The 72,089-nt window shown below is 35.4% G+C and overlaps 5 protein-coding genes and 2 non-coding genes across 7 annotated transcripts; 4 read left to right on the plus strand and 3 right to left on the minus strand.

The window, feature by feature from the left end:
• Nucleotides 1–12,482: 12,482 nt before the first annotated feature.
• On the plus strand, nt 12,483–14,876 carry LOC131621456 (probable L-type lectin-domain containing receptor kinase S.5). Its single transcript, XM_058892512.1, has one exon. It carries the CDS (start codon nt 12,562–12,564, stop codon nt 14,575–14,577), a length of 2,016 nt encoding a protein of 671 aa, XP_058748495.1. The 5' UTR covers nt 12,483–12,561; the 3' UTR covers nt 14,578–14,876.
• A 10,065-nt stretch (nt 14,877–24,941) lies between these two features.
• Nucleotides 24,942–26,132, plus strand: LOC131661731 (uncharacterized). Its single transcript, XM_058931343.1, has 2 exons — nt 24,942–25,197; nt 25,291–26,132. Exons 1-2 carry the CDS (start codon nt 24,942–24,944, stop codon nt 26,130–26,132), a joined length of 1,098 nt encoding a protein of 365 aa, XP_058787326.1.
• A 949-nt stretch (nt 26,133–27,081) lies between these two features.
• On the minus strand, nt 27,082–31,178 carry LOC131644752 (uncharacterized). The gene is made up of 2 exons (XM_058915339.1): nt 31,076–31,178; nt 27,082–29,809 (listed from the first exon to the last, which is right to left on the minus strand). The coding sequence occupies exon 2, from the start codon at nt 29,330–29,332 to the stop codon at nt 28,046–28,048; it is 1,287 nt and encodes a 428-aa protein (XP_058771322.1). The 5' UTR covers nt 29,333–29,809; nt 31,076–31,178; the 3' UTR covers nt 27,082–28,045.
• Nucleotides 31,179–39,294: 8,116 nt separating this feature from the next.
• Nucleotides 39,295–39,379, plus strand: LOC131645475 (small nucleolar RNA Z161/Z228). The gene has a single exon (XR_009297094.1). It is a non-coding gene; the product is annotated as a small nucleolar RNA Z161/Z228 (small nucleolar RNA).
• Nucleotides 39,380–47,237: 7,858 nt separating this feature from the next.
• On the minus strand, nt 47,238–52,151 carry LOC131644753 (uncharacterized). The gene is made up of 6 exons (XM_058915340.1): nt 51,829–52,151; nt 51,546–51,638; nt 48,500–48,629; nt 47,875–48,181; nt 47,725–47,779; nt 47,238–47,599 (listed from the first exon to the last, which is right to left on the minus strand). Exons 1-6 carry the CDS (start codon nt 51,946–51,948, stop codon nt 47,525–47,527), a joined length of 780 nt encoding a protein of 259 aa, XP_058771323.1. The 5' UTR covers nt 51,949–52,151; the 3' UTR covers nt 47,238–47,524.
• A 1,015-nt stretch (nt 52,152–53,166) lies between these two features.
• LOC131661741 (uncharacterized) lies at nt 53,167–53,718 on the plus strand. The gene is made up of 2 exons (XM_058931355.1): nt 53,167–53,357; nt 53,481–53,718. Exons 1-2 carry the CDS (start codon nt 53,167–53,169, stop codon nt 53,716–53,718), a joined length of 429 nt encoding a protein of 142 aa, XP_058787338.1.
• Nucleotides 53,719–62,736: 9,018 nt separating this feature from the next.
• On the minus strand, nt 62,737–62,843 carry LOC131645397 (small nucleolar RNA R71). Its single transcript, XR_009297022.1, has one exon. It is a non-coding gene; the product is annotated as a small nucleolar RNA R71 (small nucleolar RNA).
• Nucleotides 62,844–72,089: the final 9,246 nt, after the last annotated feature.

The raw sequence follows: 72,089 nt of genomic DNA on the forward strand, positions 1-72,089 counted from the left end.
TATCACATAATCTCTTGCATATTCTTCCATACCCATTTGATTTGTTTCATGGTTCAATTATGCATTTCCAATCTTCAAAAAAATATTCATTATGTCAAATTACAAAATACTGTTTTATAATTTATTAGTTATTATTATTATTGATGATCGATGTGATTATACTATAATGTCAAAATGTTGTTGTTTTATAATTTAGAGAGTTGTGTTGAAACACGGCGGTTTAGCCCACATACTCAACTCAAATTATATTTAGAGAAGTTTTTTACATTAAATAAAAAAAAAACAAAGAAGTAACTTTATTTAATGGGTAGAAAAACGAAGAGTTAAACATTGTATGAAGAGTTTATTACCAACCTAGTGACATATGCACGCTATAGGCTATCATTACCATGGATAATGGCCGGGTGGAAATGGAAAAATTTAATGCAAACCTATTTTGTTATGCAATTTAATTTCATCATTATTACTATAAACATGAATGGACAGTTAAAAAACGAAAATATTAACAAATGAGACTACAAAAGGGGTATTTTGAGATAATAAAGTGGGCAAAACATCATGACAGTAAATATGCAATAATTAATTCGTTATCTGATAAAAAATAATAATATAGTTAATAACAAATTATGAGATTATTTCAAATTATGTGGTACTTTTACAAATAAGACAATCATTTTAGAATTAAGAATACGGTTTTAAAATATGCAGTATGCTCTCTTAATATAAACACACATAAACTTTTTTTATATATTTATACATTGTCTTAAATTGATCTATGTTAATTGGTTTTAAACCGAAATACATACAAATATAAAGATTTATTATTGATTCATTTGATTTTTTTTTTCAATTTTTAAAAATAAATTTTAACAAAAACATAGAACATTTATTATTATTTAATCTGATTTTACTCATTTTTAATGAATTCAAATGATACGATTTTATAATCTTAGAAATGTTATAAAGCCAAAAAAAAAAAATCTTTTTATCGTTGGCGAATACTTATATCTTTTAATTCTTTAAAATCATGATTCAAAAATGCTATAGCTTTGTAGCCAATAAAAAACTATAGCATTAATATTGTTTTAATACAATATGTTATCATTAATTTAAAAATAAATACTATTTTAAATATTACACTTAATTTTAATTTGTGAAATTTCTTTAAAATTATTTTTTTAAATTGAATCTCTTTACTTTTAGAATTATATATATAGATATATAATTATAAAAAAGTAATTTATTTAATTATAAAAAAATTAATTAATTTAAATTTTATTTTTTTAAAAATAAAAATTTAGTATTTTTTTTATTAAATATTACTAACAATTTAATACGTGTAAATTTATCCAAGTTAAGAATTTTTTTTATAATATTTAATATGTAATAAATATCTAAAATAAATTTTATAGATATTCACCATTTACAATTCTAATAAATTATTATTATAATTATTATTAATATTAATATTTATTTTTTATAGGAAGTATTATAATTATTATTATTATTGTTATATTGTTATTATTATAATATAAATATAAGAATAACTATCCTATTATTTTTTTTAAATACAAATATTTAAAAGTCATGTTAATAATCATTATTATCCTTTATTACACAATTTAATACAAATATTTTTAAAATGGTGATTTAGAACCTTGAGAATGTAAGAATCTTGTCCATATTAATTAGGATTGAGAGAATTAATTAGCCTGGTAATTCTTAATTAAAAATAAAAAAACATTAAAAATCGAAGTAATTGGAGCTATTATGTAAACTTCTAAAAACCTTTAAAAATAAAAACATAATTTTTGATAATATATTTGTAATTTCAAAAATTAATTTAAGTTTTCATAATTTAAAATGATTTACTTAATTATCATATTTTAATGTAGTTATAATATTTATTACTTAAAAAAATATGTAAAGGAATATTTTAAAATTTATTAAACACATATCAAAATTATTTATAAAATTTAGATTTTAAATAATAATAATTATAAATTATACATAGATCATATATTCAAAAGTCTAATAAAAATTGAAAATAGAAGAGCAAAAGTCTAATAAAAAGGTCTACCAATAATACAAATGATGTCCAATGACAAAAGAGGGACTTCACGTTTTCTTAGACTAAAGGAATATAGTGTGAAAACAAGATTACACTCAAAGATGTTTTTGATTTATGGCAAACTCAAATGAGCATTCAAACAACAAGGAGGAATTTGATCACTCATGAAAGCACAAGGTGATCCACTATGCATATAAGTCGACTCAACACAAGCTGGACATGAAAAATGCAGAAAACCAGCAGTTAGGTCGACCTACTGTCAATCTAGGTCGACCTAAAATGAAGGAAAATCCATATACCTCTGCTAGGTCGACTCATAGACCATTTAGGTCGACTCAAAATGAAGAAATCTTCACATCAGTCTGCTAGGTCGACCTACATGGCAACTAGGTCGACCTAATCTGTGAAAATGTCCCCAGAATGCATCAGAAGAGGATTCTGGTCGACCTACTCCTTCAACAGGTCGACCTAACTGGGAGAAAAATTCTGCAAGCTCTGTTAGGTCGACCTAAGCACTACAAGTGGTCGACCTAACTGATCAAGAAAGTTCAAAAATCAGTTTTTCTTGGTTCTAACTGTTATGCAATCATATATATTGTGTGCAAGGGTAATTATTCAAAAAACACCAACGACTGAAAGATACACAAACGCTTCTCATCTTCGTTCTTCATCATCTCCAACACAATTACACATAATCATTCTTGCGTTGCGGGTTAGTGATGAGTTCGATAACGTCCATGGAACGGAATTGAAGATTCCTAGTGGGTGAAGGTTTGTGGGGTTTGTTGGTGAATAAAATCTGCGGGTTTTGTCCTCCACGACGGGTGGTTCTTGGGGGTTTTTATCAAGAGGCGTTCACTGAGGATTCGGCTGAGTGTAACGATTGAGGAACGGGGAGTTCAAGGAATCAAGACACTGCAGAAGGGAATCAAAGTGAAGCTCTTGGATAACCTTGATCTGGCTCAAGATTAAGGGGGAAGAAGATTCAAAGGATCGACATAATTGGTTTATCGTTTATCGCTTTGTTATCTTCTTTGTATATACTACTTTCAACATTAATGAAAGATTACCCAATTTCAATTTGGAATTGGGGGCAGACGTAGTCGTAGCGAGGACGATCGACGAACTGCCTAAACAAATATCGTGTTCTTGTCGCTTTTACTTTCTCTTTTATCTTCTGTTCATAATTGGTTATAAGTGCGAAATTGATCAACGATTCAAGTGTTAAAATTGTGAATTAAAGTTCTGCACAAACATCACAATTCACCACAACTTGAATCACTATCAATTTGAACCTATCACCAAGTGTTTGTGTTTTTGCTTAATCCAATCTTACTGCATTGCAAATCAAAGTTGTCAATCTAGAAGTTAATTGGATTTCAGTTGTTAAACGTATTGGTTAGCTATCATATTACTTCACCATCAATTCCACTTACTATTTGGTTTTGAAACACATACGACCTTTGCAATAGCGGTCCAGAATAGACGCAAGTCGATTCAGAACCGCTTTCGCTCAAGTCTGTAGAAAAATCTGTAAAAACTTAGTGAGATCTATTCACCCCCCCTCTAGATCTATAGGCCAGCGTCTAACAAGTGGCATCAAGAGCCTGGTTTATTCCGTGCTTTGTGAAACACTTATTGGAAAGATGGCTTCTGGACCTAAAGGGGCTCATAATAGAGCTCCAGTTTTCAACGGAGAAAACTACGGCTATTGGAAGGATTGTATGTGTGTCCATATCAATGCAATTGATAGGAACATCTGGACAGCTATTGTCAATGGTCCATTTCAGATCACTATGACAAATGCAGCTGGTGCAGTTGTTCCAAAACCAGAAGATACTTGGAATGCTGAAGATGAAAAGAAATATGCATACGATTGGAAAGCGAGAAACATTCTAATCTCAGCTCTAGGAGTTGATGAATACTATCGCGTTTCCCATTGTAGATCAGCTAAAGCTATGTGGGACACATTGCAAGTTGCCCACGAGGGAACGGATGATGTCAAACTAGCTAGGATCAATACGTTAACTCAAGAGTTCGAACTTTTCCACATGGAAGATGGTGAAACCATCGAAAGCATGCAGAAAAGATTCGTTCACCTGAAAAATCGATTAAATTCTCTTGATAGACCTGTTTCCAATGCAGTTGCTACTAACAAAATCTTAAGGTGTTTGAACAGGGAATGGCAGCCCAAAGTTACAGCAATTAAGGAAGCAAATGATCTCAACACTTTAGACATTACCACTCTCTTTGGTAAACTAGAGGAACATGAACAGCATCTTAAATGCCTTGACATGCATGAGAAGAGGACAAAGAAAGAAAAGAACATGGAGAAAGAGGTAGAGAAGAAGTCAATAGCTCTAAAAGCTTCGAGCTCCAAGACCTCAAAACGAGAGCCAAAGGATAGTGACACAAGTGATGACGAAGACTCCGATGATGAGGAAATGGGACTGTTTGTGCGAAGATACAACAAATATCTAAAGAAAAATGGAGCAAAACATTCCGACAAAGGATTGATCAACTATAGAAAGCAATCAAACATGTTCAAACAAGATGACGACAACAAAGGAAAGATCAAAGGTCTTTGCTTCAATTGTGGGAAAGCCGGTCACTACAAACCGGATTGTCCATACCTTAAGAAAGAAAAGGAGAAGAACCAAAGCAAAGGTCATAACAAATCTAAAAGAGCTTACATAGCATGGGAAAGTGATTCATCTAGTGAAAGCTCGTCAAGCGATGAAGAAGAATCAGCAAACCTATGTCTCATGGCTCATCAAAACAAGAAAAAGAAAGCTGTAAGTCATCTTAAACCTGAACTCGTTGATAAGGTATCTCATTCTCAACTAAAACTTGCTTTTGAAGAATTACATAGAGATGCAATTAAAGCTTTCAAACTTTTGGCCTCAAATAAGAAAATATTTTCATACCTTGAATCAAAAGTTGAGAAAACCGAAAGGGATATGGAAGCTTTAAAACAATCTATGCTAGACATTCAAAAGGACAAAGTTGAATTAAATCCTACATCATGGTTTGGTTGTGAGACATGTCACATTTGGCAAAAAGAAGTAAGAGATCTAAAAGCCAAGTTAGACAAGGCTCTACAACCAAAAGTGACTTTTGCGGTTGATCCAAACAAGTTCAAAAGATCGTATACTCCTTTATATAGTAAATACACTTTTGTACCAAAAGTATCAACTAGCAAAACTCCATATTCTCATCATATTACCTGTCATTATTGTTGCAAAAAGGGACATACCATTGAAAAATGCAAATTTAGGAGAATTTTAGTTCCTAAAGGAGTATTTCAATGGTTGCCTAAGTGCAACAAATTGTGTACTCACTACCAAGGACCCAATGAAAATTGGGGACCTCCCTCTTTAAATTAATCTTGCAGGAAAAGTGTCTTGACATTGCCGAAAGGTTGTGGTTCCTTGATAGCGGATGTTCAAGACACATGACTGGAGACCTATCTCTTTTCGTTGAGTTTCAAGCAAAGAAAAAGGGGTATGTCACCTATGGAGATAACAATCGTGGAGCCATACTTGGTAAAGGAAGTGTTGGCAACCCTTCTACCACTACTATAACTGATGTGCTGCTAGTAGAAGGTCTTAAACATAATCTTTTAAGTATAAGTCAATTGTGCGACAAAGATTTTAAAGTAATGTTTACAAATTCTGGATGCACAATAGAACATACTAAGAAAAGAGACATTATGTTTAAGGGCTTAAGAGTAAACAACATCTACATGCTAAACTTGGATGAGGTATCTAAGTCTAGTACCAAATGTCTAGTTGCTCTAGGCGATGACTCATGGCTTTGGCATAGACGTCTCGCCCACATAAATTTTGACTTACTAAATAAAGTTGTCTCAAAAGATTTAGTAATCGGCTTACCCAAAATGAATTTTTCAAAAGATCATCTATGTGATGCTTGTCAAAAGGGAAAGCAAACAAAAATCTCTTTTAAATCAAAGAACGTGGTTTCTACATCACGCCCTCTTGAACTACTTCACATGGATCTCTTTGGCCCTTCAAGGACTAAAAGCATAGGTGGAAACACCTATGGTTTTGTCATTGTCGATGATTACTCGAGATTTTGTTGGACAATCTTTTTACCTAGTAAGGATCAAACTTTTCCAGCCTTTACACAATTTGCAAGATTATGTCAAAACAAAATGAACAACAAAATAGTTGCAATTCGAAGTGATCACGGTGGAGAATTTGAAAACATTTCTTTTGAAAAATACTGTGATAAACATGGAATTGAGCATAACTTTTCAGCTCCTAGAACACCTCAACAAAACGGAGTAGTTGAACGTAAAAATCGTGTTCTAGAGGAGCTGGCAAGAACAATGCTGAATGAGGGTAATCTACCAAAGTATTTCTGGGCTGACGCAATTAGTACAGCATGTTATGTTTTGAATAGGATAACAATACGTCCTATACTGAACAAAACTCCCTATGAATTACTAAAGGGTAGAAAACCAAATGTATCTCATCTCCATGTATTCGGTTGCAAGTGTTTTGTTTTGAACAATGGTAAGGATAATCTTGGCAAATTCGATGCTAAAGCTGATGAGGGCATATTCCTTGGTTACTCACAATCTAGCAAAGCATATCGAATATATAATAAGAGATTACTTATAGTAGAAGAGTCAGTACACGTTTCTTTTGATGAATCTTATGCAAAATATGTCGAGAAAGGTCTTTCATTTAATGGTGCAGGCCCATCCACTGAAGACATTGTCAAGGATAAGGAAGATGAGGATGAGAGTATTGTAAAGAAAGATGCTGAGAGAGAGAAAGATGAGTCTCACAATGAAAATGAAAAAGAAAGCATCTCAAACAATGAAGAACTTCCCAAGGCCTGGACAAACGTGAAAGACCATCCAATTGACAATATAATAGGAGACATCTCAAGGGGCGTTACAACACGCTCAAAGATAAGTAACTTCTGCCATCATTTTGCTTTTGTTTCACAAGTTGAGCCGAAAAACGCTAAGGACGCATTACTTGATGAGCATTGGCTAATGGCCATGCAAGAAGAATTAAACCAATTTAAACGGAATGATGTTTGGGACTTAGTCCCTCATCCGGGAGATCATCAAGTAATAGGCACTAGATGGGTTTTTCGTAACAAACTTGATGAAAACGGTGTTATTACTAGAAACAAAGCTAGATTAGTTGCTCAAGGTTACAATCAAGAGGAAGGTATTGATTATGAAGAGACATACGCTCCTGTAGCACGTCTCGAAGCTATTCGCCTTTTACTTGCTTATGCTTGTTCTAAAGACTTCAAACTATTCCAAATGGATGTTAAGAGTGCCTTTCTAAATGGCTATATAAATGAAGAAGTCTATGTTGCTCAGCCACCCGGCTTTGAGAATTACATGTATCCAACTCATGTTTATAAGCTGAAACGTGCTCTATACGGTCTTAAACAAGCCCCTCGGGCTTGGTACGAACGTTTGAGCAAATTTCTCCTTAGTCAAGGGTACTCTAGGGGTAAAGTTGATACTACTCTCTTTATTAAAAGAAAAGATAAGGATATTCTCTTAGTCCAAATTTATGTAGATGATATTATATTTGGGTCCACTAATGCAAAACTTGTCAAAGACTTTTCTAAGCTTATGCAGAGTGAATTTGAGATGAGTCTCATGGGTGAGCTAAATTTCTTCCTTGGCCTACAAATCAAGCAACTCAGTCATGGAACGTTTGTGAATCAAACTAAATATTGTACGGAGCTGCTCAAAAGATTTGGAATGAGTGAAGCAAAGGAAATTGACACACCTATGGCAACAAATACAAATCTAGACAAAGATGAGAAAGGTAAAGAGGTTGACGTGAAATTATACCGAGGTATGATAGGTTCACTATTGTATCTTACTGCTTCAAGACCAGACATTATGTTTAGTGTGTGTATGTGTGCAAGATATCAATCTTGTCCAAAAGAATCTCACTTGAAAGCTGTCAAAAGAATTCTGCGATACTTACGTGGAACTACTACATATGGCCTATGGTATCCAAAAGGAAATGAGTGTCATTTGGTAGGATTCTCCGATTCAGATTTTGCTGGCTGCAAATCCGATAGAAAAAGCACTAGTGGAACGTGTCATCTATTCTCAAACTCATTAATAAGTTGGCATAGTAAGAAACAAGTATCGGTTGCATTATCCACTGCTGAGGCAGAATATGTAGCTGCTGGAAGCTGCTGTGCACAAATATTATGGCTCAAGCAACAACTTCTTGACTTTGGTATTAAGCTTGATCACATACCTATCATGTGCGACAACACAAGCGCCATAAACTTGAGTAAAAACCCTGTCTTACACTCACGTACCAAACATATTGAAGTAAGGCATCACTTTCTACGAGATCATGTAGAGAAAGGAGACGTTGCTTTTGAACATGTAGAAAGCAAGAAGCAACTAGCTGACATCTTCACCAAACCGCTAGCAACGGAGCAATATTTCAACATTCGTAGGGAATTAGGGATACTCGATATCTCTAATTTGGGCTAATTACGTTTGTTTTCTCTTAATATTATTTCTTTACTTTATGTATATATCTATTTGTCTTGCTAACAATTTTTTTTAGCATAAAGGTAGCTCATCATCAAGCCAGGCGTCATATTGAAAAAGCGGTAACGCAATTGGTGTTCACTTCCAAAAATATTATTGATACTATAATATGCTATCAATTAACACGCTTATAGTGACCTCATGCATAAAAACTGCTCCTGCTCACATATGTGTCTCATTTTACCATTAACTACCTTTTACCTACTATACTATACATGCTAGCATTATTATCTATGGTTCTCTTGTTACTCTTCTATTCTCCTGTTTTCTCTTTTTGATGTTGACAAAGGGGGAGATAGATGCTGAGCGTACGGGGGAGCTTTGTTGAGAGATTGCCTTGGTGAGAGATAGATGCCGGATGTACGGGGGAGCCTTTTGAGTCCTTGTCACTTACTACCAAAGCTTTTGAGTATTGGTTTGCCATCATCAAAAAGGGGGAGTTTGTGAAAACAAGATTACACTCAAAGATGTTTTTGATTTATGGCAAACTCAAATGAGCATTCAAACAACAAGGAGGAATTTGATCACTCATGAAAGCACAAGGTGATCCACTATGCATATAAGTCGACTCAACACAAGCTGGACATGAAAAATGCAGAAAACCAGCAGTTAGGTCGACCTACTGTCAATCTAGGTCGACCTAAAATGAAGGAAAATCCATATACCTCTGCTAGGTCGACTCATAGACCATTTAGGTCGACTCAAAATGAAGAAATCTTCACATCAGTCTGCTAGGTCGACCTACATGGCAACTAGGTCGACCTAATCTGTGAAAATGTCCCCAGAATGCATCAGAAGAGGATTCTGGTCGACCTACTCCTTCAACAGGTCGACCTAACTGGGAGAAAAATTCTGCAAGCTCTGTTAGGTCGACCTAAGCACTACAAGTGGTCGACCTAACTGATCAAGAAAGTTCAAAAATCAGTTTTTCTTGGTTCTAACTGTTATGCAATCATATATATTGTGTGCAAGGGTAATTATTCAAAAAACACCAACGACTGAAAGATACACAAACGCTTCTCATCTTCGTTCTTCATCATCTCCAACACAATTACACATAATCATTCTTGCGTTGCGGGTTAGTGATGAGTTCGATAACGTCCATGGAACGGAATTGAAGATTCCTAGTGGGTGAAGGTTTGTGGGGTTTGTTGGTGAATAAAATCTGCGGGTTTTGTCCTCCACGACGGGTGGTTCTTGGGGGTTTTTATCAAGAGGCGTTCACTGAGGATTCGGCTGAGTGTAACGATTGAGGAACGGGGAGTTCAAGGAATCAAGACACTGCAGAAGGGAATCAAAGTGAAGCTCTTGGATAACCTTGATCTGGCTCAAGATTAAGGGGGAAGAAGATTCAAAGGATCGACATAATTGGTTTATCGTTTATCGCTTTGTTATCTTCTTTGTATATACTACTTTCAACATTAATGAAAGATTACCCAATTTCAATTTGGAATTGGGGGCAGACGTAGTCGTAGCGAGGACGATCGACGAACTGCCTAAACAAATATCGTGTTCTTGTCGCTTTTACTTTCTCTTTTATCTTCTGTTCATAATTGGTTATAAGTGCGAAATTGATCAACGATTCAAGTGTTAAAATTGTGAATTAAAGTTCTGCACAAACATCACAATTCACCACAACTTGAATCACTATCAATTTGAACCTATCACCAAGTGTTTGTGTTTTTGCTTAATCCAATCTTACTGCATTGCAAATCAAAGTTGTCAATCTAGAAGTTAATTGGATTTCAGTTGTTAAACGTATTGGTTAGCTATCATATTACTTCACCATCAATTCCACTTACTATTTGGTTTTGAAACACATACGACCTTTGCAATAGCGGTCCAGAATAGACGCAAGTCGATTCAGAACCGCTTTCGCTCAAGTCTGTAGAAAAATCTGTAAAAACTTAGTGAGATCTATTCACCCCCCCCCCCCCTCTAGATCTATAGGCCAGCGTCTAACATATAGAAGCATTGGAAACTGATGTTTTGTATAAACCCAATATTTCACGCGTGAAACAAAATATTGTGTAAATCAACCGTCCAAAATAACACCAAAATCCACTATTTTTTTTCGGCTATTTTTTTTTTGGAGATTTTTTACATTGATGGCTATTTCTTTTCCGGAGATTTTTTAAAGGATTAATATATAATGATCTAACTTAATAATAAAATGTCATAAAGTATGATTTGGGACATTCTGAATTTAAATTTAAATTCAATTAATATGAAAACATTTAATTAAAATAAAATAAATGGGGTTGAAAAACATAAAATAAATGGTGTTAAAAGGAAACATCCAATATCACTTCTCTGATATCATTAAATCATATAATTGTTTACAATAGTATCTAATATCACTTCTCTAATATCAAATCCTACATTTGAAACAACGATCCTACTAAAATCAATTTATTCTAGAGCTGTAGCATAAAATCTCAAAGATCTGTAAGAATCTCAAAGATCTGTAAGATAAATTAATACTGGAATGAAAAGACAAATATGTGTGATTTTTTAGCAAATATACAGAACTCAATATCAACATAAACTCAACATAAACTCGAAATGGAGAAAGAGTTCAATAGAAGACATGAAGATCGAAGATTTATCTGCTGAAGAACTTGACTTTGATTTGATTGAGATTAACTTCGATGGTGATGGAGTCGGCATCAACGGTTTCATCCATAAATGTAAAAGCTTGGATTCGTTAAAAGATAATATGGTTTAAGAGTAAGCATAAGAGATGGAGGAGGATTAAATGGAAATTTTGTTATGCGGGTGGCGAAAAAGTTAAGAAGGAGAAGATCGATTGGAATGCGGTGTCGGATAATTTTCTAGAAATTTCGTATGAAACACGTTGAAGATGAAGATAAACATTAATGTTATGAAGGTTTGGTTGAGGACGATTTGAGACTTGGTGGACATCAAATGCCATAATTTATAGAGTTATGAGAGGAGTAAAGAACAATGATGATGGCATTTGAAAGGTTTTGTAGGATTTCAAGAGGATGAAGAGTGAAAGGCTCCACAATAAAATTGTTGAGTTTCAAGGTAGTTTTTTAAAAAAGATGACTACAAATTGAGATTTTCAAAGCATAATTAATTGATTTAGGTGGGGTATGAAGTAATGTCATAATTATAATATTTATTTGTTAATTAAAATATTTAGGGAAATGCAATTACCGTTATGTCCCCGATTATCACCCTCAAATTGGTGATTAGAGGGATAATGATAGGATTTCATATGTATTCTACTTTATTATATTAAAAGTAGATATAATATTATAATAATAATAAAATTATTATTATATATTTAAATAGACCAGCCTACTAAGCTTAAAAGGTTTTTTTATGGCTCGTGACCTAATTTTTTTAACTTAATAGGCTTTTAAAAAAGTCTAGACCTTTTCTATTTGAAAAAAAATTTAACTGGGGAGATTAGGCCTTAGGGCCGGTTAGTCAGCTTGGCCTATTCTGACCATTATGTAATAGGGTAAAATTTCTGCCGACCCTGCTTCTTTCAACTTTATTGACATTATGTGCTACACTCTTATGTTGCATAAAATTAAACTAATGCTTGCAACTTGCCTCAGTAAGACATCAAGGTCATCACCATATATATGCCTCATTAGCACATATATTAATTAAATTAGTGTTTATAGCAAAAATTAGAAAGAGTCGTGGTTGACATTTATATGAAATACCTTATCACATGTACATCAAAATATACTCCAAATAAAATTACCATTAATTTAATGCCATAGGAAATTTCCAAGAAATAGTCAGGATGGTGAAAAATACAAGGAATTCAAACATTTTAAACAAATATATAAATCATTCCATTCCATCCCTTGTTTATGAAAACCAGAATTATATTCCTCAATTAATCTCTTGATTGTGATAAGTCACCATGAACTTCATGTCTTTGCTACTCAAATATCAGATATTAACACTCATTTTCACTATCATAGCCTTAACCAAAGTTAGTTCCTTTTATTTCAATTTCCCAACTTTCCAACCAAGTGATGAATCCAAATTGATACTAAGCAAAAACTCAAAAATATACTTAGATGCCATCCAAATAACCCCAGATATCCGTGGTGAAATCAGGAATTATTCTGGACGTGCTTTTTACAATAAGCCATACACACTTTGGAACAAGAAAAATAACAAAATAGCTTCTTTCAACACCACTTTTGTTCTCAACATAACTCCTGAAACTTCCCCTGGTGGAGAAGGCATAGCCTTTATCTTAACAGCAGATACAACTCTCCCTGAAAACAGTCAAGGAGAATGGTTTGGTATCGTAAATGCTTCGACAAACGGAACTTCTCGAGCTGGAATTCTTGCAGTAGAGTTTGATACACGACAAAGTTCGACACAAGATGGCTCTCACAACCATGTTGGAATCAACATAAATAGCATTTCGCCGTTGACACAAGCATCGCTATCGAACACTAAGGTCAATCTTTCATCTGGTATAAATGTAACTGTGAGAATTCAATATTCTAATGATATAATATCTGTGTTTGCTTCCATGAGTGAAAATTCATTAGATTCTATGGAAACTCTTTTGGTTTCTCCACCTCTTAATCTATCCTCCTATCTTAAGCAAGAGGTTTACGTCGGTTTTTCTGCTTCAACGAGCAATTACACGCAGCTAAATTGTGTGAGAGCATGGGAATTCAATGGTTTAAATATTGTGGATGATAAAAAATATATCGTGTTGATTTGGATCATAGTCCCGGTTGTGATAATCATCGGCGGATTAGTCTTTTTCCTTGTTTATTTTCGAAGAAACAAAAACATGGGGATTTCAGAAGATACATATCCAAGGATAGAAGATCAAATTCAACACTCATCTATGACTCCAAAGAAATATGAGTTAAAGGAGTTGATTAAAGCAACAGGTGCATTCAGCCATCAGAACAAGCTTGGCCAAGGTGGATTTGGAACTGTTTATAAGGGTGTCCTTGGAAACAACAAAGAGATAGCTGTGAAGAGAGTCTCGAAGAACTCGCGTCAAGGAAAGCAAGAATTTATAGCAGAAGTAACAACAATTGGAAGCCTTCACCATAAGAACTTGGTGAAACTTATTGGTTGGTGCTATGAGAAAAAAGAGCTTCTCCTTGTTTATGAGTTCATGCCAAATGGAAGCTTAGACAAATACCTATTCAACCAATCGAGCAATGAATTTGAATCACATTATTCAAAAGTACTTGATTGGAGTACTAGAAGTTGTGTGATCCGTGGCGTGGCGCAAGCACTGGATTATCTTCACAATAATTGTGAAAAAAGAGTACTTCATAGAGACATTAAGGCAAGCAACATAATGTTGGATTTGGACTACAATGCAAAATTGGGTGATTTCGGATTGGCGCGGACAATTCAAAAGAGAAATGAAACTCATCATTCAACAAAGGAAATTGCGGGAACCCCGGGTTATATGGCACCGGAAACTTTTCTAACGGGGAGAGCAACGATGGAAACAGATGTGTATGCATTTGGTGTACTTGTTTTGGAAGTTGTATGTGGAAAAAGACCAGGAAATATGTATGCACAAGATGACTATAAAAATAGTATTGTGTATTGGGTTTGGGAGCATTATGGAAAGGGGAGAATTGTTAGTGTTGTTGATAAAAGGATAAGTGGTTGTGAAGAAGATGAGATTGAGATGGTGAAATTGGAGGATGAAGTTGAAATTGTGCTTATCCTTGGGTTGGCTTGTTGTCATCCAAACCCTAATAAAAGGCCATCAATACAAACAGTTTTGATGGTTCTTAATGGAGAAGCTTCTCCTCCCATTGTTCCCATGGAAAGACCTTCTTTTGTTTGGCCGGCCATGCCTTCATCATTCAAAGAAGGTGAAGATAACTCTTTTGTTAGTGGAACTCTCACTCCATTCACCCAACTAAGTGGCAGATAATACAAGCATAAGACACAGACGCAGACGGAGAACACGAGACAAATACATAAACACCAGTTTATAAGACAGTGTATGTGTTAGTGTTGGTGTTACAGTTTATTATATTTCTCAGCTGGTTTTACTTAGAGAATGTTTAATTTTCTCTATGGATGTGTATATTATGTCCTGTAGCTTGATGTATATTTGCAAAAGACTTTTTTGTATAAACTTTGGCATATATAAATAGGTTGTTGCTTGAATAAGTGAGCAATCTCTATTTGGTAAAATATATGTTTGTTTTGGATAGTTCTTTTCATGATCTCTTTTTCTATGGCACATTTGCCGCAACATAACTCTAATTAATTCATTTGCCGGAATAGGAAAATGACCTGTTCAATTTTTTTAAAAGAACAAGTAAAGGATTGAATGGAACAAGAAGAAATTAATTTTATAATTATCATTACATTCTAAGGATAACATTTTAAAAACAAAATATAATTAATGGAAATATGTAAGTATAAAGTCAACGTGAAATTTGCATCAAATTGATATAAAAAGACTAGTAAGCACCATTACCGGAATTTGAATTGAACTTTGCTCAATTCAATAAAATCTTTACATTGAAATTCTATAAAATTGATTTGCAAGGGGGAGAATGTCTCTTACAGATATATTTTAACATCATATCTTATCAAACGCTAACATACATTTTATGTTTAATATTGAACTTTCTTTATGATTTGTTGAACCACATCCATTCCTAACATAAGATAGTAACTAGTCCTTGTCCAACATAAAAGAGTTTTCTCTTTGTAAGTTTTAAATGCAGCTAAGAGAGGTGAAATAAGTGCTATGATCAATTTTTAATTTAAGTGATATGTTATTTTATTTTTCTGATTTAAAGGTGTTTATGAAAATGATAATGTGCAGTAAAAGATAAAAAACACAATAATGTATTTTGATTTCCCACACAATCCGAGAGTACTCCATTTCCTTACAACATGTAAGAGATTTTATTAATGTTAGATATTCCTAAACAAGACTCTAACTAATTTATCAAAAACAATCCTCTTGAAAATTTACACCATAAGAAAAGAAAACAATCCTTTCTCTCTTTTTCAATAAATAAGATGTTAATACAAAAGAGTTTTCTAGTGTATAAGTTTGTAGTAAAATTATCACTTTGAGTGATATATAAATGTAATTGATTTTCCTTTCAATAACAGTAATTTACTGTTGTGAAAAACGATGTCAGGAACAAAATATAATAGGAATTAGGAAGAAAAGAAGAACACAAGAATTGGTTATAACTGCTATTCTTTTACTTTCTCTTAAAACAAGATTACAAGTTTACAAGAATAACAAATAACCTCTCTCACCCTAAATTAGAATTTGCAGCTTAGCAATGATGAGAGACTAGTATGCTATTTATAATAAAACCTAACATACTAACTAATGGGCTTTTTCCACAAGACCCATTACACAAGCCAACTTAATAAACAAGCTAACTTAACAAATTAGGGTTTAAACACTAAAACCTAATTTAACATGCTAACAACCCTAGCATCTTCAACACAAGCATGTGAACAACCTTCGACTTCATGCTTAATCCTGCCGAACCAAGAAACTATCCTTCGACCATACTAGAGTTCGATCCAATATCTCACATTTACAAATACTAAAGTGTTAGATTGCTCAAGCATTTTCTGGTTTAGATGATGTAAAAGTTTTTAGAAAATTTCTTGAATAAAGATTGAAGATTTGAAATGTGAATTTTAAAAATTTAAAAGTTTGATTGGAAGAAGTGAATTGTGATATAAAAGAAATTGGTTTTTATATGAATATGACACATTTAGAAAACATGGTGAAGTTCTTAAAAAAAATATCGTGAATGAATGCCTAAGATATAACACAATATTGAATATTAACGGGAACCTGAAGTTACTGATTAAAATATTGAATATTAAGGGAAACATGAAGTTACTTATCAAAAGAGTGAATATTAACGGGAACATGAAGTTACTGATCACAATATTGAATATTAACATGAACCCGAAGTTACTAATTAAAATATTAAATATTAACGGAAACATAAAGTTACTGATCAAAATATTGCATATTAACGGGAACATGAAGTTACTGATCACAATATTGAAAATTAATGGGAACCTGAAGTTACTGATTAAAATATTGATTATTAACGGGAACATGAAGTTACTGATCAAAATAGTGAATATTAACGGGAACGTGAAGTTATTGATCACAATATTGATTATTAACGGAAACTTGAAGTTACAAAAGACTATTTAGACATAATTTAATTTTGGTGCTTTCAATTTGTTTTCCTGATTTTTTTAGACACAATTTAATGTTAAATATTCTTTTCTTTTCCACAAAATGTTAATTTCTTTTAATATACATTTTTTTCTATTAAAAAATAAACATCTGAAACAAATGCGCGTGCTGTACCAGAATCCGTGCGAACGCACGAGTTTGTTACTAGTTACTTTTCGTATATGATAGATTATAGATTAGCCAAATTTGATACGATAGACTCTAGCCATTATAAAAATGTAATATAATATTTGTATATTTTAATTGGGTATAATATCTTTGAATTAAAAGACAGTGCACTGTGTTACCCTAAGAATTTCGACTTACTTTTAATGGTAACTAGTCTTTAAAACATGGGCAGAACTATCAAACACTTTTAGTCGAGACAGTTCGACTAGGAGGTGTTGTTCACTCGAGATCGTTCGACTAAGAGTGTGTGGTTGTCAGGGTCGTTCGACTAAGATATGCAAATGACTTACACGTTTTGTCAAGTTTGTATTCAATGTCGAAAGTGATCAGAAGTTGGAGATGACGGTTTTTCAGCAGTTGCCCAAGGGACACGTGGAGCATTCACAGTCGAAGATGTTGCATGTAGTGGACGCGTGTCGGCTAGTGATTAGTCGACTGTTAGTAGTAGCTATTTTATTTTACTATTTAAGCAAGTTTCAGATGGATAGTTGAAGGTCCGCATTTTTTACATAACACAAGCAAACTCAATCTCTGTGCAAAATGAGTAACGAGTGCAACTTTGGAATGTATGCATGCGTATCAATTTAATTTTATGCAATCATTTACGTTATGTTTTACTTTCAGTGCACATTTATTGCATTTTATCGTCTTTATTTACTTTAAAGCTTTAAATTTCAGTGTGTTCTTTTACTTTAAAGTTATTACTACATTTAATGCAAATTAGACTCACATAAACAACAAAGAAAAGCAATTAGTCCTGGAATATTCTAGTTGATTCCGCAGAAGTAACCTTTAAAAAGGAAACTAGCGATTGTTTATCATATTTCTGGGTAAACAAATTGGCACGCCCAGTGGGACACGTCAATTGCTATTTGTTTTTCATTTTGTTGTTAAAAATTATGTATGATATTAAGAAGCGGTAGACAATTAACTAATATGTCTGATGTTAATGTCAATAATTCTGGTTCTTCTAGAAATCAAGAAGTTGTTCTGACAGGAACAGCGTCACAAAATGCTGCAATTTTGTCCCCAACTAGGACAACAAACGCCGGTGGATCGACGGCAGCAACCTTGGTGTCATCACCAGCAAATGTATGGTCGCCGTTTAATCCAGCAAGACCGTCATTTCAAGGAGTAATACCTCCACCAGGTTTTAATCCTCAATTTGGAATGCCTACGTCGATGATGTAGGGTTTACACACTAACCCTTCATTATATTCCGACAATCTGATGGCGACAGGCGCACCATCAAACCCAGGGGGACGACCTATGGGGATAGGTTATATAAATCAAACGTCGCCATCTCTAAATACTACGTCGATATTGTCAATCAGACAGCAGATAGACGAAAGTAACCATGAAATGGTGAATGCCCTTACACAACAAATGAGGACTGTATTTACTCCCATGATAAATAATACAAACCAAAGTTATGAAATGTTGGCTGGACAAATGGCTAGAATAGCAGATTTCTTTGGGGCACCCCCACAGCCAAACCGTCCGACTCCCTAAGTGTCGAATGCAAGAGTAGTCGAAACTACGGGAAATGGGGAACAGATTGAACAAAATATCCCTAGGGTAGTACAAAGGTATCAAGATGCTGATCAAGTTCTTAGAAATGTCCAACAAGATGCTAATATTGGACACAATAATATTTCAAATGTAGTCGAACAAATCCTGGTTCAAAATGGGATAAATGTAAGGTTACATAGGCCTAATTTTGTTTCCCCATTATCAGAATATGTAAAGCAAACAGAATTTCCTAGGGGTTGGAAAATTCCAAAGTTTACTAAGTTTGCTGGTGAGACTGGTGAATCAACAGTCGATCATGTTGCTAGGTTTCAGACAGAGGCCGGAGAATTAGCAAACAATGAGAATTTAAAAATGAAATATTTCCCAAGTTCCTTAACAAAAAATGCCTTCACTTGGTTTACGACCTTGCCTCCACAATCTCTATTTTCGTGGAACCAATTAGAACGATTGTTTCATGAACAGTTTTATATGGGGTAGTCGAACATTAGTTTGAAAGAATTAGCTGGAGTGAGGCGAAAGGGTACAGAGGCGATCGATGATTACTTAAACCGTTTTAGGTTGCTGAAGGCTAGATGTTTCACACAAGTCCCTGAGCATGAGTTGGTCGAAATGGCCGCGGGTGGTTTAGATTATTCCATAAGGAAGAAACTAGATACCCAACATTTGAGGGACATGGCACAACTGGCATACAGAGTGCGTCAAGTCGAAAGGTTAAAGGCTGAAAAAGCCAGGGGTAGTAAGTATCATAAGAAAGAAAAGATAGCTTATGTTACTGCAAATGAGTTCGACTTTGATAGTGATAGTGAATACGAGGAAAGTGAGGTTAATGTGGCTGAATTGAAGCCAGGACCGCCATATATTTGTAAATTACTTAAGCCCTCAAAAGATAAAAATCCGATCGAAAGCAAAAATGAAAAGTTTGCTAATAAAACATATACGTTTGATATAACAAAATGTGATGAAATATTTGATTTATTAGTAACTGATGGGAAAATCATAGTACCCCCAGGACTTAAAAATCCTCCTCTTGAACAAAAGAAAAAGAGAGGATTTTGTAAATTTCATAATTTCTTGGGTCATAAGACATCTCAGTGTGTCCTTTTCAGGGTGCAAAAAGCTTTGAAAGAAGGAAGGCTGCAGTTTGGTGAGAAACCAAAGTCATCAATGCAAGTCGATGCTGATCCCTTGCTGGTCGGAGAGGCCCACTATACTGAGCTTGCTGATGTGATGATGGTCGATACTACTGATGGTTTCGGCGAAAAGAAAGATGTTGCTACTGATGGCAAAGTCTTGAGCATGGTTTATCCTGAACCAAAAGAAAGCCTTTTGAAATTCCTTAAGAGATGTCACCATAACAATTCTCAAGTTGGATTATGTCCAAGGTGTGATGTTGTCTTTAATGTTGATGCTGCAAACAAGGTAAGATTCGACCCTCGTCGAGGAAAGAATCGTCAGTTCATGTATGCAGGAGAAGGCAGTGGTCGAAGGAATGAGAACTACAGGAAGCTGTTCGAGAAGCCAAATACTTTTCAACCTAAGACAGATGTACCTCAAGAGAAGTGGGTGAAACCTATTAACTTCCGAGGGGGTAAACGCCCAGAATGGCAGATTCAAGGTGTTGGAGCAAATGTTGAAGGCTCCTGGACTGATAGTGGGTCGAAGAGAAAGGATTACATATCTCCGAATTATAAGGGAAAAAACCCCATGACTAGAACTCAGTGGAGACGTTATTAGAGAAGCCATAAAAATGGGCAGGAAGGTTCGAAGATTATGCAGACAGGCTTTTCTCATTACCAGCCAAAGCCTTTTCATAGGAAATTGACTGAGGAACAGGCCAAAGTGGCGAATGAGAGACTTGCCGCAGGAATGATCCTAGGAAAGAAACTCATAAAAGAGTTGGTCGATAACGATACTCCAAGTCCCAGTACTTGGAAGGAAGCTGAGTATTCCCCATTGTCGGATGAAGAGGTCGATGATAACTTTAATGTGGAGTCAGATGAGTTGTTAATTGACTGTGGAATTGTATCAGTACTCCCAACAGAGTTCGACAGAATATTTGAAGTGTCAGAGAATGAAGATGATTTTTTCCCAGACGAAAATGTTGAAGAAACACCTATGTGCTATTATGTAATGGGAAAAGGAGTAGTGGAAGATCAAAGGGTTGTGTTTGAGAAGCCAGGTCGAGGAATGATGTATCATTTGAAACCTTTATTCATAAGGGCAAAGATAGATGGCGTTCCAATAAATAAAGTGTTTATTGATGGTGGGACTGCTGTGAATTTAATGCCTCATTCCTCACTTCAGAAAGTAGGGAAATCTGACAAAGATTTAAGGCCTCATAATATGGTGTTGTCTAATTATGAAGGAAAAACTAGTGGAATACTTGGAGTAATTCAGGTGAAATTTGTTAGAACAAGATTTGTTCTGATCAATATTCTTAGTTTTGATGATAACAAGGATATGAATTTTGTGTGAGATAATGTGGTACTCTAATACATTGCAAATTCCCTTTCAGGAAATATATAAAGAGTACGCACAAATCAGCGCTCAGAAGCTTTGTCTCAGAAGGTTCAGCATGCAACATCAGAACATGGTCTGGCAAGACATCAGAAGATGGTCAAGGCAGAATCAGAACATGGGTCTATGGAAGCATCAGAAGAACTTGAGATCAGAAGCAGAAGCACTGAAGCTCTCATGGTATCACGCTCAGAAGCACTTCAAGGTCAGAAGACAAGAAGATGCTATGCACCAAGCTGTTTGACTCTGATGATATTCAAATATTTTATTCACAAACATCAGATCAGAAGAAAGTACAGGTGGCAGGCTACGCTGACTGACAAAAGGAACGTTGGAAGCTATTAAAGGCAACGTCAGTAGACACAGCGTGAACAAGGCTCGAGGTAGTTGACAAAAGCGTGAAACATTAAATGCAAAGCTGTACAGAACACGCAAAGCATTAAATGCGCCCAACGGTCATCTTCTCAAGTGCCTATAAATATGAAGTTTTGATGAGAAGCAAGGTTGACGATTTTGAAAAGAACCAATTCTGAAAAACTTGCTGAAACGCTGTTCAAACTCAAAGCTCAGAAACTTCATCTTCATCAAAGCTCACTACATTGCTGCTGTAATATATTAGTGAGATTAAGCTTAAACATTAAGAGAAATATCACTGTTGCTATTATAGCTTTTCAGAAGCATTGTAAAACTCTTATTTGATTACATTAATTTGTAAGTAACTAGAGTGATCAAGTGTTGATCAGGATACTCTAGGAAGTCTTAGCTTGTGTCTAAGCAGTTGTAATTAGAGTGATCACGTGGTGGTCAGGATACTCTAAGAAAGTCTTAGCTTGTGTCTAAGCATTTGTTCCTTGAGTGATCAGGTTGTGATCAGGATACTCTAGAAGACTTAGTCGTGGGCTAAGTGGAAAACCATTGTAATCTGTTGCGATTAGTGGATTAAATCCTCAGGTGAGGTAAATCACTCCGTGGGGGTGGACTGGAGTAGTTTAGTTAACAACGAACCAGGATAAAAATAACTGTTCAAATTGTTTTTATCTTTCAAGTTTTTTAAACTACACTTATTCAAACCCCCCCCTTTCTAAGTGTTTTTCTATCCTTCAAAATTGGCTGTAGGTTTGACTACTAGGCCAACCATTTTTATGGTGATTGCATCCCAATCCAATTTTAAGTTATTACTGGGTCGAGAATGGATACATGGCATAGGAGCAGTTCCTTCTACTTTGCATCAGCGTGTGGCTATTTGGAGGCCAGATGGTATAGTTGAAAATGTTGAAGCTGATCAGAGTTATTATAAAATTGATAATGGTCGAAAGCATTTCGACCAGCATCTAGCGAATGTAGCCCCATGCTACAAAGCAGAAGAGGTGTATTCTTCTGATGAAAGTGTGTCTAAGTATTTGAACTTAGACCCAAATTATGGTTTCATTTGGAATAAAGAAGATCCCAATGAACCATTGAATCAAGAAGGTCCACCTGAACAGGGGACCGTAGTCAAGGATGATGACTACTGAGTCAGAATACCTGGCTCGAATAATAGTTTATTTGGCCGAAAATAAAATAAAAACGGCATTGGAAGCCGAATTGGAAGAAAGTATGGCTGTTGAGACCATGATTGTGAAAAGTGAAAATGATCAAGTAGTTGATCCCCAAGTCGAAAGATTTGATGGGATATATGATGACAAACCCTTGGGTTTTGAAATGGATCCTGAAGGGTCAGTAAAAAGAATGCAAGCCCAAGATCCTCTTGAAGAAATTGACTTGGGTGATGGAGAAACTAAAAGACTACGTATGTGAGCGCGAAGCTTGGAAATGATCTGAAAACCAAGTTGGTTTGACTCTTGAAACAATATAAAGATTGTTTTGCATGGGATTATAATGAAATGCCTGGTTTAAGTCAAAACGTGGTAGAACATCAATTGCCTTTGAACCCAGGAAAGAAACCCATCAAACAACTTCCTAGAAGATTTGCGCCAGAGGTTATGGAAAAAATTAAAGTGGAAATTGAAAGGTTGCTGAAAAGCAAGTTCATTCGAACTGCAAGGTATGTCGAATGGTTAGCTAACATAGTTCCTGTAATAAAGGAAAAATGGTACCCTTCGTGTATGCATAGATTTCAGATATTTAAATAGTGCTACTCCTAAGGACAAATATCCTATGCCTGTAGCTGAGATGTTAGTCGATTCTGCAGCAGGATTTGAATATCTCAGTTTGTTAGATGGCTATTCAGGCTATAATCAAATTTTTATAGCTGAAGAGGATGTGCCCAAGACGGCGTTTAGATGCCCAGGTGCTTTAGGTACTTATGAATGGGTTGTGATGCCTTTTGGTTTAAAAAATGCTGGGGCAATGTACCAAAGGGCTATGAATTCTATGTTTCATGATTTTATTGACAAATTTATGCAGGTTTATATTGATGATATTGTAGTAAAATCTAACTCAGAGAATGGTCATTTAGACCATCTTCGACAATCCTTTGAAAGAATGAGGAAATATGGTTTAAAAATGAATCCCTTAAAGTGTGCTTTTGGTGTACATGTAGGGGATTTCTTAGGTTTCGTGGTTCACAAGAAAGGAATTGAGATAAACCAGAACAAGACGAAAGCAATCTTGGAGCTAAAAGCGCCAGAGACAAAGAAACAACTTCAGTCGCTGTTGGGGAAAATTAATTTCTTGAGAAGATTTATTTCAAATCTAAGTGGTAAAACAAAATTATTCTCACCACTATTGAAGCTCAAGAATCAAGATCAATTCAAATGGGAGCAAGAACATCAACAGGCGTTCGACCAAATAAAGGCATATTTGACCAAGCCTCCTATTTTGTTACCCCCAAATAGAGCTAAGAGTATGAAGTTGTATATAGTTGCGTCTGGTTCGACAATTGGGAGTATGTTAGCCCAAGAAGATGATAATGGCGTCGAAAGAGCTATATATTATCTAAGTCGAACCCTAGTTGATGCAGAAACTAGGTACAATGATATTGAAAAATTATGTTTATGTTTGTACTTTTCATGTAGTAAACTTAAGAAATATATAAAGCCTGTTGATGTGTATGTGTCATCTCATTTTGATGTTATTAAGCATATGTTGTCTAAACCAATGTTGCATAGTCGAATTGGTAAATGGGCTCTAGCATTAATTGAATTTTCTTTAACTTATGTTCCTTTAAAAGCTATGAAAGGATAAATCGTGGCTGACTTTATAGTCGATCATGGTCTAGTCGAATTATCAGAAAATATGGTTGATCAACTAAATTGGAAATTATATTTTGATGGTTCCAGCCACAAACATGGATCAGGAATAGAAGTCTTAATCATTTCTCCCCAGGGACTTCCGACTAGATTCCAATATAGAATAAGTGGCGCATTTTCTAATAATGAAGCTGAATACGAAGCTTTGATAACTGGATTAAAAGCTCTGGTCGATTTGGGGGCAATGCGTGTTGAAATAAGAGGTGATTCTGAACTTGTCATTCGACAAATTAAAAAAGAGTTTAAATGTATTAAAGAAAATTTAATAGTTTATTATGCTATGGTTGTACGCATGTTGGAAAAATTTGAGTATGTCGAGATAATGCATGTGCCAAGAGCTAAAAACTCGATAGCAAATGAATTGGCGCAAATTGCTTCAGGATATAAAGTCTCCAAGGGTAGACTTGAGAAGTTGATCAAAGTTAAAGAGAAGGAAGCTCACGAAGTTTTGGGTAATGCAGACCAATTGTCGATATCAAAACTTGAGGAGGCAAACTTAGAGACAACATTGGTGAAAGTAGTACGAATTTGAATATTGTTGAAAATTTTTCCATCGACAATATGGCAAATTCTGATTGGCGAAGCTCATTAGTACAATACTTAAACAATCCAGTCGGAGGAACTGATCGAAAGGTCAAGTATAGAGCTTTAAATTATGTGATATTGGGAAATGAGTTATATAAGAAAACGGCTGAAGGTATATTGTTAAAATCTTTAAGTGAAGCCGAAGCATACCTGGCAGTATCAGAGGTTCATAGTGGTGCTTGCGGAGCCCATCAGTCAGGCTATAAAATGAAGTGGTTATTGTTTAGACAAGGTTTATATTGGCCAACAATGTTGAAGGATTGTATTGAATATGCAAAAGGGTGTCAAGAGTGTCAGAAATTTTCAGGTATTCAACATGTTCTAGCTAGTGAGTTGCATACTATAATTAAACCCTGGCCCTTTCGAGGATGGGCTTTGGATTTAATAGGAGAAATTAGACCTGCTTTGTCTAAACAACAGAAGTTCATCTTAGTAGGAATAGATTATTTTACTAAGTGGATAGAAGTAATCCCATTAGTTAATGTTGATCAAGAAACAGTGATTAGCTTCATACAGAAACATATTATTTACATATATGGGATTCCAGAAACTATTACTACTGATCAAGGATCAGTATTTATTGGTCGAAAAATGCAAGATTTTGCAGCTGAGACAGGATTCAAGTTGCTAACATCAACTCCTTATTATGATCAAGCTAACGGTCAAGTTGAAGCAGCTAACAAGGTTATTATAAACTTGATAAAAAAGCATGTAGGGAAGAAGCCAAAAAACTGGCATCAGACACTCGACCAAATCCTTTGGGCCTGTCGAACTTCACCAAAGGAAGCCATAAATACTACTCCATTTCGTCTAACCTTTGGGCATGATGTTGTATTGCCTGCAGAAATTCACCTACAGTCGGCTAGAATTCAAAGACAAAACAATCTTTCTACAGATGAATATTGGAGTATGATGTTAGACGAATTAGTAGAGTTAGATGAAGAACGGCTAATAGCGTTCGATAGATTGATTAAACAAAAGCAAAAGGTGGCGAAAGCTTATAATAAAAAAGTAAAAGTAAAAACCTTCATGGTAAATGATTATGTATGGAAGGTTATTTTACCCATGGATCAAAGAAATAAATCATTGGGTAAATGGTCCCCGAGTTGGGAAGGACCATTTAAAATTTTGCAAGTATTTTCAAACAAAGCATATGAGATCGAATAGTTGAATCTAGACGGTCGAATCTTGAGGATAAATGGTAAATATTTGAAAAAATATAAGCCTACACTTCAAGAAATTTGCATAATAGAATGAAAACCAAAATATTAGATTAAAATGGCCAAAGACAGGGCCAATCATTACAAAATAGTCATTACAAAATAGTTAAATTGTTTGGGACGAGAACATAAAATTACAAAGAAGGAAAGTTATTCCTGAAATAAGCCAATTTGGCTGACTCAAAGTCAACCTTAAAATAAAGTCGAGCCAACCCTTGTTTGAGTAGTCGAATGTTTCTTTTCAGCATGAGAGCTTTCTCACCATGGCTAAGACCTTTCAGAATTTCTTGGTTAATGTCCTCAGAAGAAGGAATCCCTTTAGTCTGAGCCAAATCAACCTTCTCTTGTTCAAGAGCCTGGATTTTCTTGTTAAGATCATCAATTTGGGCCTTATAATCAGCAATTTTGTTGTCAATCTTCTTCTCTTTGTCAGAAATTTTTTGAGCTTTCTCCTGAAGCTCTTCGACTTTCTTGGTCGAAGCTGCACTGAAATCCCATTCCCTGTTCATCTCAAGTTCTTTATTCTTCATCTGGTGATCGTGGTTCTTCTTGGTAATGAGGTCCCTCCAGATCTGGTCGAAGTAAGCTTCAAAGTCAAAGAAAAATTGAGCAACTGCAGCTGGGAGGGAAGCCTTAACAAGTAAATCCAATATTTTTCTAATTTCTCCACCAAGATGATCAGATCCTTCAAGAACAGTGAGGAATTCAGGTTCATTCAGGTGATCTCGAAGCTGACAAATTGCACTAACAATAGAGGCGTCGATCTCATTGTTAGGATCAGCCGATTGAACGGTGTCATCAGGAGAACTTGCCCTAAGTTTTTGAAGTCGAATCAGAGCTTCTGTAGGATTTGTTTTCTTCAAATTCAGAATTTCTTCTTGACTGAGAGAATTGTTAGAGTTGTTATCTTCGATGAGAGTATGCTATTGAATATTTGATTGAGAAGTCGGGATGTTGGTTTTTGTGTTAAGATTGAGATCAGCAGCTTCAGCTATTGGGTGGATGTTATCTTTGTTGGGATCTGGAGGAGGAACCACTGTTGCAGTCGGCCCAGTTTGCCCAGGAGTATTGGTCGAATCAGTGGCACTTCCAAAAGCATCAGTTCTTTGAGGGCTAGGAAGACCACAAGATTCAGGAGCGGCTTCGACAATCTTTTCTTGAGTAAGATTGCAGTCGGTGCAGATTGCTGAAAAAGAGACATATTAGAGCGTAATACTAGATAAGAGGTATATCAAGAGTCGATACTGAAAATTACCTCAGGAGGAACTTGAGATGAGGTTGGATTTGTTTGTGTTCGAATAACAACCTTAGGAATCTTTTTGATGATTTTTCGCTTCTTGGCTGGGGTCGGAAGGGGAGGTCGTGAGAAGATTTCACCTCCTTGATCTGGAGGAGAGGTAGTCTCTTCTTCCGAATCATCATTAACTACCAACTAAAGAAAAATAAATAATTAATTAATATGTCAAAATTGATATATTGATTAAAGAGATAAAGGTCGAATAGTACCTTTCTTACAACTTTGGTTCTTTTGGTGGTGGTGGTGTTTGATGTGCTGGGACGCTTTCGACCTAGTTTGGCAACAGGTACTTCGATTTGATTAACAGGATCATTACCTGAGAGATCTGAAGAAACAAGTCAGGAAATTGTGAGTTTTGATAAAAAGTAAATTGAGATATGGAATGCTTACTTATGGATAGTTGATCCTCCAGCTTGTCGTAGGCAGTATTCAATTTCTTGATGAAAAATCTTTATCATATAGCTTGCAATAAGCAGACCACCAGTCATTGAATTCTTTGGTAGTAAAATAAGAATTTTGGAAGCTAAAGGTGGGAAGTTCTAAAGACTGTTTGTTATGAAATTTCAAACAGTTGACATGGTTAGAGAACTGAATGGTCGACCAGACCAACAGATGTCAGCCTCATGGGTGTACAAACGTTTTGGTAACATTTGGCTTAAGCCAAATTGTCGAGAGACCAGATTTGGTTGATAGCTCACGAATCCATAACATTTACCACTCGACTCAATGCAGTGTGATAAAAGTGTTGGAGTTAGGAAAGCAGCCCAGATGGCATTCAGCTGAGCTCGAAGAGTTGGGGTATTTCCAGGAAAAATGGCTCTACACCAATCTGGCCCAAAGCATCGACTAGAGAAAGGGGTCATAGAAGCTAAAAAAGTGTTACACTCAGAAAAGAGTTTCACATATTTTAGAAGGTTTGGTCTATTTGGCTCACCTTGAGGAGTTTGCAATGCAAGTTTGACACCTTCGACCCTTCGGTCATGCGTGACTTCCATGATGGCTTGAGAGATAGTGTAGCCAATTTGTGATTCAAAAGTAGCATTCAACCAATGTTGCAAGAGCCAGTAAGGGCCCGACAAAGCCAATTGCTTTGGAGTTTCATGAAGGCATTTTATTCTTAGGGAAGCTATACCTAAATTATGATAAAGACAGGCAAGTAAAAGCTTACTTAACGAAATCTTTCGACCTTCATGAATCTGAATAGCCATAGGTATGTAGGCTTTGGCTATTTGAACAAATCCTGGACAGAATAAAAAATAAGAAAGCCAGTAGGTAAGGAAAGCAACATGTTCCTCATCAGAGACTTCGACTGTAGATTTGTCATGATGATCTTGCATATATTTGGTAACGGTGGCATTTTCAAAATTAAAGTTCATCTCCGTCGGGAGAGTTGGGTCGAAGACTTCACCCAAAGGCGAAAGTCCTGTAATAGCAGCCACGTCGAAAAGAGTGGGAGTCATCATCCCACAAGGAAAGTGAAAGGTGTTTGTCGAACCTTCACAGAAGAATATTGAAGCAAGCAGCATAGAGGAATTAACCCTATGACCATTCCTGCTTAATTGAATGGCGTCGAAGATGCCCAACTCTTCCCACCTTTGTTGTTTCTTCGCTTGAACTTTGTTTAGCCAGGCTAAAAAATCCTTGTTGCCAGGAGAAGGAGTCGAATGAAAGACTCTCACTGAAGGATCCATGAACTTCAGGTCGAGAGGGCGTTGTTTTTCAAATGCCACTAGCATAGTAATGTTGAATGAAGGAAATAAATCTATAACCTTTCTTGGTTGAGAACGAAGATCTAGAAGAGGCCCTGGGAAATCCATTAACTTGTCAGTGATTTGAAAAGGAATCAGCATTTGATTTTGCCAAATAATGGCTTTGGCTTTTGTGACGTTTGGTTGAGGTACAAAGTCTAAACCCTTTTCTGTAACACCCTTCTAAATACCCCGAAAAAAACATAGTACAAAATCAGAGTTAAACATGAATAAAAGGGCGTCACAATTCATTTAAATAAAATTCTACATTCATGGTCATTCTCTACCGATAAACAACATTTGATTGGAATAAAATTCATGTTTATCACAGCGGAAATTAAACAAACTTTGGATAATTCTTAAAACCATATAAAATACTATTCATAAGGTCACATGCCTTAATTTCAAAAGAAATAATTATCCAAACAATCAAACTGAAATAATAGAGCGTAAACGACTCTCAATCAAGCGTTTCCCAGTGTTACAAGTCTCAGAGCATGACACCGACACCTATTTACTAAAACTAAAGACATGACTTTACAAGCCATCCTCACCGATCACTTAAGCCGCTACTTCAATCTGAAATCATCAAAGTAAGGGTGAGACTACATCATAAATTAAATAGCATTATAAATCGTCAGATATAGAATTCATAAGCAATTATCCACCCTACTTAGCATATTCAGATTTACCAATTAATACCAATCACAAGCACAAGTCAATAGTATGCACCAATAACACACCACCATCATAACATCGGATTTCATACTGACATGTCACAATTTATACAAAGACCATGCAGACTCTTATGCATGTGGTACCAAACATGGGCTAAACCCATCCAATTGATCTACTCATCATCGAGATACAGTCCACCGACACAAATTCCATACAATGGGAATTATGTCCTACAAAATCCACTCATCATCGGGATATATCATCAATTCAAATGATTCATGAATGAATGCACACATATCACATACTTATATCATCATCAATACGATGCTTAACATCGTCTCATTTCATCTCATCACATCAACATCGTAAGTATGCACATGTCTCATGCACCATTCAAAACAAATCAATCATCATCATTCATCAAAACACATGATAACCATATTTACCACGAACAACATCCATTTGTATAACAAGCAAAAGCAATCACATTATAACAACACACATCATTGCACATATTCAATTATGCAAACAACAAATCGTTGCACCTCATCAACTATGCAAAACAAGAATAAACCACATTTGAAGAAAACGATACTTTTCAAAATAAAATCAAGTTATTGTTGTTTTCTTTATTTCATATGGTAGAGCATTCAATTTAAGAAACAACGTCCAAAACGGCGTCTAAAACGGACTTACGGTTTGAAAGTTAGAAGCTTTTAAAGTTAAGTGAAAATTAAGAAAAATCTGTGGAACCCGGTTCCTCCCCATCTGGGAACCGGTTCCTGCTGAACAAAATCACCCCGTTTCGGATTTTTACTATGGAAACCCGGTTCCTCCCACCTGGGAACCGGTTCCTGACGCTGTTGTAGCAGAAAACTCCAATTTTATGACTTTTCTTCATTCCTACTTTCACCATCAACACCAAATACGAACCCACACATTATAGTGACCAATTTTCATCAGCTTTCATGATTCTAACACAACAACAATGCAATATAACTATCATCCATCAATTATAACAAACCAATTGCATCATATTTATCAAATTGGGCATGTCAGTGTCAGAATCTCATAAACCTTAACATCCTAAATAGAGGTTCAACTCTTAATCTATTCTACCATCGTCAAAACTATAATACTATTTAATAAAGAATAGTCACCCCTTACCTTAATTCACGGTTGGATTCCTCAAGCTCTTGCCATGGCTTCCTGCACTCTCTTCCCTTAGGTTTTCCTTCTTCTCTTGCCTTTTCCTCTTGTTTTCACGATCCATCAAAAATAAAACCTATTCTCTCTATTTTTCTTCTTTTATCCAACATACCCTTAAATCATAATACCAACAATGCCCTTCTCTAATTAAAATAAATCAAATAATTATTATAATAATATTCATTCTATTATTTTGCTAATAATAATTATTATAAAATAATTATTCTCCAACTACACTACATATTCTCAACACACCTTAAGTCCAACTAATCTTTCACAAGACCTTAATTATTATAAATCTTAAGGCAACACTCCACACCAAAGCATCTAAATTCATTCCTTATAAATTCTAAGGCAACTACCCTTATCCCAGGTATCAAAATATCACGAAATCACAGATAACACAAACACTAACACATAAGCATCACGCTAAAATAATTAAATAAATAATTAGTCTAGAATTTGGGGTGTTACAACTCTCCCCCACTTAGAATATTTTCGTCCTCGAAAATTTATCCGATTCAACTACTCCAACTACTCATTCCATCCGACTAATCAACTATCATCTCTGAAAGGCAACCCCACGTATGATACAATAATTCATAACATCAATGGCGAAAACAACACGAATGTTACTCAAGTAACACATTTTACAACTTAACATGACAACACAAAGAGTAACCAACTTAGGAATTCTCCGGTTTAAGATCTAGAACACAACAACATAAGAACACACAGCTTAAACACGACATCAACGCAACCAACCTACCAACATCATTTTTACTCGCGTATGAACAACTGCACTACACCATGCATTCCCTGTGCACTCTGATTACTTGTAAAGTATCAACTCTACCAAGTTTACTCCAACTTTCAATCACCAAACCGACATAATAAAGATTTTCGACTTAACTCTTCGAAAGTTCTGTTCCAACAGGTATTCGACGCTCTCGTAGTTACCGAATACTTCAAACTTAGATCCGTAAGACAACACCTCGGAACATTCAACATAAACATACATATTCGTGTTCATTCATCAATGCACAAATACAAATATGATAAATGCAAATCACAGAGACCGACTCACGACTCTATGAAAATGCAATGCGGTACCGACTCAATCATCTCAAGTTCATTCAGGAACTCATTGGAACCATTGTTCGTTACTTAATGTAACTCACCGTCGAGCATACGACGTTCACCCATTGCTCACACCCCACACGGGCACACAATGTTTATGGATTGCTCACACCTCACATAGGCACACAATCTGATTTCTCACACCCCACATGGGCAAAAAATTGTTTGTAATCATCGCTCGCACCCCACATGGGCACACGATGTTACGACGGATTCTCATTAGAATCACACAACACAAGAATGTACATCATGATGCTTCACATGTAAAATGACTCAAGATACTCTTGAAATGCATACATATCCACAATATATATTCATGCATTCATCTCATACTATCACATACAATCCACATACATTCACATCAATCACGCCAACTGCAACGAACTCATTCACAATTAACATGCATTTACCTTTAATTTAGACAATGCATTTATTTTCCAAAAAGCCACAATTCACAATGGATTCCACAATCTAGGATTCCCTCCATGAGGCTACCCACAACATATCATATAACAACACACACAATTCTTTAAGAACAACCATTGATAAATCAAATAATACACAAGCGCTCGGCTTGACTTAAACCAATTCAACGTACATACTATATTAGTTGTCATGACACATATATCCATCAATTATGATTCCGTCTACTATCAACAATAGATTAAGGGTGATCAGTTCCTCAATTTGCCAATAGAGAGCCGATAACCATAACAGTGGCATAAATAATCATTACCCAGCGATACTAGCGTACTTTAACTTGTGCCCAAAGTCCGTAAGCATAATGTTCCGCCAATTCTCTAAGGCATACCAAAGACTCATTGGTTTCCTCAATTCCAACCTCGCCAATGATACAAACACATTCAAAATCCAACACACATTCTTATACACGCGCGTAGCACCACACAATTATCAATTAAACATCCTTCTAACATCGGGAATTGCTACTACATCAAGTACAATCTGATTCGGTTCGCCCCAATTGCAACTTTCATCCAAGTTAAGAATTTCAACCACGCTAAGCAACCAATCGTCTTTCTTTTATTCTCAGAACCTTTATAATCCACCTAGTTTCACACTTGGTCTCATTCAATTCACAACTCAACATTATTATCGCAATCTCTCTTGAACTTGTTCTCCTCCCAACATTACCATCTCATAACATCTTCACTATAATCATTCTCATTCTACATAAATTGCATCTCTATGCATTTTTCGATACTGTCGCATTCCTACGAATACCAATGTTTTCATCAATATTTTACATTCTTCTTCACCCTTTCAAATTTCAAAAAGGATCACCCAACTTCAAACACAATTATCTCTTCCAATACAGACCTCCCAAGCACAAAATTATATTCCAAAATGAAGGGAAACTCGTGTAGATTCCAGAACATCAAGAATCGCTCCAATCCGAGTTACGAGTAAAAAGTTATCATCCTTGCAATGGAACTGGTTCGGAATTCCCGTATGCAGAATTTCCCAAAAAGTAAGCATCAGACCCAAATATTAAAACACACTTTTCTCCCTCTTCACAAGCTTCCTAGTGACAAATCTTATATGCAAACTGTAGGGAATTCGGTAAGCTTTCCAAAAAGTCCAGAATCGCTTCAATCTGAATCACAAGTAAAACGTTATGCCCCTTATACTGACAGCTGCTCCATGATTACAAAAATCAGAATTTGAGATTGATGAACATAAGTTCCATCTCTCCCGCTTGCTTCCAAGATCTACCAACATCCTTTCTTTTCATCCAACTACGAAAATCACCTGACTATAATCCAACTATACTCAAGACATACCATCTACAGAATTAATCCATCAACTATCATTTCCATTGGAATAATTCCTCATTCTCAATCAATTCACTGTCCATAATCTACGCACATCTCAAACTCGACTGATACGAATTCATGAGTCCATACTCTCGCTGGTTCGCAACAACATCGCTTTGATAACGTTTGCACTCTTACCATTAACATCACCTTGAACCAATTTCTACATACTAACAACACGTCCGAGAGACAAACATTCAATTATTTCTTCCATTCGTTCAACTTTGACACTAACATCCCGTGCAGTAACAACAAACAAGTCTAGTTCTAAGAACAAGTGTAACCGCCACTTCACCCCTTTCCAACATTATCCTGTCACAATTAAATATGTTACAGCTGCTGCAACCATTTTTATAACAAAGTTCATCTCGTTAGCTTTCCGACGCTTCAAACGGAACTCAAATAGGATGTCCAGAACTCCAGTTATGAATTTTTGAAGATTCATAACGATTCAGCAATTTTCCTGCGTTTTGCTTACGGAAATTCCGCTCCAAAACTCATCCTCTTCAAATCAATCACATTCTTAACATCCCCTTATCATATCTCTTCGCTTACAAACTTCTTATAACTTGAACAATACATTTCATCGCCGAAGTTCGATTTCTGAAACATCACGATAGCAACCCTCTTTGCAAACTTGCAACTGAATCTCTTTCGAGAAGCAAGGCTTCTCCCCCACTTCGCTCAAACCAACTCCTACAACAAAATAAACAAGTACCGACAGTGATTCACTTACATGTCACGTACCAAGGGATAATACGCCGACAGTATTCAACTGTCGCGCAACTCAACTGACTCGACACTTGGTCGGACGGACCAACCTGCTCTGATACCACTATTGTAACACCCTTCTAAATACCCCAAAAAAAATATAGTACAAAATCAGATTTAAACATGAATAAAAGGGCGTCACAATTCATTTAAATAAAATTCTACATTCATGGCCATTCTCTACCGATAAACAACATTTGATTGGAATAAAATTCATGTTTATCACAGCAGAAATTAAACAAACTTTGGATAATTCTTAAAACCACATAAAATACTATTCATAAGGTCACATGCCTTAATTTCAAAAGAAATAATTATCCAAACAATCAAACTTAAATAATAGAGCATAAACGACTCTCAATCAAGCGTTTCCCAGTGTTACAAGTCTCAGAGCATGACACCGACACCTATTTATTAAAACTAAAGACGCGACTTTACAAGCCATACTCACCGATCACTTAAGCCGCTACTTCGATCTGAAATCATCAAAGTAAGGGTGAGACTACATCATAAATTAAATAGCATTATAAATCGTCAGATACAGAATTCATAAGCAATTATCCACCCTACTTAGCATATTCGTATTTACCAATTAATACCAATCACAAGCACAAGTCAATAGTATGCACCAATAACACACCACCATCGTAACACCGGATTTCATCCTGACATGTCACAATTTATACAAAGACCATGCAGACTCTTATGCATGTGGTACCAAACATGGGCTAAACCGATCCAACTGATCTACTCATCATCGAGATACAGTCCACCGACACAAATTCAACACAATGGGAATTATGTCCTACAAAATCCACTCATCATCGGGATATATCATCAATTAAAATGGTTCATGAATGAATGCACACATATCACATACTTATATCATCATCAATATGATGCTTAACATCGTCTCATTTCATCTCATCACATCAACATCGTAAGTATGCACATGTCTCATGCCCCATTCAAAACAAATCAATCATCATCATTCATCAAAACACATGATAACCATATTTACCACGAACAACATCCATTTTCATAACAAGCAGAAGCAATCACATTATAACAACACACATCATTGCACATATTCAATTATGCAAACAACAAATCATTGCACCTCATCAACTATGCAAAACAAGAATAAACCACATTTGAAGAAAACGATACTTTTCAAAATAAAATCAAGTTATTGTTGTTTTCTTTATTTCATATGGTAGAGCATTCAATTTAAGAAACAACGTCCAAAACGGCGTCTAAAACGGACTTACGGTTTGAAAGTTAGAAGCTTTTAAAGTTAAGTGAAAATTAAGAAAAATCTGTGGAACCCGGTTCCTCCCCATCTGGGAACCGGTTCCTGCTGAACAAAATCACCTCGTTTCGGGTTTTTACTATGGGAACCTGGTTCCTCCCACCTGGGAACCGGTTCCTGACGTTGTTGTAGCAGAAAACTCCAATTTTATGACTTTTCTTCATTCCTACTTTCACCATCAACACCAAATACGAACCCACACATTATAGTGACCAATTTTCATCAGTTTTCATGATTCTAACACAACAACAATGCAATATAACTATCATCCATCAATTATAACAAACCAATTGCATCATATTCATCAAATTGGGCATGTCAATGTCAGAATCTCATAAACCTTAACATCCTAAATAGAGGTTCAACTCTTAATCTATTCTACCATCGTCAAAACTATAATACTATTTAATAAAGAATAGTCACCCCTTACCTTAATTCACAGTTGAATACCTCAAGCTTTTTCCATGGCTTCCTGCACTCTCTTCCCTTAGGTTTTCCTTCTTCTCTTGCTTTTTCCTCTTGTTTTCACGATCCATCAAAAATAAAACCTATTCTCTCTATTTTTCTTCTTTTATCCAACATACCCTTAAATCGTAATACCAACAATGCCCTTCTCTAATTAAAATAAATCAAATAATTATTATAATAATATTCATTCTATTATTTTGCTAATAATAATTATTATAAAATAATTATTCTCCAACTACACTTCATATTCTCAACACACCTCAAGTCCAACTAATCTTTCACAAGACCTTAATTATTATAAATCTTAAGGCAACACTCCACACCAAAGCATCTAAATTCATTCCTTATAAATTCTAAGGCAACTACCCTTATCCCATGTATCAAAATATCACGAAATCACAGATAACACAAACACTAACACATAAGCATCACGCTAAAATAATTAAATAAATAATTAGTCTAGAATTTGGGGTGTTACATTTTCTTCTTCTTCACGAGAAATGATGGCTTCTAAAGGGTTAGAACCTGTGTCGTAAACGGTGGTCTTTGTGGTGGTTGCGGCCATTGTTGAGTTTGAAAGAAAGAACGGAAATAGAAATGCTTAAGGGTTTTGGGAAAGAAGAAACGTTTTGAAGAATAGAAAACGTGAGGAAGAAATGAAGAAAAGGGGAGACTGTGTATATATAGTATATATAGTGACGTCACCAAGGGAAGTTGATAAATCAAAGGGTTGTGTCAAAGTGTCTTGGAAACTGACACAAGAAAGTGGGGAGTAGTTAATAGCCCACTACCTAGTCTTTTGGTAATAATTAACGCTTGGGAATTCGTAATCTAATCATGGCATTAAGGAGGTTAGGAAAGTTGAAATTAGATAGAAGACAAAACGCCATCTTTCTCCTTGCAATATCAGTCGAAAGAAGCCGTTTGGGGGGCAATTTGTTACCCTAAGAATTTCCACTTACTAATAATGGTAACTAGTCTTTAAAACATGGGCCGAACTATCAAACATTTTTAGTCGAGACAGTTCGACTAGGAGGTGTTGTTCAGTCGAGATCGTTCGACTAAAAGTGTGTGGTTGCCAGGGTCGTTCGATTGAGATATGCAAATGACTTACACGTTTTGCCAAGTTTGTATTCAAGGTCGAAAGTGATCAGAAGTTGGAGATGACGGTTTTTCAACAGTTCCCCAAGGGACACGTGGAGCGTTCACAGTCGAAGATGTTGCATGTAGTGGACGCGTGTCGGCTAGTGATTAGTTGATCGTTAGTAGTAGTTATTTTATTTTACTATTTAAGCAAGTTTCAGATGGATAGTTGAAGGTGCGCATTTTTTACATAACACAAGCAAACTCAATCTCTGTGCAAAATGAGTAACGAGTGCAACTTTGGAATGTATGCAAGCGTACCAATTTAATTTTATGCAATCATTTACGTTATGCTTTACTTTCAGTGCACATTTATTACATTTTATCGTCTTTATTTACTTTAAAGCTTTAAATTTCAGTGTGTTCTTTCACTTTAAAGTTATTACTACATTTAATGCAAATTAGACTCACATAAACAACAAAGAAAAGCAATTAGTCCTGGAATATTCTAGTTGATTCCGCAGAAGTAACCTTTAAAAAGGAAACTAGCAATTGTTTACCATGTTTCTGGGTAAACACACTGACAGTTTAAAATAGTTTTACACCGTCGTCCAATAGAAAGTCATCAATCTGTTATGTCATTAAAGTTCATTAAAGTTCTTTTACACTGTGAATGCATGACCTCTTTTCTCAATATCTTTACTCTTGGTTTTAGGTATATAAATGTTAGTTATTGGTTCAATTCTTATCAATATTTATTTATATTTTATTATAACGTAAATAAAATATTGATATTCAATTTACATAAATTATTTTTAAAAAATTATTTATAAATATAAATACATATAACTTATTTTCTTCAATAAAATGTGTAATAGAATGAGTTAATTTTTGTTGTAAAAAACATAAGAGTTGATTTTTAAATAAAATAACGAGTCTTAAAATATTTTAAAAACAATTTAATAACATATTATTTACTTATTTATTGAGTTTAAGGATCACATTTTTCTTTCATAAAATAGAAAATTAACTTTTTTATTAAATAAAGAACACATATTTTTCTCATTACAATGTTTGATATACTATTAAAATATTATTTATCAAAAAAGTCAACTATTTGATACAAACAATTGAAAAAGTCCGGCCAAAACAAAAATTCTTGTAGATATCTATAATTTTTGACAATTTCTTTTTTAAAATATCATTATTTTTAAATTGAGTTATTTGTTGTTATAATATCTTTGTTTATTATTTTAGCTTGATTAAATAAACCTATTATTTTTATTTATGGTGAAATCTGAGCTAGATTACAACTGGACGAAAGAGTAAAATGCCTTCAAAATCAAACTGGGCCAAAAAAATTGGGCCTTAAAATAAAGTAAGGTAAAATTGAGAATACATATAAAATTGGTTCCAAACCCTAACCCCTCTTATAAATAATTCCGTTCGCTGTGGTACTAACCCTCATTTCGATATTCTGAAAATTTGTTCTGTTTTTGATTTCGTTTTCTATCTTGTTCTTCCCATGTTTATTTTGTTCATCTTTTCAATTTTCTTCTTTAGTTTGATAACCATATGATGATTTTGGATTTTAATACTCACGACGGTCGTCTGAGATTTACTTGATGTATTAATCCTATATTTCTGATGGTTTCATATCTGCAATTATTCTGTCTTTTTTTAAAAAACTTTTAATATATCTTATATAATAATAAAGATATATCATATAAATCCGTATTATTATTTTTGTCAACTTTATAATGTAATTTAAATTAAAAATATATATAAGGATCTAGATCCAAGTGATTTTATTATGAATTTTAAATTAATAAAAAAGTTAATATCTAATATTTTTTAATTTAAGAAAATGGATTCAATTTTAAATATTATAAAAATAAGAAATAGTTCTTTATGATTAAATTTTAATTATTAATTTTTAAATATAATTTCTTAATTCTTTAGATATTTTAAAATACTGAATTGAAATATAGTTATTTGTTTTTGAAATTATAATTTTAAAAATAAAATTAAATATTCTAAATTTATAATAGATTTTTATATATTACTATTTAAATATTTTGAATTTAAAGTGAATTTTTACATATTGACATTTAAATATTTTGAATTTATAGTGTATTTTTATATATTGAAATTAAAATATTTTGAATTTATAGAGTAATTTTACATATTTTTTTTATATAATTGTAATAACTACTTCTATTTTCATCTTATCATTTACATTGGTTTGATTGTTTCAGCTTTAAAAAAATGAATTTTTTAAAAATAAATTTTTTAAAATCGTTTTTAAAAATATTATAATTTTTTATATTCATTTTTTTAATGAAACATTAATATTGAGATCGTATAACATAAACATATATTATTGAAAACAAAAACTTATTCAAAATTACAATTTTTTCAAAAATTGTATTTCAAAAATAATTTTTATGAAAATCTATTTGAAATAGATTCAAAATTAAGTGATTTTTGAATATTTTGATATTCAATTTTTTTTCATAAATAGTTGAAATATTTAAAATTACATTTTAAGAATAAATATTCAAACAAAATTTTCATTTGAAGCTTTTATAAAAAGTGTTTTTATAAAAAAAATAATAATAAAATTATGTAACACTATAAAAATCATTTTTAAAAAAAATAAAGGGTTAAAAAGTAGTGCACTGACAGTGTAAAAAATCTTTACTCTGTCATCCAATAGAAACATTATATTCTACAGTATGACTTGGCGGTGCTTAACAAAGTCCTACAGTTTTTTACACTGTATTGCATCATCCCTTTTCTCAAAAATAAAACAGACGGATCCATAAATATCATTCACAAGAGTGGCGATACTCTTTGAAAATCATTATCATTAATCATTATCATTCACAAGGGTGGCGATCCATACGTTCTTTGACCTGCAATTCCTACATTTTTTTTAGATTAGGTGGTTGCCCTATAGATTAAACTGTAGATGTAAACTATTTTAAAATAATTTCAAATATGAATGAAATGTAGATGAAATTTTGTTATATTTTTAGTTCTTTCTATTTCTTCATGATATAGTATATACTTTTAGATTGAAATTCTTCGATTGAATATTTGTAGTTCTTTCATCTTAACAATATATTTATAGTCTTCCGTTTGTTATAAAATTTTGTTCCAACTAGAGATTTTTTATAGGTGAATTTTTATCTACCCAACTCAAAAAGTTGGGTAGAGTTATCTCATTTGTAAAATGCTTTTGAAAACAACAAACATTTATAGTATTTTAATAAATAATTAAATGTGTTAAATGAGATTGAATCATATGATTGGTTTGAGGTACTCTACCCAACTTTTTGTGATGGACAGAGAAATTGTCCCCTTTTTTATAAAATTTTGTTCCAACTATAGGTTTAGTTATCCTAGCCTCTAATTCTTCCCGTTATTATAAAATTTTGTTTCAACCAGAGGTTTACTACATGAATTTTTTGTCGTATACAATCATCAGCCTCTCTCGCTTTTATTTTTTTAAGGTTTTTAATTCTCGGTAAGGATCATTTTTGGAGGAGATGTAAAAGTGATTCAGGCTACCAACAAAATTGAAAGTCCTGATCCAGATTTGTTACGACCTGGTCGTATTGATTAATGGCAGAGTTGCTAGGCTCAACTTAATGTTGCTTGGCATCTGTGTTTCGGTTTCGGTGTTGTAACGGTGGTATTTGAGACACTACTTTCATTCATGATTACTGAAAGTACTAATAACATATTTCAATATGAGACGGTACTAAGCTTGAATCTTTCCTCTCGCTGTTTGTTTTTACTTCGTCTACTTCTTCTCTGTTCCGTGTGTATTTCAGTTGTGCAGGTTGTCATAATTGTCGGTGTTGTTGTTGTGTATATGTATAAGGAGCGGGAATGGGTGATGGAATCATTTGAGAAGGATCTTCATTTACCGGTTGTTTGTGTTGATGTTGTATATCCAACCGGTTGTTTGGCATGCAGTAGCTTTTTTGTCTGGATATTGGTATAACTCTTTCGCTCTTTCGTACAGTCTCGCAATTGCTTATTACATAATTTCTTTGAAGAAAGAATACGCTATAAATGAAGCTTCTAAATCAATCGACATTGGTTTTATAATGGTAAATATTATTATTTTGCAAGGACAGTCAAGACAACAGGCTATCAGGAATAAGCTTAAGTCGACTCCGGACAAACAGGAAGCGCGAATTATTAGAGAGGGTTCCTCGTGCCGAACCGGACGATGCCGAACACTAGAGGGTAGTCACCTTTTAGCGGCATGGTAGCGACCCGGTTAATCGTAACTAATACAGGAAAAGGTCTGCAGAGTTTTTGAAAGGTGAGACTTGCTTCTCTTTTCTAAAACAGTGGCTGGAGCTATTTACCTCAGGTATTAATATTTTGAAAAGGGTCTCTAGCTTTTACTAATTACATACATGGACAAGCATGTTCAATGTTGCAGAACTAGAGGACCGTCTTACGAAGCCAAAAATATCGACAGGGCATCTAAGCGAAGTTGTTATGTCTAATGTAGCACAGATGGAATGCAATTAGTAAATCGTTTCTAACACCGACATTGTGTAGAAGCAATGATGTCATACTTAAAGAGAGTGCTTTGCAGGAAAACGATTTCAATCGATAATTTTGATTCATGGAAGTCGAGTATTGTTTTCAAAGCAGGAAGGCTATTGACTTTGGAGGAATAAATGGTTTGATTCAAAGTGGCAGATCCTAAGCTATATATGTTTGAACATTATCTTTGGAAATTGTGGATATTTAGTAGGACATGTATAAAGATTGCACCCACGCTTCAAATTGACAATTTAAAATTATTCTTTATATAGTATAAAAGGATATGATTTTAAACAGCTTAACATTCTTCTTAAATATAGGAATAAATGGTCTAGATGGGACTGTCGTGTGATGCTTTAATCTGAGTGTTGTTTCAAGAAAATACGAAAGCCACCTTATTTCAACCGGTAATATCATTTTGATGTTGCAGTTTTGCTTTGTTGGGTAACGCCAGACTTCGAACTGTATGCTGCATTTGATCTCCTTGCAGACAAGGTATCTTATTTACTGCCTACAAATATGGTAATATTGTTCCTTTATATCTCATTTACTGCCTAATTTTTTGTCATGAATGGTTTTTCTCTCCTAATTGCTCTTGCTCTTATTCCGGGTGGACGTATAGGTTGATATTCGACGGCGAGCTGGAAGCTTCTGTTAGATCCGGTTGGAGGTTTAGAGACTAATCTAAGAAATTTTGTTGCTGCTTGAATTATTTGTGACATATTTTTGGTTCCAACTGTTTGCACTTGGATTGTAATGGATGGAATATTTGAATGCTTGGTTTCATGTTTTGATTTATGGTAAATGTTATGGAATTGAAGCTGTTGGTGAAATGTTCAAATGAATTGATAGTTTTGGTAAATGTTAGTATTCTGTTTCAGTTTGGTTATGTTGAGCTGTATGGAAAATTGGTTTCGCAGCGGGTTTGGCTCGGTTTTATGGCAAGTGAGGAGGTGTTTGGTTCGACTTGTATGGATCTTATATGGTTTGAGGGCAGGTATGCGAATTGTGAAGGCACTTCACGGTACTGATGTATGTTTACATTTTCTCGCTGCTGTAGTATAAGGTAGGTTGGGTCTAATGTTAGTGAGGTTACAGAAATACAGTCGCGCCAACCAAATGTAGTAGCTTATTGCAACCATCAGTTTTCTCTTATGAAGTTATGGGTATTATTATGACTATATCAGCTTAGGTGTCGCCGCTATTGAATATCTTCAACACAGTAAGTAATTTTAAACATGTCACTTTCCTAACACAAATTTTATTAATATATATCAAATTTATTATTTATTTATAATTATATTAAATCAAGATCTATCACATAAGTCAATTTCCACTATCACAATATATAGGGGTGTACGTGGGTTGGGTTGGATTGGGTTTGGCCTAACCCGTTACCCAACCCATTCAAATTTCAATGGGTTGGGTTCGTCGTCCAACCCACAATTTCATTATCAAAATCAACCCGAACCGACCCGTTCATTTATGGGTTGGGTTGGGTTGGGTTCGTTGGTTGTGTTTCAAATTTAAAAAATAATATTTTTTTTCAATTTAAAAATATTGTAACACAATTCAATACATTTATACTAATTTCTAACACACAAAATGGATGAAGCACATCATATAATATCTAATAATATTCATAGACATGACATAACACTACATAATAGTATAAAATTCCACAAGTCACATTATTTTTATAAAATACGCAAGTTGAAAATGATACAAAAGAAAATAAGAAACAACATTTAGTCTTAGAATTACGTAAATTTATTGATTTAGTAGTATTATTGGTGGAGAATAAAGCTTTTTTGGAAAAATTATGGTTAAACTGAGATAATAATTTATATTTCTATTTAAAAAAGAAAAAAAATTACTAATGTAACATCAATGGGTTGGATCAACGGGTCTGCGGGTTGCAAAGCTCAAATCCGATATCCGAACCAAAACTATATGGGTTGTTGCGGGTTGGGTTGGATATACCCGTAAATAAATGGGTTCGGATAATTTATGGGTTGGTTCAATTTGGGTTTGCGGATTCGTGGGTCGACCCACACCCATGAACACCCCTAACAATATATGTATTTATAAGAGCGATTTATATTTTCCATCAACATAAATTATACCGTTGAATTCAAATATAATATAGTAACATTAGGTTTTATAGAGTTGATATTACATTTTGTATTAAATATTCATGTAGAATTCCGCAAAGTCAAAGTTTATTAGACAATATCATCTAATAATATAATACATAATTAAATATATTTTTAAACAAAATAATTGTTAAGTTTATACTCTAAAGTCAAATATAAATTTTAAATCCTTTACTTAATTTTTTTTTTGTGTAAGCAAGAATTTTGATTAATGAGAGAACTAAGGGTTCTCCAACCTTGATACACAAGAACGGAACAAGTCCAACAAAAACAACGATATTACAAACCAATTACAATTACGACATAAAAGATAACGGATCTTTACTAAAATCGTAAAAGTTACAATTGGGATAAGCAATATCGCCCAAGAAAGACCACCTCCATATCAAAATTTTGATATTCCAAACAATATTGTTAATATTCCAAGCTTCATTTCTAAAACAAAAGTCGTTCCTTGTCAACAAAATAATCCAACAAGTGGCTAGCCAAAACACCCCCAATTTGCCAACTTTGATGTCTTTTACCCGCCCCATGGAATACCATTCCATAAAGGAAGAAATACAATCTATCTCCTTCCATCTCGGGTACTCCACCCACACACCAATTTCTTTCCAAACAACCTTAACCACTTCACACTTGAAAAAAATATGTTCCAAATCCTCCAAATGCGAGTCGCAAAAAACACAAATTAAGTTAGAAGTAGTTAAATTAATGCCTCTACACACTAAAAGATCTTTAGTGGAGAGTCTATTCACAAAAAGTCTCCAAGCGAAAGCTTTAATTTTAAAAGGGACCTCCATCTTCCAAATCAATTCCAAAGCCCCCTCATTCTTATTCAAGGGGCCCAAGGGAGTGCGTAATAAAGAATACCAACGATAGCACGAAGACACCGTAAAACACTTTTCCGAATCTATAAGCCAACACACGGAATCTTTGCTTTCATTCACCCCTCCAAAACCCTCTAAAAGACCCCTCAAACCCGCTAATCTCGGAGACAAATTCTTCTCCGCCGCCTCGATCACGAAAATGCCTAAATCACCCCATTCCCACACCCTATCTCACCACCCTCCCATAGCCGCTACGGAAACTTTTTTCAAACAAGATAAAGCAAAAAGATCCGGAAAATCTTCCAAAAAACTAGAACTATCCTTTACTTAATTATTATCAATACTTCTAGGGACTAAACTAATATTATACTAATCTATTTTTTAATTGATAATAATATATACTTTGCATATAAATAAAATAATACTTTACATATCTAATATTTTTATTTTGAACGAATTTTTAATTTAAAATAAAATAATTTTTAAGATAATATATGAATAATTATAGTATATATTATTAATGTCTTTCTTATAAAATTTGAAAAATTGATATAATTTTGTTTTTATTTAAAACATATGTCTTTTATTTAAATATTTAACTTTGATTAACTTATATAATTATTTTTTACTATTATTTATTTTTCTTTTTCTTTTTTTTTTAATACTTTTTTGATTTTTTTTAATTTGTTTGAATTCGCATGACAAATTGGTGACGTATCCGCGGTCCACACAAGGACCCGTGCGGACGCACGGGTAACCTGGACAAAATCCGTGTGAACGCACGGATAACACACCAGTATATTGTAAAATTATGTTTCTACTGATTTTTAACTAGTTTTAATTTTGAATATTTATTTGTCTCATTTATTAAACTTTACAAGTGTTTTTATTATTACAACTCTATCAATCTCAAAAAAAAATCTATTTTTCACAATTGATTTTTTACAAATTATGTGTTTAATAGTTTTTCTTAACAATAGAAGTTTTTAAAAAGGTATACAATTTTCTCACCGTCAATATTTTTTATTTTTTCCAATAATATTTTGATATTTTAAATTTGTCTGAATTCTTATGACAAACTGGTGACATCCGCGACCCACACCAGAACCCGTGCGAACGCACGAGTTTCCTACTAGTTTAAATCATAGTATCATTTTTTTTGTTAATTTTTATTATTATTAAAAAAAATACACATAGGAGCCATCCCGTATGACTCCTTTTCAGAAAAATTGCACATAGGAGCCACATGAGATGACGTCTTGCTTTTCACCTGTACATAGGCGCCACCTGAGGTGGCGTGTACATAAAAAAAGGGTACATATGAGCCACATTGAATGACACCTACACTAAAATCAATTTCCAAACATGGTCATTTGGATAAATAAATGAAAAACAATGATTATTTGGATAATTAATTCGAAAAACTTAGTTGTTTCAATTTATTTCCTTTTTCCATTTGTAGTTTAATAATTACTTAAATCAAATATTTTTTAAATATGATTTTTTTTTTTGTAAAAATTGACCTCAAATATAAGTTTTTAAAAAACAAAAAAAAATCAATTATTTTGTCCAAATTTATAAATAATTTGTTTGAAATAGTTTTAAGAAAATAACCAACTTAAAACCGATTATATAACCATAATTGAATTTATAATTGACCCGTTTTTAATTAAAATGTGGTTATAATTCTGAATTCTAATCCATTTTATAAGTAACCATGCTCACCGGCCACCGCTACCCATACACCTTCCTATTCATGGGTTAAACAAAATCCAGTAACAACTGCAATGTAAACTCCCAAGTGTAGGTGTACAAATAAGTGTACACATAACATTTCTCTTTTGGTTTTAAATGTTTCTCATGAGATATTGCTTAATAGACGTTGGGTTTGGAAAGAGCATGGAGTAAACAAACACGAGAACAATAGTTTTATCGATAAATTATACAGAGAAATTAACAGCATTTCAATGAAATGGTATAAATAGGGTGGGGAGTAAAGATCTCACTCCTCCATTATTACAAATTAAGAACATGTTTATTACAGTGAAAAGAAATGGTGATGAACTAAAACTAAGTTTTAAATGTGAAGTAGTGTGTACATTATTTCCAATAGTGTACATTAAAATTACTACAAAAACTATAATTTAATAAATTAATAAATGCAAGCTGAGTTAAATTAATCAGAGTATGCGCAAATGACTGTTGAGAGCTGATTACTTGTAGAAAAAGCATACTCATTGTTAATTTATGGCCAACTTATCACACAATGATTGATAAGCTGCACTGCAGTGCTTGAACTTTTCCTCTGCTATAACCTATCAACAAGCATAATAATCATTATAATTAGCAAGCTTTACAACAGTTTATAGATATATTCACCTAAAAGAATAGAACAAGAAAGAAGGAGGAACTAATCAGTGAGGTCAGAGCTTAGCAGCACCTTGGAAGAGCCTTGATGACGGTCAGGATGCCATTTAAGGGCGCATGCGCGGTACCTGATTTGGTAAAATAGTTAATTTCTAGTTAAAATATAAACCAGCAGCTCTGGCTTCCAAAGTTTGTAACGTTTAATAACTGGAAAGGAACTCACGCAATCTTCACATCTTCGAGTTTCAGAGGACCAGAAGCTCTCAATCCAAGGGCTAATCTATCTGAGACTGTATTTGAACGCAAACATTCAGACTCAGACTCAGACTCGGACCCAGTTGAGGAGCCGAATCCATTGTCACTCTGACGTTTCCATTTCCAAGATTTACCATAATTAGAAAAGTCTCCTGACCTCCCCCAGTGAGGATTTTCTTCATTTATAAATGACCAATAGAAGACTCGACTCCCACCAAAGGCAGAGCGGAAAATGCTTTCAACATCAATATCATCTTCACAAAATTCATGATATCCTGAAAGAGATCAAATTTGTTGAAATTTAATATGTGAATTCAGAATATGTTCTATAGATATCCAGAATCTTCTTTGCAAAAAAATAATAAAATACCAAGCAGGTGATTTATTTAAGAAAACTTATGCGACATAAAACCAAATAAGCTCCATGATCATTACTATTTAATCCACCAACCCTACTAAAGTATATGCATGAAAAGTTCCAGATAATATGCAGTTATAAGATTTCCCAGGAAAAATAAAAAATCTTACACAAACTCCAACAAGATAATCAGTACTACAAGCTAAATTTTGTAAGCATTTGTAAGCATCCTTACTCCTGTATCGATATCTTCCTTGATTGTCGTTATTGTGCCTTCCGGAGTTCTTAGGAGAATATTGTTTTTTAAACCACGAGTTATCTCGGCTTGAAGATGGGTCGTCCTCACCAATATCTTCTTTCCAATTCTAAACGATGAAGAAAAAGACATGCGTAAGACCAAGGTAGTTGAAATCTAAAAAGTGGGAGTAAAATCATAAAACTTGAAATTGTAACACGACTCATAAGATTATACCAAATTCATGAAATTCCTACAGATGCATATAATTTCATATATATGCATATAAAATAGCACAGCTAAGAGAAAGAAAACCTTTATCACAGTTAAAATAATTAAACATAAACTTTTAAGCATAAGTCATACAAACTCGGAACTCAACTTCACAAGTCATAATCAAAACAACAAAAGCTAGTAAAAACACCAAGAAATTAACACCTAGTATTCAAACTGAAAGTCATAATCACTTGTGCAATCTTGATTTGCTCAACTTTTTTCCATAATCCAATCAGTAGTGGATCCCTCACCAATAGAAACATTTGAATTTGAAGCCATTTGGTCAGTAATAAAAAGATACAGTCCCGTAAGTACATGTCAAATGCAGAGACATTTGATATGCTGGGGCACAGGTTCACACCTGCCATTTCTCATTTATTAGCACTTAGTTTGTGAGAGTTTTGGGGCTAGGTTTTTTAGAACAAAAAAAGACAACAAAACAGAAACTGACTGCATGGACAAAGAACCTCACAGATAGAACGAATTCTTTGGTCAGCAACACAACAGAAACAGAGAAAAACTTGCGCATACAACCAATAGCTAAATGCTGCAAGAGAAGCTTTCAGTCGCATGACCGCGAAACCCGAGAAAAACCTGTGGTTGTGACTTGTAAACAAATGAGTTGCAGATGAAAAGGTATATTGTTCAACCCAAAAACCCTATTTTGTAAAAGGGTTATTTATGCCCCTCGTGCATACTGGAATGGGTTGTTTCTACTAACCATAGTGTAAACTGGACCCTTTTTAACTAAAATATGTGTGCCACTGGACAGAGCATGATCCAGCCCAGACTTGCCCAAAAGAAAAAACAAATAGCTGCTCACATGAGTCCACAAATAAACAATGCAATCACACCTGATTCCATCAAAATCTGATTCTTTGTGAACTATAAACTGTTTAGGGCAAGTAAAATCGTAAAGTAATGCATCTTACGATCAAAAATGCAATTCTGTCTCCCATGATAAGCACTTTAGATGCAACATCTTGAAACAAGTAAACCAGGGAATAATGAAGGAAGGGGAATTATCTAGATCTATGAACAAAAGAGTACTTAAAGAGAACATCAAAAAAGTCTTTTTCCCAATGGATGAAGTTAGCTACTTGGATCAAAGGGTGTCCTAAACTCATAATGCCCTGTCCCATGACAAACTACTTAAATCTAAATCTGGTTTAATGGTATGACATGGAGTAGTTGTTTTTCTTAGTCTCCCTTCACCTCTAACTGTTGAATTATCATTTGTCTACTCTACGGCTCTACCCATGTAACTGGAGCTTCTATGGACAAATGACCATTGGAGACACTTAATCATCTTTTCCACTATAATGCTTTCATATCTACTATATTTTGTATTTTGCGTCCATTCATCCATTGTAACATTCTTATATCTTCCCCCATCGAGTTAAAATTGTTGCTGACTCTGACTCAAAATTCTACCGAATACAACATCACGTGTCTTAAACAAAAGTCAAATACAATAATACGGAGGACTCCTAAATATCACACAAGCCTTTATTGGAGAGAAGCATAAGCAAACCGTATCTAAATTGCCAACATTAGTAAGGCCTAAGGATTTTAAGAGAAACACCGTGAACAAAGACAAACTTCTTCTGTCTTGAAGCATTCAGAAGTAGAAAATACCCAATAAAGGAGACAAAAAGCTAAAGTCCAGATCTCACAGATGCATAAGTAGTTACATTGGCAGAGTTTAAGTCCACCAGGAATTTTGTTCTCTACAGAAAAGTAGTCCTTGAGGAAGTATAACATAGAACAAAACAAAGCACTCACTAAATATTCAGAAAGGGAAAAGGTATTCTCTATTAATTGTTCAAATTACCATTCATAAGTATTCTCTTGGAAGATAGTAACAAGTCAAATGACTAACCGTGTTTTCATGTAAAATGTCAACAAAAGAAAATGAACAATTGGCTATAAATCTATATTTTAGCAAAAAGCAGTATAGTTCCTAACTAAAGCCATTTAAGGGTCACGGCTCATTACATGCCTAAAAACAAAACTTTAGGCTCCATTTATTTTGTGAAAACATTTCCTATTTTCATTTATTAATTTGTGTTAACTTTATTTGCTTCTAAGGAGCTGATGGAGTCTTGAAGCGAATAATCGTGTGCATTTTTTGAAAACAATCAAAATGCCAACAAAAAAAATAGTTTCACTACTTTAAAAAATGCATCATCCCTTAACTAACATTTCATCTTCTCTCCATCAAAATGGCTCATTTCAACTGTCTCTCATCTTCTTAGAAAATTAAAATGAACACATATTTTGAAAAAATTTCACAGTAAACGGGCCCTTATATTTCTCCATTTTCTTCTTCGTTTGTCATTAGGTTTAATTACAATTTTAGTCCCCCTATTTTGTCTTTTTCTTGATTTTGATCTCTCTATTTTAAAAATTATTATTTTAGTCCCCTTTTTAAGTTTTCTGTGCAATTTTCGTCCCCCTATTTTGCTTTTTTCTGCAAAATTAGTTCTTATTTCTGTCATTTTTTCAATAGAAAACTCAAAAGGGGACCAAAATCGCGGTTTTAAAAATGGGGGACCAAAATAAAAAAAAATAAAAAAACAAAATAGGAGGACCAAAGTTGCAATTAAGCCTTGTCATTATTAATGAATGCTGTTGAAAAACCACCACAAGCAAGAGAGAGACATAAACATAACATATAACATAACAAAATACAACAAGAGATAAAGATATATAGTTATTCAAACATTGACTTCCATTGAAAAAACATGAGACAAAAAGCATCAATAACCTGAAACATGAATTCTGCATAAGCATTAACATTGCGGAGCAATGATTGTTTCGCCTGCATTCTTCTAAATCTTCTCGAGTAATGGTTACCTCTCTGCAAACAAATCAACTTCATCATAAATCAATTCTTATCCCATGTTACATAAAAACATGAACACAAACAATAGCATTAAACACACATTTATTCAACCTTGTTCATTCAGTCAACAGTAATCAGAAAACAACCAAATCAAAAATCACAAGTAAAATAAAATCAATAAAATTGAAATGAGAAAGGAACTAACAGATTCCCAAAATTTGTTCCTTTTGCGTTCCAATGGAGGAGTAGAATGGAAGAGTCTGATGGTGAAGGAGATAGGATTAGGGTTTGTGTGGGTTAAAGTGGTTTTGAAGGCGCTATTCATTTTTTTTTTCTGAGAATTTGGGATTTGCGAGAGGGGGGTAAAGATTGAAGTTGAAGATATGGTATAGGAGAATCACGGCGAAGAATCGAACCTAAATTTTCTGAGACGAAACCCCATTTTTCACTCGCCACCGCGAGGAACTCCCCTATTCAACTTGTGCTAGGGAGCAAGTTTAGGGAAACAAAATCTTCAAAGAAAAAAAAAAACTAAAGAAAGGAAATGTTTTTTATTTTTCAAGTCTAATTACTTTAATAATTTTTTTCTTACTTTTTAATTCATTTTAGGTAAAATACTTTTTTTTTCCTTTACGGTTTCTATGACACCGTACAGGATGTCAGCGTCAGAATTGGCAGAGTTAAAGAAACAATTTGACGACCTACTTGAGGAAGTTTGTGAGGCCAAGTGTATCACTGTGGGGAGCTCCAGTGCTATTAGTGAAGAAGAAAGATGGAAGTATGAGATTATGTGTTGATTATAGACAGCTGGATAAAGTGACTATCAAGAACAAGTATCCACTTCCGAGAATAGATGACTTGATGGATCAGTTAGTGGGTGCTCGTGTATTTAGTAAGATTGATTTGAGGTCGGGTTACCATCAGATTAAAGTGAAGGATGAAGATATTCAGAAGACGGCCTTTAGAACTCGATACAGACACTATGAATATTCGGTGATGCCTTTCGGTGTTACTAATGCGTCGAGAGTGTTTATGGAGTATATGAATTGTATTTTTCATGCCTATCTAGATCGATTTGTTGTCGTGTTTATTGATGACATTTTGATTTATTCTAAGTCGGAAGAAGAACATGCTGAACATTTGAAGATTGTGTTGCAAGTGTTAAAGAGAGGAAATTGTATGCGAAGCTGTCCAAGTGTGAATTTTGGTTAAAAGAAGTGAGTTTTCTTGGACATGCTATTTCAGGAAAAGGGATTGTCGTAGATCCGTCTAAAGTAGATGTTGTGCTTGAATGGGAGACTCCAAAGTCGACTACCGAGATTAGAAGCTTCTTGAGATTAGCTGGTACTCTAGAAGATTTATTGAAGGATTTTCAAAATTAGCACTTCTATTGATTAAGTTGACTTGTAAGGGCAAAGCTTTTGTGTGGGATGTTCAATGCGAAGAAAGTTTCACTGAATTAAAGAATAGATTGACGACGACTCCGGTATTAACGTTACCTAGCCCGGGGGAATCTTTTGTAGTGTATTGCGATGCTTCCAAGATGGGATTAGGAGGTGTGCTTATGCAAAATGATAAGGTTGTTGCTTATGAATCAAGGCAGTTGAGGACTCACGAAAAGAATTATCCTACACACGATTTAGAACTTGGTGCAGTTGTGTCCGTGTTGAAGATTTGGAGGCATTGTCTTTATGGTTATAGATTCAAAGTGTTCAGCGATCATAAGAGTTTAAAGTACCTATTCGATCAAAAGGAATTGAATATGAGACAACGAAGATGGTTAGAGTTGTTGAAGGATTATGATTTCGGTTTGAATTACCACCCGGGTAAAGTGAATGTTGTAACTGATGCTTTAAGCTGGAAGACTTTGCATATGTCAGCAATGATGGTTAAGGAGTTAGAGTTGATCGAACAATTCCAAGATATGAGTTTGGTTTGTGAGGTGACACCGCAGAGCGTAATGTTGGGTATGCTGAAAATTAACAATGAATTTTTGGACAGCATTAGAGCGGCTCAGAAGTTGGATGTGAAGTTGGTAGATTCGATAGTCGAAATCGATCAAGATAAGAATAGTGATTTCAAGTTGGATGCGTAAGGTGTGTTGAGATTTCGTAATCGAATTTGCATTCCGAGGATATAGAGATGAAGAAGATGATTCTTGAAGAGAGTCACGGAAGCAGTTTGAGCATTCATTCGAAAGCTACTAAAATGTACCAAGATTTGAAGAAGTTTTTTTGGTGGCCCGGGATGAAACGGGATGTAGCGCAGTTTGTTTATGCGTGTTTGACTTGTCAGAAATCAAAAGTTAAACATCAGAAGCCTGCAGGATTGATGCAACCGTTAGATGTTCCGGAATTGAAATGGGATAGTATCTCGATGGATTTTGTGACAAGATTGCCTAATACTTCAACGGGGCATGATTTTATTTGGGTGATTGTTGATAGGCTCATGAAGTCGACTCATTTTATTCCTATTAACATCACATACCCAGTGTCAAAGTTGGCAGAGATTTATACCAGTGTGATCGTGAAGCTGCATGGTATTCCATTATGTATCATGTCGGATAGAGATCCGAGGTTCACATCTGATTTTTGGAAGAGTTTTCAAGAGGCGTTGGGTTCTAAGTTAAGGTAGAGTTCAGCGTATCATCCTCAGACGGATGTCCAGACGGAAAGGACTATTCAATCATTGGAGGATTTGTTGAGAGCATGCGTTCTTGAGTAGGGATGTTCGTGAGATACTTATCTTCCGTTGATTGAGTTCACGTATAATAACAGTTACCATCCTAGTATCGGGATGGCACCCTTTGAGGCTTTGTATGGTCGGAGATGTGGGACTCCATTATGTTGGCATGAATCGGAAGACAGTGTAGTACTTAGACCAGAGATCGTTCGAGAAACTACTGAAAAGGTGAAACTGATTCGAGAGAAGATGAAAGCTTCGCAAAGTAGGCAAAAGAGTTACCATGATAAGAGGAGAAAGGATTTGGAGTTTCAAGCTGGTGATCATGTGTTTTTGAGAGTTACACCTATGACTGGTATTGGGCGAGCATTGAAGTCTAAGAAGCTTACTCCTTATTTTATTGGTCCTTATCAGATATCAGACAGAGTTGGAAATATGGCTTATTGAGTGGCATTACCGCCTAATCTTTCGAATTTGCATGATGTGTTTCATGTATCACAACTCCGAAAGTATGTTCCTGATCCGTCCCATGTAATTCATATGGATTATGTGCAAGTACGGGATAATCTCACGGTAGAGACGATGCCAGTACAAATTAAAGATCATGAGACAATGACGCTTAGAGGCAAGGATATCTCTTTGGTGAAAGTGGTTTGGACGGGAGCTGCTGGAGAGAGCATGACTTGGGAATTGGAAAGCAGGATGAGGGAATCCTATCCAGAGCTGTTTGAATCAGGTAAATCTTTGAGGACAAAAATATTTTAAGTGGGGAGAGTTGTAACGTCCGAAAAAATGATTATTTACTTAATTTAGACATTTGTGAGATTTATTGAAATTTTCGCATTTTGGGACGAATTAGTCGGTATTAGTTCGGGATAGAGGATAAATATTTAGTCGGGAATTTTAATATTTTTAGTATTAGAATTATTAATAAGTTAATAGTTATCATTTTGGGAATATTCCGAGTAAATAAAATTAGACCGTAAATTAGGAGTTAAGAGCTACAAGGGGGTATGTGTCAATTAAATTAATTGGGATGATAGTGTGGTACACTGATGACTTGGTTGTGGCCTAAATTTAGAACTTGAAAGGTAATACTAGGTTTTAGATAAACTCAATAGCACACCATTGGGAGAAGCTGAGCTGCAGAGAAAGAGAAAGAGGAGAACGAGCAAATTCCATAACAGAGCATTTTTGTGGATTCGATCGGGACAAATTAGAGCAACCTTCATTATAAAGGTAAGGGTGGGATTCTTGCTCTATAAAGGGGGACATGATGGATTGTATATGGGTTTAGAGAATTTTATTGTCTCTATGTGTCGATTGAATTCTCGGTTATGTGTGAATATTTTGTGTGCCACTGTGTTAAGATTTGCTGTGAATAATATGTTGTTCCCAATGTTGGTTGAATTATGTTTCTGTGACTGTATTGATTGAATATAATTTTTGGGTTGATGGTGATGAAATTTATTTGAATCGAAACGGTAAAACTGTGACCTGAAAACTGGAAACAAAAGTGCATCTGAGTGTAACACCCCAAATTCTAGACTAATTATTTATTTAATTATTTTAGCGTGAATCTATGAGTCATTCTGAAGTATTGAAAATGTGATGATATGTTGAGTCCTTATTATGGTTTGTGATGATCTGTGATGTTTGAGACTATGATGACTTATATGATGTCTTGGTGATTCATGTGATGTCGTGGTGATTTGCATGATGCTTATGTGTATCGATGAATTTTGGTGTATTTTAGAATAATTAGAATAATAAGTGGAATTATTTTAATTAGTAAAATAAATAATATCAGTGTTAGAGATATTAAGGGTAAAAGTGGTCATTTGTGAAGAGTAAGCGATGGCAATATGGGAAGACCATATTAGGGGTCCTAGTGGTAAAAAGAGAAAAGAGAAAAGAAGGAATCATTTTGTACGATCAAAGTTTTGAGAAGAGACAGAGGGAGAGAGCTAGGGCATGAAGAACATGGAGGAATACCTAGAGAGAATGCGAAGAGAAATAGAATCCAACCGTGAATTAAGGTAAGGGGTGACTATTCTTTATTAACTAGTATTATAGTTTTGATGATGGTAGAATAGATTAAGAGTTTGAACCTCTATTTAGGATGTTAGGGTTTATGAGATTCTGACACTGACATGCCCAATTGAGGAATATGATGCAATTGGTTTGTTATAATTGATGGATGATAGTTATATTATATTGTTGTTGTGTTAGAATCATGAAAACTGATGAAAATTGGTCACTATAATGTGTGGGTTCGTATTTTGTGTTGATAGTGAAAGTAGGAATGAAGAAAAGTCATAAAATTGGGATTTTCTGCTACTGTTCACGCAGGAACCGGGTTCTATCTGGTGACGACTCGGGTTCCAGTACAAAATCCAGGAAGGGTGTATTTTCTGAATCGCAGGAACTGGTTTCCACGTAGGGACGACCCGGTTCCTAGTACAAAAACCAGAGAGGTGTTTCTGAAGGATTTCAGGAACCGGTTCCCACATGGGGAGGAACCGGGTTCCACAGATTTTCTTAAATTTCACTTAATTTTAAAAGCTCCTAACTTTCAAACCGTAAGTCCGTTTTAGACGCTGTTTTGGACGTTGTTCCTTAAATTTAATACTCTACCATATGAAATAAAGAAAACAACAATAACTTGATTTTATTTTAAAAAGTATCGTTTTCTCCAAATGTGGTTTATTCTTGTTTTGCATAGTTGATGAGGTGCAATGATTTATTTGTTGCATAATTGAATATGTGCAATGATGTGTGTTGTTATAATGTGATTGCTTCTGCTTATTATGCAAATGGATGTTGTTCGTGGTAAATATCATGTGTTTTTATGAATGATGATGCAGATGGATATTATTCATGGTAAATGTTGTTATCATGTGTTTTGATGAATGATGATGTAAATGCCCTGTTGCTGTTGGGGTGATTTGTTGTACTTGGTACACGATTGTGAGAGGTGCTATTGTTGTTTGCACTGTGTGGTGAATTAAATTATTTTGATGATGTTCATATGATTAAATTGGTGATTTGCATGTGATAGATGAGGCATGCATTTGTTTGAATTATATGTTGATTGTATCCAGATGGAGAAGGATCAGTGGTAGCTAATTCCCATTGTGTGGAATTAGTGAGAGAAGTAGTCGTATCCTTGATGATGGTGGATCGGTAAGATGGGTGAAACCCATGATTGGTACCACATGCATATAGTTGCATTGCATTTGGTGTATGAATCGTTATAACATGAATGGAAGTGTTCCAATGTTATAATATTGTGTGTCGATTAATGATTGTGATTGGTATGAATTGATAAATCTGAATATGCTAAGTAGGGTAGATAATTGCTTATGAATTTTATATCTGACAATTTATAATTCTGTTTAATTTATGATGTAGTCTTACCCTTACTTTGATGATTTCAGATTGAAGTAGCGGCTTAAGCGATCGGTGAGGATGGCTTGTAAAGTCATGTCTTTAGTTTTAATAAATAGGTGTCGGTGTCATGCTCTGAGACTTGTAACACTGGAGAACGCTTGATTGAGAGTTGATTATGCTCTACTATTTCATTTTGATTGTTTGGATAATTATTTCTTTTGAAACTAAGGCATGTGACCTTATGAATAGTATTTTAAGTGGTTTTAAGAATTATCCAAAGTTTGTTTAATTTCCGCTGTGATAAACATGAATTTTATTCCAATCAAATGTTGTTTCTCAATAGAGAATGACCATGAATGTAGAATTTTATTTTAAATGAATTGTGATGTCCTTTTATTCATGTTAAACTCTGATTGCTTTATAATTTATGCGGAGAAATTAGAAGGGTGTTATAATAGTGGTATCAGAGCAGGTCGGTCCGTCCGACCAAGTGTCGAGTCAGTTGAGTTGCGCGACAGTTGAATATTGTCGGCGTACTATCCCTTGGTACGCGACATGTGAGTAAATCACTATCGTTACTTGTTTGTTTTGTTGTAGGATTTGGTTTGAGCGAAGTGGGGGAGGAGCCTTGCTTCTCGAAAGAGATTCAGTTGCAAGTTTGCAAAGAGGGTTGCTGCCGTGATGCTTCAGAAATCGAACTTCGGCGATGAAATGTATTGTTCAAGTTATAAGAAGTTTGGAAGCGAAGAGATATGATAAGGGGATGTTAAGAATGTGATTGATTTGAAGAGGATGAGTTTTGGAGCGGAATTTCCGTAAGCAAAACGCATGAAAATTGTTGAACCGTTATGAAACTTCAAAAATTCATAACTGGAGTTCTGGACATCTAATTTAAGTTCCGTTTGAAGCGTCGGAAAGCTAACGAGATGAACTTTGTTATAAAAATGGTTGCAGTAGCTGTAACATATTTAATTGTGACAGGATAATGTTGGAAAGAGGTGAAGTTGCGGTTACACTTGTTCTTAGAACTAGACTTGTTTGTTGGTACTGCACGGGATGTTAGTGCTAGAGTTGAACGAATGGAAGAAATAATTGAAAGGTTCGTCTCTCGGACGTGTTATTAGTATGTAGAAGTTGGTTCAAGGTGATGTTAATGGTAAGAGTGCAAACGTTATCGAAACGATGTTGTTGCGAACCGGCGAGAGTATGGACTCATGAATTTGTATCTGTCGAGTGTTTGATGTGCGTAGATTATGGACGGTGAATTGATTGAGAATGAGGAATTATTCCAATGGAAATGATAATTGATGGATTAATTATGTAGATGGTATGTCTTGAGTATACTTGGATTATAGTCGGGTGATTTTCGTAGTTGGATGAAAAGAAAGGATGTTGGTAGATCTTGGAAGCAAGCGAGAGAGATGGAACTTATGTTCATCAATCTCAAATTCTGATTTTTTGCAATTAAGGAGCAACTGTCAGTAAAAGGGGCATAACTTTTTACTTGTGATTCAGATTGAAGCGATTCTGGACTTTTTGGAAAGCTTACAAAATTCCCTACAATTTGCATATAAGATTTGTCATTAGGAAGTTTGTGAAGAGGGAGAAAAGTGCGTTTTAATATTGTGTCTGATGCTTAGTTTTTGGAAAATTCTGCATACGGGAATTCTGAACCAGTCCCGTTGCAAGGATGATAACTTTTTACTCATAACTCGGATTTGAGTGATTCTTGATGTTCTGGAATCTACACGAATTTCCCTTCATTTTGGAATATAATTTTGTGCTTGGGAGGTCTGTATTGGAAAAAACAAATTGTGTTTGAAGTTGGGTGATTCTTGCAAAAAAATTGAAAAGGTGAAGAAGAATGTAAAGTATTGATGAAACATTGGTATTTGTAGGAATGCAACGGTATCGAAAAATGCATAAAGATGCAATTTATGTAGAATGAGAATGATTATAGTGACGATGTTATGAAATGGTAATGTTGAGAGGAGAACAAATTCAAGAGAGATCGCGATAATAATGGTGAGTTGTGAATTGAATGAGGCCAAGTGTGAAACTAGGTGGATTATAAAGTTTCTGAGAGTAAAAGAAAGATGATTGGTTGGTTAGAGTTGTTGAAATTCTTAACTTGGATGAAAGTTGCAATTGGAGCGAACCGAATCGGATTGTACTTGATGTAGTAACAATTCCCGAGGTTAGAAGGATGTTTAATTGATAATTGTGTGGTGCTACGAGCGTGTATAAGAATGTGTATTGGATTTTGAATGTTTTTGTATCATTGGCGAGGTTGGAATTGAGGAAACTAAGAAGACGTTGGTAGGCCTTAGAGAATTGGCGGAACATTAAGCTTACGGACCTTGGGCACAAGTTGAAGTACACTATTGTCGTTGGGTAATGATTATTTATGCCACTGTTATGGTTACCGGCTGTCTATTGGGAAATTGAGGAACTGATCACCCTTAATCTATTGTTGATAGTAGACAGAATCATAATTGATGGATAGATGTGTCATGACAACTAGTATAGTATGTACGTTGAATTGGTTGAAGTCAAGCCGAGCGCTTGAGTATTATTTGATTTGTCAATGGTTGTTTTTAAAGAATTGTGTGTGTTGTTATATGATAACACGATTTTATATCGTATATTTAGCTTGAAACCCGTAGATATTTATAGCATTTTCTGTTTATTATGCTGATTTATTATGATATTACACGATTTTTTGCTTTGTTTCAGGTTTTACACTCTTATTATGACTATTTGTGAAAAGGAGAAGAAATGGAGCTAAAACGACCACTATTTATGCCTAAGAGATGAAAAATGGGTGCTGAAGTAAAAAGGGAGTGCAAATAAGGCCCAAATATGCTAAAGAAGACCCAAAGGCCCAAAAGAGACGAACCAGCCCACTGAAGATCAAATGTGCGTGGCCCAAACCACACAAGCAAGTGGAGACGCACGTCTCCAACGTCTCTATGCCACATCAGCAAAAGGGAGACGCACGTCTCCATTCCCCTACATTTTCTCCACTTGAGACGCACGTCTCAAGTCATTCAAAGGCACTTCCTGAAGAAGCGGAGACACACGTCTCCAAGCCCAGTCTGAAAAGCTCCCTCTTTTCACGCAACCTCACAGCAAAACCTCCCCTATAAATAGAACTTGCTACCTCATATCTAAATGTCCGATTTCCTGCTAACGAAATGCTGCTGAAATTGTACCGTGCTTTATATTTTCTGCCTTCTTTAAATTCAAACAGTTATTTTCTCACAACGATTTCTACACCGGAAATTGTTGTGAACCTTTTATAAATCTAGCCTTATGTCAGATTTATCGCTTTTATTTTTCCTTGTTTTATTTTCCGTCCATTTAAATTCCGAAGAACGATCCAGCCAACCTGTGGTGGAAGTTCAGTACTCGAAGATTCAATTGCAATTTATTTAATTCAGGTTTAATATTTACCGCCTTTATTTATATATTTATTTGCATGATATATTATATGCCAATTAACATGCCTTTTATTATAAACCAAATTAATTCATGCATGCTTAACCGTATTAATATGTCTGGCTAAATTACTAAGGTATCGGTATGTAAAGTAAGTTAACTGTGGGATCCGAAATAAATTGGCTTAATTCTGTTTTGTTAACTATCACCTGTTTTTGGTTTGTATGTCTAATTTAATTAGTAAGTCTTGAGAACAATAGAGCGAAAGTTTGAGGTCTTAAGACGGTCAAAGGTTAAAATCAATAGAGCGAAAGTTTGAGATCTTTAACTGGATAGTAGACATAGGACATTACTTTTAAGGATGGCGAAAGCGTATCAAAACTAATTGGGACTTATTTATTTTCAAAAATTGTTTTTACACCCGAGCGGGATGGCGAAAGCGTACGTTAGGGATATTAGCATGTTCCGAGTCAACAGAGCGAACGTTTGAGATTAGGAGATTTAAATAGATAACAATTTCATAAAACAGGCATTTTATTAATTACGTTGTTTCTAAAAAGCTTTTCTAAAATATAATGGGATGGCGAAAGCGTACATTAGGATTAGGATAGTAATCTAAATCAACAAAGCAAAAGTTTGAGACGAGGATTTTTTAACCAATTGAATTAGTAAAGATTTTTAATTAAATTATGCAAAAGCCAATGGACCTTTGGATCACCTTAAGTTAAACGAAATACATACTGATATCTGTCTTTTATTATATTTCTTATTATTCACAATCACTCTCCCTTAGGAACAATCGAAATATTAGTAGCCTTAGCTTTACATAGTAACCTTAGATAACGGTAGATCGATTCATAGTCCCTGTGGATTCGATATCTTTTAAAACTACACGACACGACTGTGCACTTGCAGTCATCAGATTAATAGACACATAAAGTCGCGATCAAGTTTTTGGCGCCGTTGCTAGGGACTATTTAAGTCGATATCGTAACTCACTGTTACACCGTAGAGACTAGGGAAATTCTTTCCTTTCTTTCTGAACGATTGTATGCCAAATACTCGTTCACAAGGAGGAGATTTAATACAACGAATTAACGAGATCGAACGTTTCATTAACGTCAAACGTCGAGCTCGCAATCTTCCCGAAGTAGCACTAATTCCGATTAATCAGGAGTTGACTTTTACTGATCAAATCAATCAAATCACCCCAATGTAAGAGATGGCTGCTCTTCGTCCTCTTAGAGACTATGCCGCTCCTTCGCGCGCTGAACCGCACTCAAGTATCGCACCACCTGCGATTGAGGCGAACAATTTCGAACTGAAACCTTCGTTGATCCAAGCTGTTCAACAGAATCAATTCTCTGGAAGCCCTGTAGACGACCCCAACCTTCATTTATCTGTGTTCGTGCAATATGCCGACACTGTCAAAGCTAACAACGTTAGTTCCGAAGCTATTCGATTACGTCTCTTTCCTTTCTCCTTGAGAGATAGAGCTAGAGCGTGGCTTCAATCCATGCCTTCTAATTCCATAACTACATGGGACGAATTGAAGAGAGTATTCTTAGCGAGATACTTTCCGCCTAGCAAAACTGCTATGCTAAGAGGTCAAATCAACGGATTTACCCAGAAAGATAACGAATCACTCTTCGAATCTTGGGAACGTTACAAGGACATGCTTAGACTATGCCCTCATCATGGACTCGAACCATGGCTGATCATCCATACTTTCTATGGTGGTCTCCTATATAACACTAAAATGACTATAGATGCCGCTGCTGGCGGAGCACTAATGGACAAACCCCATGATGAAGCATACAACCTCATAGAGAACATGGCACAAAACCATTACCAATGGGGTTGAGAACGAGCCGCTCTAGAGAAAGCCCAGACCAAAGGAGGAATGTACGAAATAAGTGGTATAGACCACGTTAACGCTAAAGTAGACGCTTTAACTCAAAAGATCGAAAACTTAACCGTCACTCCATCAGCTACCGCTGCTGCTGTAACACCTTACTGCGAGATTTGTGGATTGACTGGACATGTAGTTGCCGAATGTCAACTCTTGACTGGAGTCCCATCTGATCAAGTAAACTATGCTCAAGGAAACCCTTACTCTAACACGTACAACCCAGGATGGAAAAACCACCTGAACTTTTCTTATAAAAACAACAACGCGTTGTACGCGCCTGGACAAGCACCTGCTGTACCACCTGGCTACCAAAAAGCGCCTATAGCTGCTCAAAACACCCCTAGGAAGCCGAATTTAGAAATCATGATGGAGAACTTTATAGCTTCCCAACAACAAACCAATAAGGACTTCCTGAATCAAAACATCCACAATAGCGAGCAACTAAAATAATTATCGAACAAAGTAGATGCCTTAGCTACACATAACAAAATGTTAGAAACTCAAATTTCACAAGTAGCCCAACAACAAGCACCTACTGCTGCCCCTCCTGGCACGTTTCCTACTCAACCACAACCTAATCCTAAAGGACATGCGAACGCGATAACACTACGAAGTGGAACGAATTACGATGGACCCATTGATCCTAGAACTCAAAACGCACCTATGTCCCAACAAGAGCCAAAGGAAACCAAAAAGACATCAACCGATGATCAAACTGCTAAGACCAATGAGAACAACAACGAAGTGGAACCTGAAAAAGAAAAACCTTACGTTCCACCACCACCTTATAAGCCACCAATTCCTTACCCTCAGAGATTAGCGAAATCAAAAACCGAAGCGCAATTTAAAAGATTTGTAGAACTTCTGAAACAATTAAACATAACCATACCGTTCACAGAAGCCATAACCGAAATGCCTTCGTACGCTAAATTCCTAAAAGAAATCCTATCAAACAAAAAGAAACTCGAGGATAACGAAACTGTAACGCTTACCGCTGAATGTAGCGCTATCATCCAAAATAACATGCCTCCAAAACTGAAAGATCCTGGTAGTTTCTCTATACCCTGCGTAATAGGAAAAACCATCATAGAGAAAGCCCTGTGCGATTTAGGAGCCAGTGTTAGCTTGATGCCTCTTTCAACCTGTAAGAAACTAAAGCTAGGTGAGCTTAAGGCAACGAGAATGTTTCTTCAACTAGCTGACCGTTCAGTCAAATACCCTGTAGGAATGTTAGAAAATATCCCTGTTCGTGTAGGTCAATTCTACATCCCAACTGAATTCATCATTATGGATATCCAAGAAGATTCTAACATCCCGATCATATTAGGAAGACCATTCTTAGCAACCGCTGGTGCAATTATAGATGTCAAGCGAGGAAAGCTTACTTTCGAAGTAGGAGAAGAGAAAATAGAATTATTATTTCCCAATTCCTAAAAGCACCCTCTATAATTGACACATGCAGCTCTGCCGACATAATCGACGAGGGTGTTAATGAAATAAAGTCCGAACCAAATAAGGAAACCGAGATCCTAAAAATTCCTATACCGCCAATCTTTGAAGATGACAACTGGCGTGGGGAATATCAAGATGACCACCTGAGTGAATGTTTGGCTTTAACTCCTGATCCTATACCTGGACCGAAGAAACCTGCTATAGAACTGAAAACACTGCCTCCCGATCTTAGATACGAATTCCTAGACGAAGAACGTAACCGACCAGTTATAGTTAACGCCGATTTAGGACAAACCAAGACTGAAAAATTACTTACTGTCCTAAGAAAATACCCAACCGCTTTAGGATATAACATATCAGATCTGAAAGGAATAAGTCCTTCCCTCTGTATGCACCACATTATGCTCGAAGACGATTGTAAAACCTCTAGAGAATATCAAAAGCGAATAAATCCTATTATGAGCGATGTGGTTAAAAAGGAAATCCAAAAACTGCTAGAAGCCGGAATAATATATCCAATATCCGATAGCAAATGGGTTAGTCCTGTTCAAGTCGTACCAAAGAAAGGAGGAGTTACTGTAATCACTAACGCAAAAGGCGAATCTGTAGCGCAACGTACCCAAACTGGATGGAGAATGTGCATCGACTATAGGAAGCTAAACAAAGCCACCCGAAAAGACCATTTTCCTTTACCTTTCATAGATCAGATGCTCGAACGCCTAGCTAAACACTCACATTTCTGTTATCTGGATGGATACTCCGGATTTTTCCAAATTCCTATCCACCCTGACAACCAAGAGAAGACCACGTTTACCTGTCCTTATGGTACATTCGCTTATAGACGAATGCCTTTTGGACTTTGCAATGCACTCGCGACCTTCCAAAGATGCATGATGGCAATATTTGTCGACTTCCTAGATGGAATAATGGAGGTCTTTATGGACGACTTCTCGGTCTGTGGAGGAAGTTTTGAAAAATGCTTAGAGAACCTTGAATTGGTACTTAAACGATGCGTAAGCGTAAACCTAGTCCTTAATTGGGAAAAGTGCCACTTCATGGTTCGACAAGGAATTGTACTTGGACACATCGTATCTGATAGAGGGATCGAAGTAGATAAAGCCAAAATCAAAATTATCGAAAACCTTCAACCTCCCAAACCTGTTAGAGAAATAAGAAGTTTTCTAGGACACGCTGGTTTTTACCGACGTTTCATTAAGGATTTCTCTAAAATAACCAAACCCTTAACTGAATTACTAATGAAAGACGCAGAATTCATTTTTACCGATAAATGCACTGAAGCATTTCATACGCTTAAACGAGCATTAATCTCTGCGCCAATTATGCAACCTCCCGACTGGAATGAGCCTTTCGAAATAATGTGCGACGCAAGTGATTATGCTGTAGGAGCTGTTCTAGGGCAAAGAAAGGATAAGAAACTACACGTCATATACTGTGCGAGTAGAACCCTAGACGAAGCTCAAATGAATTATGCCACGACAGAAAAAGAATTATTAGCTGTCGTATTTGCATTAGACAAGTTTCGTTCTTACCTGGTAGGAGCCAAAATAATCATATACACTGACCACGCCGCCATTAGGTACCTCCTAACCAAAAAGGACGCCAAACCGAGACTGTTGAGATGGATCCTGTTATTACAAGAGTTCGACTGGAAATTAAAGATAAAAAGGGAACTGAAAATGTCGTAGCAGATCACCTCTCTCGATTGGAAAATCTGAAACCCGAACAAGTACCAATTGACGACGATTTCCCTTATGAAAGACTCATCGCTCAGTTGGAAGCCAATGAATTAGAACCATACCATCCAATCACTGAAACCCACAACTTTGCAGAAATAGCTTTAGCCCGCTCTGACACACCTTGGTATGCAGATTTCGTAAACTACCTAGCTGTTGGTGTGCTTCCTCCTGATCTAAGTTACCAACAGAAGAAGAAATTCTTCCATGATCTAAAACATTACTATTGGGACGACCCACTCCTGTTCAAAAGAGGCCCCGATGGAATCTTTAGACGTTGTGTACCCGAGGAAGAAATAGGAAGCATAATAACACACTGTCATTCTGCACCGTGTGGAGGACACCATAACACATCTAGAACCTGCGCCAAAATCCTTCAATCTGGACTCTTCTGGCCCAACCTGTGGAAAGACGTTTATTTTGCTGTACTAAACTGTGATAGATGCCAACGAACCGGAAATATTTCGAGACGTGACGAAATGCCTCAAAAGGGCATTCTAGAAGTTGAAATATTTGACGTCTGGGGAATAGACTTTATGGGTCCGTTTCCGTCATCGTTTGGAAATCAATATATACTCGTAGCTGTCGATTACGTTTCAAAATGGATAGAAGCTATCGCTTCTCCTACAAACGATACACGAGTAGTTATCAAACTCTTCAAAAACGTCATTTTTCCTAGGTTCGGTGTGCCAAGACTGGTAATTAGCGATGGTGGGTCCCATTTCATTTCAAGAATACTTGAGAAACTCCTTCGAAAATATGGAGTAAATCATCGAATAGCTACACCATACCATCCACAAACAAGCGGACAAGTAGAAGTATCTAACCGCGAAATAAAACAAATATTGGAGAAAACTGTTGCTATATCTAGAAAAGATTGGTCAACCAAGCTAAATGAAGCTTTATGGGCTTATAGAACAGCTTTCAAAACTCCAATAGGAACTACCCCATTCAAACTCGTTTATGGAAAATCATGCCACCTCCCGGTAGAGTTAGAACATAAAGCCTATTGGGCCATTAAGAACTTAAACCTAAACTACACTGCCGCTGGTGAGAAACGACTTCTAGACATAAACGAATTAGAAGAACTTAGACAAGACGCTTACGAAAACGCCAAAATCTATAAAGAGAGAACGAAAAAATGGCACGATAAGCGTATATCTAGGAAATTTTTTAGCATAGGAGATAAAGTACTTTTATTTAATTCTAGACTAAAATTATTTCCTGGTAAGTTACGATCTAGATGGTCTGGCCCTTTCGAAATAACTAACATATTTCCGAGCGGAGCGATAGAAATTAAAGGAGAAACCGTCAAACCTTTTGTCGTAAATGGGCAACGTCTTAAGTATTACCATCATCTCGAACACAATGAAAACATCGAACTTTTTAAACTTGACAAGCTGCCCGCTCATTCGAAAAAATAGTTTTCTATTTTTAAATCGTCGAGCTTACGACATAAAACAAAGCGCTTGGTGGGAGACAACCCACAATTATTTTTATTTCTATTTCTTTTACTATTTAATTTTTATTTTTAATTTGTAATTTTCTATCCTATTTTGAAATATTTTAATCTTTTTCTACATTTTTATTTTTTCCTACATTTTATAATAATTACTATAATTATAACTGTTATCTTAAATCGAAAAAATATTTCCTTTTTTATAATTATATTTATTATAACTTGTTACATTTTTATTATATTTTATTTCTTCTTTTTATTTTACTTTTAAATCAACACTAGCCTAGTTCTAACTTAATCTTAATATTTTCAACTTCTAGGTTTTCTTAACTACTAACTAAGATGCAAGAAGTCGATAATATGGAAGTTATGTTCCGTGGTAGAGGACAACAAGCAAGATTTGATAAGTTGGCTGAAAGACAAATGGATTTGACTTGCTACCCTCACCAACCGACTATGGTAAGACTTGGTATCGAAGAAAGCGTTTTGCACCTGCTAAACCAAATCGGTTGGACTGGTTCTCACCTGTTCCGCAAGTTTAGTACCTACCGGAAGCTCACTCTGGAATTCTTGAGTTCCTTGACTTATCTTCCTAACTGTGGACAAGGACTGAGAAAAGGAGTCATTCTCTTTCGACTCTTTGGTATGGAATTTAACTTTTGCATCCGAGATTTTGCTGAAATGCTAGAGCTACCTCATGGATCAGATGCATACACCCAAGTAACTGAAGACAGCCTTGCGTACTGGGAGTTGGAAAGATATTGGGGCAAGATCACTGGAAACGATAACCCTGAAGAGAACGAATTCCAATCTGAGAACATCCATAACCCTGCTTTCAGATATTTCCATAAGATCATTGCTCATTACATCTTTGGTAAACCCGATAATGTCACTGAAGTTTCTAGAGAAGAGTTATTCATCATGTTCTGCTCCTCTCAGAATCGCCCGGTCAATGCCATCACATTCATGCTAACAAACTTCGAGCGCATCACGCAAGACGAAGTTTCACCTATTAGGATCGGCGGATTTGTCACTATGATTGCTAATGCTATAGGATTGAGAATACCTCTGCTTAGATTGACACCTCTTGGTTCCCACAATTCTATGGACATTCACTTCTGCTTTAACCGAGGTATCATCGGTAACCTTGGACCTGATCAGTTTGATTTGCTCATTGATAACAAAGTATTGGATCAGTTCACCTTACCGAGTCCTAGGACGAGTGTGCACAACCCGCTAACTGGCTTTACTATGGTCAGATTCCTGAGAGAGAACCCTCACCTGAAACCCCTCAAGCTTATGAACATTTTGATGAGGAAATGCACGTATCAGAATCTGAACCTGACACTCCTCCTGGATACTATGACCCTATTCCTGAAGATGAACCCATTCCTGATTATGAACCTCTTTCTAAAGATGAACCCATCCCCGAGTATGAACCTGAGACTCCTTCTGAAGATTCTGTTGATGATTACACTGTTGATATGACTGGCGTCAAGCTTGAACCACAACAACCCGCTGCATCCACCGCATCAGTGAACCAAAGAATGCCTAATCAGAACACACATGAGCAAGCCATCACTGCACTGCAACAAGATGTACAACATGTGCGCAACGAGCTACACACTTTGCAAATGCACTTCTTCGATTTCATCGACACCGTCAATGCTCAGTTCGACGAAGTTTTCAAACACATTTATTCTAATGTGCACAACAATAGACGTGGCTAGATGTTACCGTTTAGATTTTTAGATTTTATTTCTAGTTTTAGCAATTTCAAATTTCTAGTTTAGAATTTCACTTTCTGCACTTTTACATTCTATTTCTGTCAACACTCAGTACCAGTTTAATTTTAAATGCATTATTTTATTCACTACTGCTACTGTGTTATACTGCAATACTATTAACTGCTATATATTCCTGTTTACCATATTTTTGCTGTTTATAGTATGAAACAATGACACTGTGCTGAGCTTTTATTCTGTACTTAATGCTATCTGTCAGAACTGGTCTACACCCATGCACGTGTGAAACCCACTTGCCTGAGCTAGGAGACGCACGTCTCCAATCATGTGGGACCAGCACTCTGCACGCAAAGGACAGGAGACGCCCGTCTCCATGCCCTGTCCCCCAGCAGACTGGCTGCCTGAGACGCGCGCCTTCCCAAGGCCAGCAGTCTGCATTGATGCCTTTTGACCACGCAGAAGACCACCATAAATCCCATTTTTGAATTTTGAATTCGAATTTCAAAATTCATTCCTCTTCATTCTCCCCATTATTTCTTCCATTTAAACACCATAAACCTCATTCATCCTCCATCATTCACCTCTTTAACTCTTCATCATTTCCCATTTCTCCATTCAAACTTCAAACATCACCATAATTCCATTTTAATTCTACATTAACCACACCATTTTCAAACCTCACTATAAAACCACTCCACCACCACTCTTATTCTTCACAACCTCCATACCATTTTCTACTCTTCTACTCTCCATTCTATTTTTCTTTCCAAACTCACCATGCCTCCACGTTCAATCATCCGTAGTGTGCGTCCAGAGAGACCACCCCCTAACCTTAACAATATTATTTTCCGAGAAGACGACAACGATGCTCAAAGAACCAAATACCTCGCGTTCTATGAACGTTCAGTTGTTCCCACAAAATTTGTGAACATCGAATGTCTAGAAACTCTGGGTCTCATTGATGGTGTCTCCCGTTTACTCACTAAATCTAGCCTACACCATCTTTATACCGAACCCGTACCAACTTATGAGCCGCTCGTCTTGGAGTTCTTGAGTTCTTTCAACTACGACACTCCTTCTGATCAACCACTCTCAACCGGTAGCATCCAATTTCGGATGTTCAACCGTGAATATACTCTGGATCAAGAAGTAGTGGCTACGTACTTGCATTTTAATAATGCACCAAATGCTCTCCGCACTATCTTTCAAGAACTCAATGGTCGTTCATGGGAGCAACATGCTTTCGAACTTTGGTTTAATCTCACTGGCGAAGTTCCTACCGGTTGGAGGGCTCTACATGCTTCTCACATCCAAAACCCCGCTATACGTTATTTTCAACGTGTTTTGGGGCATACTATTTTTGCGAGATCCAACAACCATAAGGTAAATCAAAATGAATTATTTTTCCTTTATTGTGCGCTTAACAATGTCCGTTTCAATGCCGCACCTTTTATGCTCCAACACATCCAAGGCTGCATCAACGCCCCCGCTACAAATCCCTTTCTGTTTGGCGGTATTATTACTTCCTTGGCCTGTGCCTTAGGTCTTGGTGATGACCTCATCTCCCTCTCTCATCTCATGATGCCTACTCAATCACTCGACCTCACTTACTGCCGTGACTCCCACTTGGTTTCACCCCGCCATGATGGCCACTACACCTTGGTCGTCAACAAAGTTCTGATTCCCTATGTCGTCCTTCCATGCCCAGAAAGAATCAACATCCGTTATGTTCAGCGTTGGAGGCTTATTGAAGACAATCCTCAAGATAACCAACCTGAACATCCTAATGAACCTATGGATGCAAATGAAGAAGAACTCAACCAAGAACAAGCTGATGTCAACCAACCTCCTCCAAACAACCCTCCGCCTATTACTCTTGATGCCATGTATGCTGCAATTCAACGACAAGACCAACTCTTTCAAGCTATGCAGACAAATCAAAATGAAACACTGAGGCTTATTCGAGAGATGCAACAAGAGCACCGTGACTATGCTATTAGGAACGAAGGCTAATACACTGAAATTGCTACACAATTGCATGATCTCAACATTCGTGTAAATGGCTCTCCTACTGATAGACGTCGCCGTGTTCGTACAAGAGGCGCAAGCAGTTCTCGCAACCGCAACACTGAGGAGTAGTTCTCATGCATTGAGGACACTGCATCATTTAAGTCTGGGGGAGTCGTATTACTTGCTTTAGTTTTATTTCCTTTTAGTTTATTTCCCTTCCTTCAGTTTTATTTCCCTTCCTTGTAATGTTTTTCTAATTCAATAAAGAATATTTATGGAATTTCAAGTCTTATCTTTATAATTCCGTAGTTATTTCAATCTCTTCCATTTTCTTGAGCCATAACAAAATTTGTGCTCCTAAACGATAAACGCAAAACCCCACACGTTCGAGAAATACGAAGCTACTCAAACACTAAACGCATAGAAATTGACTAAGATTCAAGTCAATATCCTTATTGTCCCAACACTCTATAACCCCCAAGTATGCGTAACCGATTTGAATACCCTTTATACCGAAACCATCGACTTTAATATTTGAAGTAACCCTTTGTAGTTTATTCTAGCAGTCGGCACTGTCTTAGATACCAACTACGCAGAGAGTCGATGAATATAAGTGTA

This window comes from Vicia villosa, linkage group LG1 (genome assembly GCF_029867415.1).
Source record: "Vicia villosa cultivar HV-30 ecotype Madison, WI linkage group LG1, Vvil1.0, whole genome shotgun sequence".
NCBI lineage: Eukaryota > Viridiplantae > Streptophyta > Magnoliopsida > Fabales > Fabaceae > Vicia > Vicia villosa.

What these genes read in the sequence shown, in the direction of transcription:
- LOC131644753 (XM_058915340.1), bottom strand. Translation starts at nt 51,948, where the DNA reads ATGAATAGCGCCTTCAAAACCACTTTAACCCACACAAACCCTAATCCT. An exon ending in CTCGAAGATGTGAAGATTGC is followed by an intron (nt 47,780 to 47,874) that starts GTGAGTTCCTTT and finishes TTACCAAATCAG; the next exon opens with GTACCGCGCATGCGCCCTTA. An exon ending in GTCATCAAGGCTCTTCCAAG is followed by an intron (nt 47,600 to 47,724) that starts GTGCTGCTAAGC and finishes GCTTGTTGATAG; the next exon opens with GTTATAGCAGAGGAAAAGTT.
- LOC131644752 (XM_058915339.1), bottom strand. Translation starts at nt 29,332, where the DNA reads ATGCTGATTCCTTTTCAAATCACTGACAAGTTAATGGATTTCCCAGGG.
- LOC131621456 (XM_058892512.1), top strand. Translation starts at nt 12,562, where the DNA reads ATGAACTTCATGTCTTTGCTACTCAAATATCAGATATTAACACTCATT.
- LOC131661741 (XM_058931355.1), top strand. Translation starts at nt 53,167, where the DNA reads ATGGGATTAGGAGGTGTGCTTATGCAAAATGATAAGGTTGTTGCTTAT. An exon ending in AGCGATCATAAGAGTTTAAA is followed by an intron (nt 53,358 to 53,480) that starts GTACCTATTCGA and finishes TGATGCTTTAAG; the next exon opens with CTGGAAGACTTTGCATATGT.
- LOC131661731 (XM_058931343.1), top strand. Translation starts at nt 24,942, where the DNA reads ATGGCAAATTCTGATTGGCGAAGCTCATTAGTACAATACTTAAACAAT. An exon ending in GTGGTTATTGTTTAGACAAG is followed by an intron (nt 25,198 to 25,290) that starts GTTTATATTGGC and finishes AACATGTTCTAG; the next exon opens with CTAGTGAGTTGCATACTATA.